The sequence below is a fragment of the Mangifera indica genome, chromosome 1 (assembly GCF_011075055.1).
Source record: "Mangifera indica cultivar Alphonso chromosome 1, CATAS_Mindica_2.1, whole genome shotgun sequence".
Taxonomy (NCBI): Eukaryota; Viridiplantae; Streptophyta; class Magnoliopsida; order Sapindales; family Anacardiaceae; genus Mangifera; species Mangifera indica.
Genome location: NC_058137.1, coordinates 24883932 through 24952121, shown reverse-complemented (window position 1 = coordinate 24952121; position 68190 = coordinate 24883932). Strand labels below are relative to the sequence as shown.

Sequence of the window (68190 nt, the reverse complement as noted above, 5' to 3'; positions counted from 1 at the left end):
AGTGTGTTCATTGCTTCATTTTATTTAGTATGGCTTTTAGGAGTTCAAGGAGGATATCAACTCATGTTTATTGTCATTCTGATGATTAAGCAAATTCATTTTAAGTGTTATGGTAGCCAGTATTTAATACTTAAACAACAAAGTCATTCTTTTTATTTTTTCTCTTGTTCTGACCAGCTTGAATATATAAAAGAGTTTTTACCTGAAATGGTGTATTCTCCTACCTGTATAACTTCTTTATGCCTCACAAAGCAGAATTCACTCCTCCATTAGAAAAAAGAAGCAGTATATCTGCTAGCGGTGTTGCCGGAATCGTGGCTGCAGCGGTTGCTATTATCCTGGTTGTGGGTATCCTTTCATGGAAAGGCTGTTCAAGACAAAAGAGTACACTGGAACAGGGTATTTGGAATGCTACCAACAATTTTCTTAAAATTTTCGGTTCTTAAATTTATTCACAAATTTTTTTTCCTAAATACAGTTGTGGAGGATAATCAATATGCATTTAAAATCTCCCTAAATATATTCAGAAATATAAAGAAATTTTCTTACAATTTTTTCTTGTCTAAACGAGTTTCAGCCACAGATCTAAAGGGTCTGGACTTGCACACTGGTTCCTTTACCTTAAGGCAAATTAAAGCTGCTACAAACAACTTTGATGTAGCTTTCAAGATTGGAGAAGGTGGCTTTGGTTCTGTTTACAAGGTACTTTATTACAGGTTGTATATGAATACTTGTTTTTGTCTAATAGCATAAAACTACTATTTTCGTCTTGTTTTATTTATAGAGGAATCTTTCTCCATTTCTCAAACAGTACAGGGCATCTTGGCAGATAGCACTGTAATTGTATCCTTTTGTTTTTTAATACAGGAATCTTAGTGCATTTCTAAAACATGCAGGGTGTTTTGGCAGATGGCACTGTAATTGCAGTTAAGAAGCTATCATCGAAATCTCGGCAAGGAAATCGAGAGTTTGTGAATGAGATTGGCATGATTTCTGCTTTGCAACATCCCAATCTTGTAAAGCTTTATGGATGCTGTACGGAAGGAAACCAATTATTGCTAATTTACGAGTACATGGAAAATAACAGTCTTGCTCAAGCTTTATTTGGTAAAATTTTCAACTATATATAGAGTCTATATTTGCTTTACAATAAAACTGTAATTTTGAATTAAGCTTTTTATCTATAGAGCACACATATACTTGTGCATGTGTCAGCAGATTCTAAAGCTTGTTTATTAGTGGTTTAAAGGTCCAGAAGAACATCAATTGAAGTTGGATTGGCCAACAAGGCACAAGATCTGTGTTGGTATAGCGAGAGGTTTGGCTTATCTCCATGAAGAATCAAGGTTAAAGATTGTGCACAGAGACATCAAGGCCACTAATGTTCTTCTTGATAAAGAGCTAAACGCTAAGATATCTGACTTTGGTTTGGCAAAGCTAGATGAAGAGGAAAAAACACACATAAGCACACGAATTGCTGGAACACTGTGAGTTTATTGATGACTAATTTCTTATCAATCCATTCCCTTTTCTATAAATTTAGCTCAGTATGGGTGAAGTTTCAAAAAGATAAATATCTTTCATAGAGGATGTTAGGCATCTATGTTAGAAGTAATAGACATGCCTCACTAAATGCTACAATCATGATTTTGCAGCGGATACATGGCACCAGAATATGCAATGCGAGGTTATTTAACTGATAAAGCAGATGTTTATAGCTTTGGAGTTGTTTCCCTAGAAATTATAAGCGGAAGAAGCAACAGTAGTTTCTGGCCAAAGGGAGAAATTTATCTCTTAGATTGGGTAACTTTAGTCTCATATATTCTTGCACTTGTTGTTCTTCAATTTGGCTGCATTCACCATTAGAATATTGGCAAGCTGTGTGACATTCCAAACTTGCAGTATGTTTGCAGCACACCAAGGTGACATGGTGATACCATTTTCACTTGAAAAGTCCTGGAAACCCTTTGAATAAAATCCTCAGACTTCATCAAGGATAATCAAATAGAGTTCTTAGGCCACTTAATTTTAATCACATCATCACTATTATCTTATATCAATTTCGACAATGCCTGTTTTGCCATTAATCTTGTTTCGGTTTACGTCTTTTCAGGTTCATATCCTGAAAAAGAAAGGAAAATTAATGGAATTAATCGATCCAAGATTGGGGTCAGACTTTGACAAAGAAGAAATGATGGTGATGATCAGTGTGGCTCTCCTATGCACTAGTGTCTCTGCCACAGTTAGGCCTACAATGTCTTTGGTTGTAAACATGCTTGAAGGCAGGGCTTCTGTTCTAGACTGGGATCCGCGGTCAAGTGACTCCATTGATGAGGCCAACTTTGAAGCAATGAGAAGCTATTTTCAGTACAACAGAGAACAGACTAACAAGGGGAGCCAGAGCCATAGTCTGTATATGGATGGACCGTGGACGGGTTCTTCAACATCTGAAGCCGATCTTTATCCAATCAATCGGGATACAGATCTTCTGGTCTCTAGAAAGTAGTCATTATAGATGTCAAATCTGTGCAAATTATCTCTGCTTGCTGGCTTCTTTGACAAGCTATCTTCACCTCAAACAAGTTCAAGTATAATATCATGTTGAGTTTCCTTTTTTCTGTTAACTTTCCTTTTGAATATTTCTGAGTTTATCAGAAGTGAAAATAGTTGAAACAGAATGCATTAGAAGTTTATAAGGATTTACAGCTATCCATAATTACCTAATCGCATGATAACATATCATCTATATGTTTATTTTCTGTATTTAAAAATGTATTCGTATAATTTTACTGTTATTTCCGTTTTGAGTGAGAGTATTAGAGATTAGCCCCCACTTGCATGTGAAGTGGCTATAACAATTAGATGATGATTGGATCAAATCTTGATATTGTAATTCTAGTCTAGATTATGAGTTGGATTTCATATTGATCTAATTATCAATGAAATAATTTAGTAAAGTTTCATATTTTAGACTATATATTAAACAAACTTAGAAATATATGATCCTTTAAATTAGAGTTGGATTTAAATCAAATTAATTTCAAGTATAAGCTCAATTAGATTTGTATAAAACTAAATTCAGGCTTAAACTCAAGTTCAATTCAAAGGTATTCGAGGTCGGCTCATTTCAAATGAACAGAGCTCGAGTTTGGTTTGGTACTAAAACGAATTTAGTTCGAATAAATCTAAAATAAACTTAATTTAAGTAAACTTAAATTTGAACATTCAATATTTTTTAGCTCAAATTTTTAAGATGTTCGATTCGTTAACTTAAGTTTATAAGTATAAAAAATCTCATACAAAATGATATTATTTTAATCAAAATATATTAAAACGATATTGTTTTAATATATTCAAACTAAATTTAGATTTATTCAAATTAAATTTAAATTTAAATAAATTTAATTTGAATTCGACCTTACTTACTAAAGAGGGAACCCACCAATTAATACGGTTTTGAAGGTTTTTGGAAACAATTTCAACTAGAAAATAATCATTTAAACCAATTGTTAACCAACTAATTAATGCTCATATAAAATTATTAATACTTCATATCATTAAAATAAATCATAATTGAAAGCAACGACAATAAAAGGGAGAAAATGACAACACATTCACGTTGTCCAAAAATGACATTAACATTAACTCTATCCCAAAAGAAAAAACAAAAACATTTAACGTGTTTCAGATTTCATATTTGGATTCAAAATTAGAAAGTGATATTGTAAATTATATCTTATTATATAATTTGATATTATTTTATTTTTAATTTAAAATTATTTAATTATATAGTAATATATATTATTTGTATATAAAATTATATATATTATTTGTACACATAACACAATTTTTTATGAAAAAAAGTCAACCAAATATTAATAATAATCACTCTTTGATAATTTAGGAATATCATAGGAGTACCATTCACGTCTCTATAATAAATCTTTAATAAAATTATACATACATATTTTGAGTATATAAATAAGTATACATTTACATATGTCATTATATGATTGGATGATTTTAAATTAAAGATAAAAAAATATGTAATCACATGATAATACATACAAGTGTATATCTATTTATATACTTAAAGTGGATATACATAATATTATTCATAAATCTCATGCCCGAATTTATAATTTATTTCGATTAACTTGGATAGACAAATTTAGCTTATTCAAACTTGAGCTTGAGACAAATTTGATTTACTTAAGTGCGACCCAATAAATCATTTCAACCTCTTAATTTTCAAATTATTAATTTAACCCATATAATTTATATATTGATCAACTACCTTATATATTTAAAGTAAATAAATTAGAATGTAGTAATTTATTAAGTGTAAGGTTTAAAACTTTAGACGATTATTATATCTTATTGGTGTCATAAATTTGCAAGCTCACCCAAAATCTAACATTCTAAAGCTCGAGTTCAAACTCAATTTATCATTAGTTAAGTTAAACCCGAGCTATTCACAGGTAGTTTGACTTGACTAACACCCCTATCAATAACTTTTATATTATTGTTTTGAAAATAAGTTCTTTTTGTTGCTAATATCAGTGTAAATGAGTTAAGTACAAGTTTGATGTAATTTGATTAAGCGAGCTCACGAGATTGAGCTCGACTCAACATTAATCAAATTGTGCTTGAATTTAATATCTCATGATTCAGTTTAGAAAAAAATCTTAGTATATTCTTAATAGTTTTACATCTTACATTTATAATGTATCTCTCTTACAATACAAGAGGAAAACGATATATATCATAAAATATATTGAATTAATACGATACAATGAATGTATTATATAATACGATATAAATTATTGATACAAATTAATATATTTTTTTAAAGAAAATAATGATATAGATGTTTATGAGGAATTTAAAATTTTTAAGAATATATATAATATTTTTTAAAATAATAATATATTAATATAATTTTTTATTATTTTATTAATATTTTATTTTTTAAGAACTATAAATGATAAATTATATTTTTAATATACAGTATACAATTAAGATAATGCTCCGTATATTTTGAATTTCAGAGGTATATCTGTACTTTATCAGCTTAGACCCCACTGCGGCTATGATGAGAAATTCACTTTATAGGATTCCAATTGTAGGTAATCAATTTTGGTCCACCTTTTGCCCAACTTATTGGTTTCAAAAGCTGCTGCTTCTCTTCGTTTCAGCTCCCACTTGCGTAGATTTCCGGTAGAATTTGAATTTTTGTTTTATAATTATGAAATGTATTGATTTATATATTTATCTAATAATGTGGTGACAAATCAACATATTTTCCATTTTGATCAATCAAACCCAAAAATTTAAACCTGTCAAAATCTTGTCCTGATGTCCATGATGCAATCATGCAGCCGCATGTACACCATCGAAACTTTTCCGGCCATCCTTCCATCGCCCATAAAAACAAATGTTGCGTTAAAATTCGACGGCCCAAGGTTGAATAAAAACAAGCCCAAACAGCGACCACGTGACAGATGAACTGTCACCAGCTTCCCTCTCATCTTTCGTGTATATTTGGAAGGATAATCAAAATCTTTAACCACTTTCAAATACTCCATATACAGCCATTTTCATTTATTCTTTTATATTCATTCTTAAATTTCATTTTTAGATTCATTTATTGAAAAAGCACAAATGAATTTCTCACCTTGTCTGCTCTACTCTGTTTTTCTTCTGTTTTTTCTTCTTCATTTTCTGCGAGCTAATGCGAGTCAGTGTGATGTGTTCACTGGGAGATGGATTCGAGATGAATCCTATCCGCTCTATGATTCGGCCACGTGTCCTTTCATAGAGCGGGAGTTCGCTTGCACGAAGAACGGCCGGCCGGATCTCGATTACACCAAATATAGATGGCAGCCCCGCGACTGCAATTTAACGAGGTACGTTTTAAAATCTGAATATAATATTTACACAAAAGGCGCGTGGCTCGTAAATACAACATGCTTTTTCCAATGATTTCCCAAGCCGGGAATGTTGGACTGCAGCATTAAGCGATTCAACCTGCCATTGGCTACGTCTATTCTACGCGATTTTGTATCGCGTGGGAAAGGTCTGGGACTTTCGTTTTTTTATGTATATTATTTTTAAATTATGTTTTCGTTAATGATTAGATTCTCTTAATGTGGAGTGATTTAGTTTGGTGCCGTCAAGCTGACGGGATTCCCGGTGGGATGTCTTTCCTTTTCACAATCCTTTTTCCATTCTTTTTCAATTTCGTCTTAATTTAGAATTTAGATTTCCAATTTTTATTTTTTGACGTGAGATTTAGATATCTTTAAACTCTTTCACTTCACCATCCAAGCTAACTACTGGAGTGTACATCATAGTTGAGTGAAACTGATGCCTTGAATTTTATGTACAAATAGTACTGTTATTGAATCAAGATGGTGGCTTTCTTTTGTTTTAGTTTTCCTGTTAGGTAATCTAGTTTCCAGTAGTAAGTAAAAGTGGATGCACTGACTCAATATTGTTAAAGACTCAAATAAAGAATAAAGAAAAATAGTTCATATCTAATATATTTAAATAAAATAAATGATATATAAGTGTATAGATTGAATGATTTTATGTAATATAAGTTTCAATTTTTACATTTATAAGTTCAATATATATTTTCAATAAATATCTATAGCTTAAGATTTAGGAGGTTAGTGTACGAAAACATTAAATTGGGGGCTCCACAAATTCTCAAAATAAGAGGAGGTTTCTGAAAATTTTCAAGTAGAGATTAATTGAGAATTGTATCTCATTTTACTTCTTCCAACACACATTCCTATTGTTTTGCATGGGATTGAAGTTGGGACCCATATGAAAATTTAATAACATAAATCTTTCATTTGTAGATTCGATGGGCCGAGTTTCTTGGAAAGGTTTAGAGGGAAAAGCATAATGTTCGTGGGAGATTCTTTAAGCAGAAACCAGTGGCAATCCTTGACGTGTTTGCTTCACTCTTCAATGCCCAATGCTAGCTACAATTTATCAAGAGTAGGAGATGTATCCATTTTCACTTTCACGGTAAGCCCCTTCCTTTTCCCCTTTTTCTGGTTTGTTCTATAGCAAAACAATTCAATTAAATTATGTACTTGGAGACTTTTAGGTGGACAGATAAACTTGTATTATTTACGTATATAAATTATGAATAATATTATATATATTTATTTTTAAATACATAAATAAATTCATATATAATTTTTTATCATATAATTGAATGTGTGTATTTATATGTACTCAAATTAGATCTGCATAATTTTATTGATAAATTATTCCCACTAATAAAATCTTGTTTAACACACCACACATATATATGAATGTATGTATATGTGTGTACATAAAAATTTTATTGACTTTCTAATCAGTATACTTGACGTGAGAAACCCAGCAAAAGATAAAGTATTAGCTAATATCTTCTGTTAGGTTTCTAAAAGGGTCAATGACTTTTGTGTATTCCTTACTCCATATTTTTAATTAGTTGCTTGTTTTATTTGCTCGATTCAATTGATAGTTGATATTGAAAGATTTGTGATGGATTAATGGAATGCAGGATTATGGAGTGAAAGTGATGCTTGATCGCAACGTCTATCTTGTAGATATAGTTCGAGAAAAGATTGGTAGAGTCTTGAAACTTGATTCTATTTTGGGAGGAAAGCTTTGGAAAAATATTGATTTGCTCATTTTTAATACATGGCATTGGTGGAACCGAAGGGGACCAACTCAACCGTATGTATTCCTCCAAATTGGCCTATATTGTATAAATGAAAATAAATAATTACTGTTTAATTTTTTTTGAAAATTCAGGTGGGATTTTATCCAAATAAGAAATAAAACTCTCAAAGACATGGATCGTATGGCTGCTTTTGAAATGGCTTTAACAACATGGGGACAATGGGTTGAGGCTAACATTGATTTTAACAAGTCTCAGGTCTTCTTCCAAGGAATTTCCCCTTCTCATTACAAGTAAGTTTTTAATCTTGAAAATTCTCAAATGAAAAAGGTCCCAATTTTTTTTTTTTTTTTGGAATTTTATGCTTATTATTTTGAGTACATAAATATATAAACACTTATATATATCATAATGTGATTTAGATATTATTTTATTTTTAATTCAAAATCTCTTAATCGCATAATAACATATATCAATTGCATACCATCTATGTTCTAAGTGAGTACATATAGTGTTATTGTTTTTTTTAATTCAAACTAGTATTTTTTTTAGCATGACAAAGCTACTAAAGGTTATGTAGGGGCTTATGCTTCCATTGCTTGAATGTTTTTTTTTTCAAATCTTCTTGTAGTTTGTACTCAAATTTATGTATATATAGTTTTATTATTTATTTACTGACAATAAATTTCACAAATTTTGTGATTTTTGATGGAATACAGTGGCACCCTATGGAATGAACCAAGCGCAAAGAGTTGTGTGGGGCAGAAAGAGCCGCTGCTAGGATCAACATATCCGGGTGGGCTGCCACCAGCAGTGGCGGTGCTAAAGAGAGCATTGAGAAAGATAAATAAGCCTGTAACGTTACTGGATATAACCAATCTCTCACTGCTGCGGATAGATGGGCATCCTTCAATCTATGGGCTTGGTGGAAGAACAGGGATGGATTGTAGCCATTGGTGCCTTGAAGGTGTTCCAGATACTTGGAACGAAATTCTTTACAATCTTGTTCTTTGAACAACACAATATCAACTTTCTTACATGATTCAAAAACAAAGAATCAATTACATAATAATCTATTTTTTAGAACACAAATAAGTTTATTTACTATGTGTTTTCATATATTTTATCTTTAATTAAAAAATACTCAATTATTTAATAATATATCTCTAATATATATTTATATGTATATTTAAAATAAATACGATAATTGGTTAAATAAAAATATATTATTTAGATCCCGGTACGATAACTGGGAAATTAGCTTATTGGATTGTGTGTGCTCAGGAAGAGATGAAAGAAGATGAATTTGGTGATGCAATTGATTTCCCTAACCTGAGGTACGTCTTGGTTTTTTTTTTTTTTTGGGTGATAAAAGGATGACATAAAAAGGAAAATTGGAAAAAGATTAAATAAATTATCAATTTCATTAATAACACCATCAATCAAATCTTATGTGACAATATTAGACAAGTTTTGTATGGGAGTCTAAGATATGACCGTTTAATAAAGTGGTGAGTTTCTTAAATTACCAAAATATTTTTCAGGCTAATATTATTTAGATAACAATATTACAAATAATATAAGAGTCTCTCTTTAAAGAGAATAATGACATGATAAATTCATATGTATATCTCTCTTCGCTTAATAAATTAAGTAAACAATATTATAATAGTAGATTAAACTGTTTGAAATGTTATTGACTCAATCATATAATATAATATGATAAAATTTGATCGAATGATTTTAAAGTAAGAAAAAAAACAATTACTTCACCCATCAAACATCGTCATCTCAATTTATATATATAATTTAATAAGATTTATTTGTATATAAAGTTTTATTCTCTAACCTATGATTAAACAAATAAAGGGAAATCTACTTATAGGCAAAAATCTTACAATTATTATACTAATTCATGTGACTATGATAGCTTTTTGAGTAATCTTCCATAAATTTTGGTGATAGCAAAATAAAGATGGACTTTCTAATAACTTAAGTGAAACATGGATAAAGATAGATTTTTTTTAAGATTTCATGTCACTCTTGCCTCTACTTGTACGGTTGTACCACTAACTATTATATTATCTTTGCATGGCTATGACACTCTAAGGTAGCGAATTTTGCATGTGACAATATTTCTCTTCCTTAATTCAATAAAATTATGTTTATTTATTAAATATATATTATCAAACGATAAAATAATTTTAAATTTAAGATAAAGTAATAATTAAATAATAACATATCATATTATGTTATTTTATATATTCAAAATTAAATATACATAACACTACTTCTTTATATTATCTATCAAGATAACATTTACTCACCTTTCCCTATTTTTCTTACGCGTTTTTGAGGTCTCTCTCTCTACATATACATACATACATACATATATATATATATATATATATATATATATATATGGATATAATTTGTTTTGGCATAAATATAAATGGAAATATATATAAAATAGGAAACAATATATATATGGACATAATTTATTTTAGCATAAATATAAATGGAAACATAATCTGGCTTTATATGGGATGAAAACATTAATAAATAAATTGCTGTTTTGGTGTGAAATATTTATTTTATACACGGGGAAATGAATAAAAAGGAAGGCTTTCCTTTGAAGAGATTACCAAGAAAAGTGGACAAGAAATGATTAAAATGAATTATTTATTATTCTTCAAGTTACCAAAAAAAAAAAACGTAGTGCTGGATCAAAACAAATAAAATAAAGCAATAAGTTCCCAATTGAGAGCCCCCAAGTGCTAGTATAGACTAATAAATTGTAAGATTTCAAGATAAACCCTATTTTTTAATCCGACTTCAAAAAAAAAAAAAATCATGTCTTTGTCTTGAAGCAAACCCACCAAGCATCAATCTCTTCTCCTCTATATATACATAAAATACTTGTCTTCACTTGGTATAATTCTCACCACAACTGTTCAAACTTCTTATCCTCTTCCTTCTCTCTCTCTCTTTCACAAAATGGGAAATATGGGCTATCACATTCTCTTCTTTCTCCTTATTGTTTTCAGTACTTCATCAGGGCTTGATCATCACCAATGTCATTCAAATGAGCATGCTGATCAAGTGGGTTTGGATGGCTGTGATTTCTTCCAAGGGAGTTGGGTGCATGATGAGTCTTATCCTCTTTATAACACTTCCACCTGCCCTTTCATCGATGAAGAATTTGATTGCCTTAAAAATGGTCGCCCGGACAAACTCTATCTCAAATATAAGTGGAAGCCTGCTTCTTGTTCATTGCCAAGGTGCACATAACTTATCATATTTTCATGCATGACGTTACATTAATTTACGAAATTATCCAAAGTTTCAATATGAAGTTTTAGAGATGGTATCCAAAGTTTCCATCTTCATCTCCATAGGGAAAGCCTTTCCCGTCCCCACCTCCTCATACATGAAAAATTTCTCTCTCTTTTCCCTTCTCCTTCCATCCCGTGGGAAAATTTTTTTTCACTCTTTTCTTTTTATATCCGTTAAAAAAATAATAAAATATTTATTAGATATTATAATAATGATATAATAATTTAAAACTTTAAAAAATAATTCAATATATAAAAATTTAGAAAACATATAAGAACAAAATTAACTAAAGATGAGATAAATTTGAGATATATTTATTCTCATTTTTATCATATCATTAACTATTACGATTTCAATCATCTATATTTTTATTTTTATTGGAAAATTTTCTTCCCAAATAGAGAAAGGTGAGTCAAAGACTCGATTTTATGTGTAAAATTGTCATCTCTGGAAATTTTGTCTAACTATGCTTAAATATTGTTAGATTATTTAAGCATGGATTAAATTAATATCAGAACATTCAATTCAGAAAATCACTCTTTCATCTTTTATTTTAACGCTTGAAGGTATTCACCGACACCGACATTAACATCACATCCCATTACTTTCATGCCACATAAATTAAAAATATATTATAAAGAAAGTGGCTCTATTTTTGAGTGGTGGAAGAATAATTTGAGCCCGTGACAAGAAGAAATCTCCCAAGTCTTTGTAAATTATTGTACTGCAGATTCGATGGCCAGGATTTTTTGAGAAGATTCAAAGGGAAGAAAATACTGTTCGTGGGAGACTCTCTCAGCTTTAATCAATGGCAATCACTCACGTGCATGCTGCATGCTTCAGTGCCTGGGCTAAAATTCACACTTAGCAAACAAGATGGTCTCTTTAGCTTCACTTTGCCGGTATTTTTTCTAGTCTGTAATTTGTTAACTCTTCTGCAAAATTTCATTAACACCCCCTTACAATTTTTATTGACACTCTTAATATTTTTAAAAATTATGTTTTATTTTTAAATATATAATTAAAGGTCATTAACACTTTGATTTGTATATTTAAAAATAATTTTAATTAAAATTAATATAAATTAAAGTATAAAAATATTAATTTTTTAAGTGGAAATTGTTATTTAACTTGTGAGGGTTTTTATGTTTTTAATAATTAAAATATTTTTTATATATATATATATATATATATATATATATATATTACGCTGATGTTTGGAAAAACGTGTAAGAAAATTGCAGGACTATGGCATTTCTGTGAGGTTAAATCGTAATGAATTTCTAGTTGATATAGTGAAAGAGAAGATAGGTAGAGTACTAAAACTTGACTCCATTAACAATGGCGATGCATGGAAAGGATACGACATGCTCATCTTCAACACTTGGCACTGGTGGCTCCATAAAGGAAGCAAACAACCGTACGTAATTAATCCATCTCTGAGAAAGAAAATGTTGATGATAATTATTTGCCAAATTTTATTTATATAATTTGAGTTGAACTGATTCAGATGGGACTTCATTGAAGAAGGAAACAGCATTCAGAAAGACATGGATCGTTTAGTTGCTTTCGGAAAGGGGCTCACCACTTGGTCAAAATGGGTTGATTATAACGTTGATCCTTCCATCACCAAAGTCTTCTTCCAGGGCATTTCTCCTACCCATTACAAGTAAGTATGCCTGCCTTAAATTAAGCACTTGTCTACCCATTAAGCACTCTTTTTTATTATTATTAATTAATTTGGAACAGTGGTGTAGAGTGGAATGAAGGCAAGTCAGCAACCTGCAAGGGCCAAACTCAGCCCATAAGTGGTTCAACATACCCGGCAGGTCCGCTGCAAGCGGCAGCCGTGGTGAAGGAAGTGTTGAGCAAAATGTCGAAGCCGGTGAGTTTGCTGGACGTAACAACACTATCCCAACTGAGAAAAGATGGCCATCCTTCTGTGTACGGACCAGATGGCAACAAGGGAAACGACTGCAGCCATTGGTGCCTTGCTGGGGTTCCTGATACTTGGAACGAGATTTTATATTCAATTATTGTCAATGCAGGATGAAACACAAAAAATAAAATAAAATAAAATTGTCAATAATAGTGAATTAAAACTATGGGGAAGATTTGAAATTAAGAAATTAATTAGTTCAATATGTTTGTCATTGTAAGGTTTTTAATTGTTGTAATAAATAATACTTGAAGGAGAATCAAATGGTTGATTAATTAATAGCTAAACATAGAAATTCTTTCGAAGTCTGAAAATTCACGGAAGATTCAAACTTCTTTACCCCTTTACTTGGAACAAAGGATAAGAAGTACTTGTCCTACTATTAACTAGGGTGGCAATTTATGAGATTTCCCATCGAGGAGTTTGAAATTGAGCTTAGGGTTGTCTTTTATTATATATTAATAACTATTGGGTAATTAAAATTTTTCCACCCAAGTTTGGTGCAAAAACACCTTTCCATCGTAAGTCGGCCAATGCATAAATCTGTACAACAAATATAACTATTTTGATTAGATTTTTGATAATTTTTATATTAGAAAACCACTAAAAAAGAGAGAAAAAGTATAGATTATAAAGTTGACGATACACTAAAATAAATTATTAGAAAAAATAATTACCAAAAAAAGAGGATGAATTTTAAAGGTGTAAATGTAATATTTTAAACTTTGAGGAGAACAATTGTTAATCATAAAATATAAAACTCTAAAAACCTTATATAATGAGGTGAAAAAATAACTTTTTAAAATTAGGATAGAGAAAAATTATTAATTTTTTAAATTAAAATAAAAAGTAAAGATAAATTATTTTTTTAAATAAAATTCTTAAATAATGGTTTTACTCTGTCAATAAAAATAAAATCTAATTGTATGGATATTTAAGTTTTTTAAAGGTAATGGGTGATAATTGAATTTACACTAAATTTTGGGTGGGAAAAGTGTTTTGGCCTTCAATATAATGGTTAATTTCTCATTTCAATAATTAAACCAATATAGACATATAAAATCTCATCACTACACAACAAAACTTCACTTAAGCCAACATTAACTCAAAGGAAACTTCATCACGAAATCTGAAAATTATAATATTATATAATGCTTTCCGGGCTCCCCAGATCAGTTCACATTATTATTTTCCCTTTGATAAAAAAAAATTAGAAATCCTGCCAGGATTTCTGCTTCACTTCATACAAACAAACACAAGAGTGCTACATTCATCTCTACTTCTCAATCTTTTCAAAAAACACCACCAGATGGCTTCTTCTTCTGCTTTCTTCTTTCACTTTCTCTGCATTTTCCTGGCAACCAAACGCCCCCAGGAAGTCCAGGGAAACCATCCAGAGATTCAAGTTCAGGATAAAAACAGCTGCAATTTATTTACAGGGAGTTGGGTTTATGATGACTCGTATCCGGTTTATGATTCCAGGAAGTGTGAGTTCTTGAAAGGAGGATTTGACTGCCAGGGAAATGGCAGACCTGATCACGATTATCTCAAGTTTAGATGGAAGCCTTCCGGCTGTGAACTTCCCAGGTAATTTTATTTTTGGTTCACTTTTTCATTTGTGGTTTTCGTCATTTTCTTTTTCTTTTTCCTTCTTTCGTTTCTTCTGTCTGCCATGTGCACGGTAAGTGGAATCTTGTCATTACTTGGCTTGGACAGAAACTGTAGTGTCAGAAATGGGGGTGAACAATGAATAAAATAAGATGTGCTGAATCAAAAATATATAATATTGTAAAATAGGGATTACGTGAGGCTCCACCATCATATGTCTTTTTTGGGAAAATTATGAAATCCCTATCATTCCAAAAATACTTTTCCCCCTTAACGTTTGTTGAAATTAACAATTTTCATCAATTTTCATCCGTTATCAATTTTTATTAGTAAATTTCTTTAAATAAAAACTTAGAAATTATTTTATCAAACTTTGGGTGGAATATGCCATTTAGCCTAATTAAAATTTATTGAATTTGTTTTAGAATTAAAATAATATTTTAAATAGATTCTATGGTTTCAAAATCAAATTGAAATCTTTGTTGAAGTTACGAAGAATAAATAATGTGTATATAGTAGTCGACATAGGAGTAAATTTTACCCAACTTTGGCGGTCCAGAATTTATTAAGACCTCACATGTGGAAGCCACCTAAAATTAATAATTATTTATGGCCCCTTCATTTAGAGAAATGTTACTATGGACCACATCCCACCGAACCACAAACGAAAAAAAAAAAGAAAACTTTTCTACCCTTTTAATTTCCAAAGTGAGTGAATAACATTTTTCATCTAGGGTTTGTACTGGAAACACCTTTTTTTAATGGTATAAATAATATTTTTTATCTAAATTTAATATAAATATTAAATAATAATTTTGACTAAATATGAAATTACTATTTTATTTTCAAAAATATCTTATAATTTTAAATTAATAAAAATAAAAAATTGATATTTTAATATGTTTTTCATTAAATTTCTTGGAAAAGTTTGGCATCCTTAAGATTTAATTGCTTCCCCTTCATTTTCCCAGGAAACAAACAGAAAATAATAATCCACAACAGACTAGTACTTTTGCGTAATATGTTTTCCAATTAAATTTCTTGGAAAAGTTTGGCAAAGATTTAATTGTTTGCCCCTCCATTTTCCTAAGAAACAAACACAAAATAATAATCCACAACACACAAGTATTCTCTGCAAATTAACTAAAGCAGATACAAAACAGAGAAAACAAAATAGTTACGTACGAGTGTTTGGGCGTTGCACATGGAGGAATAAAAGACGGAAACGACCATGGTTAGGTTAAACTATCTTCTTAAGAATCCATTCAAAGGCTGCCTCGCTGCATTTTGAGGGGTTAGGATACCCTTTCTCACTCGACTTTGTCACTACCACCAGTATGTTAGTCCTTGATCGTCCACAGAAATTAGAAGTAACTCAATGAGTCAACTCTCTCTCTTCTCCTTGTTCTGTTTTTTTTTTTTTTCTCTCTTGGTTAATCCTAATGCAGTTTTGTTTCTTGTTTTTTCCAAAAATGAACGAAGAACAGTTATCTATATAGGAGTATGGTATGTGTAAAGTATCGTTTACTACCTATTGTTTCCAAGAAATATTAACTTTAAATAATAATTTAATGGGAAACCAAATGACTTTCATTGGAAGTGAATACCGGATGAGCAAATGGATTTTTCGAACTTAAAGGGGGTGGAAATTCTTTTCATCAAAGTTTGGGTCGGAAATTATTCACACAAGGTGAAGGTGTGGGTGACAGCCTTGAAAATTTTGGCGGGATCGAACATTAAAGGTACTGTATTTGTTTTTTTATTATTTGTAATAAAATCATAGGTTCAACGGCCTGGATTTCTTGGAGAAATACAGAGGGAAAAAGATAATGTTCGTGGGAGATTCACTAAGTAACAACATGTGGTTATCTCTAGTCTGCATGCTTCACTCTGCTGGCCCAAACTCTATTTACACCTTCAATCAAAGAGGCCACCTTTCTACATATTTTCTGCAGGTATACCCAAAACCTTAAACCCTGATGTATGTATATGTATACACTATTCTGAGAATTTTTATGTACTTCCAGGAATATGGGACCTCAATTATGTGGTTGAAAAATGGGTTCCTGGTGGATGTGGACAATGAAGAAATTGGGAAAGTATTAAAGCTTGATTCAATTAGCACAGGAAGACTCTGGCTTGGTATGGATTTGTTGATCTTTAACACCTTTCACTGGTGGGTTCACACCGGCAGCGATAGAACGTACGAAACTTATTTTTTAGAATCAAGAAAACAGATTTTCAACAGCAGTTGAAATTAATTCTAACTAAATTTGAAGTGCAGATGGGACTACTTTCAAGTGGGGAGCAAACTTCTGAAAGAAATGGATCGAATGGAAGCTCTCAAGATTGCATTAACAACTTGGGCTAAATGGGTTGATTCTAACATTGATTTTTCCAAAACTAAAGTTTTCTTCCAAGGTGTTGCTGCTGTTCATGTTGAGTAAGTTTCCATCTCATCTCAAGATTTTCAATGTCAATCAAATAATTATACTAGTTTGGTAATGTTACCAGTTCAATAATGCAGTAGCAGGGAATGGAACTCGGGTGTGATGGCGAAACGGAACCTGTGAAGGGCTCAACATATCCAGCTCCCAGTCATCCTGGAGAAGCTGTTGTGAAGAGTGTGATAAGCAGCATGACTCAACCAGTATATCTACTTGACATTACTTTGTTAACACAACTGAGGAAAGATGGACACCCGTCTGTTTACACCGGCAGAGGCACCACATTTGATGACTGCAGCCATTGGTGTCTTGCCGGGGTTCCAGATACTTGGAACCAGTTACTCTATGCAGCTTTGCTTTAAAAGGAATTTTCTGGGTTTCATTAGCAGCACAGTTTCAACGGCTTAAAAGAATATAGAACATTACCATTTTCATATTTCAGAAACAGAATACAATCAAATTTGATGCAGTGATGTTGCATATTTGATTAATCTTGCAAATGAAAGCAACATGTTCTGTCAAAAAGAACACTCATTACAATTCAACAACAAACATCAGCTGGTGACAAGTAAGATTGATTTCAAAAATCTCTAAAAGCAAAATATGAACACTAGTACAATGGTTTTAGATGAAGGAAGCTAAAGCAAGAAGTTTGAGATCTGAGACCAAACACATGCTCATACGGCAGTGAAAGTAAAGAAGGCATTGCTCACTGTATCTCAAGCTGGAGTTCCACTTCAAGTCTACCTCTGCTTCTGTATTCTCTTGTCCCTTATGGGCAACTCAATTGGCCGTTGTGCCTCATGCGGATGGTCTGGGCCCTTGTAAACTTTTAAGTGGGTGAACAGTTGTCTGCCAAGCTGCATAAAAATAGCTCTTATCAGATACATTGATCATGGTAGAATACATATAGCTCATATATCAAAATGAGGATCATGCACTGACTTGTAAAATTAACATAAAATTGATTACGGAAAGATGAGAATATTTACTTGGTTACATAAAAAATATTCTTAACATTGCTACTTTATACAATGCAAAAAACAGAGAAAATACTCAAGACAGCTGAAGAACCAAAAACCAACAAAACAGGAAAAAGAAAAGTACATGAAAAAGATAACTATAGAAGCTCTATTCTCAACCTCCTTAAATCAATCAGTTGGCCGTAAAGAGATATAAATCATAAAACAATTGCTGAACTTTTATCCCTACCACTACAGAAGACCAGTTAAACCTAGTTCAGAACATAGACCTAATCACAGAAGTACTTCCTGGCAATTTCTTTAGATGGAACATCATTCTGATATATCAGAGCAATCCATACTCAGTCAATGCACACAGCAGATGACAAGTATAAAATAAAGAAGTAAACCTAACACTAAAACTAATTCCCATTTACTTCTGGTTGAGCAACACAATCAACCAGTTAGCCACTACAGAATAAACAATGAGAAAACATAAAATTATACAATGCTTTAACTGAGTAAGGATAAAGAACTCACCCTCCCTTTGGGAAGCATTCCACGGACTGCATGCTCAATAATTCTTTCAGGAATCCTCTGCTGCAGCTGGTCGAATGTTTCGACTGTCATACCACCAGGCCTTCCTGAATGCCTCCTGTAGAGCTTTTGAGTCCTCTTCTTTCCCGATACGGCAACTTTTTCAGCATTCACCTTTTGAGTTCAAGTACAGTAAAAACCATTTGGATACTGATCAACAACTATATAACATATATATGCAAACAAGGAAATATGGCTACTGATACATTTGGAGAAAAAGTATTTACATCCATCAAAAGTCTATAGGATAGGACAATTGGTCGAAACATCACAGGAAACAATTACAAAATAGTATTTGACCAACTAAAGACCACATTTCAACCAAAAAGACTGGAGAATGACACATTTTTAATTTTGTAAACTGGAAGATAAAGTTTCTTGGAACCAATAACTATCCAACATAACAACCAATATCTATTTAAGCGCCCAACTCAGAATTCTCAGCAGCACAAAGTATGATCTACAAGAAGCTTTTTGAGCCTCCCAACGAGGGAAAAATAAGGTTTACGTTGATAAAGCTCTCATCACCAAGGTTTAGCCCCACATGCAAAAAAGGAACAAGAAAAAGTGAGGCAGGAATAGGGTAAGCAAAGAAGATTCAAGTAGCAGCATGGAAAGGAGATGAAAAAAAATGTGATCCAGGGACATTCTAGGAACCAGCAGAATCATCCACGTGGTTGTATAGGATTGGTGGGAAAAGCTATAAAGAGGAGAAGTTGCAAGGGAGGAGGCAAGCAGAAATTAAATAAGTGTCTTCGTAGTAAGGAGAGGCCTGGCACTCTCAAAATAGCTAGGATCTTTGTTTCTTTCTGTTGTTAAATTGAAGTTTCCAGTTCTTTTAAGTAATTAGCTGGTTATTTTGCAGACAAACTTTGTAATTCAGCTTCTTATCAATACAATCTACCAATTCAGCTTCATATCCAAATCACTTTACTTTATTCAGTTTTGAAATCCATTCATCTAGTGTTGATTGCAGTATTATATTGCTCTGTTTGGTTGAATTTGTTTGGGTGTCTATCATATGTTATCAAGTAAAAAGAAGCATTTAGGTGGGTCAACTAAATTCGTAATAGACTATATATCATATAGAGGTACATGCTGGAAAGTTTCTGCTTAAACTGTATGATTAATTATCATGAAGCATGGACTACTGAATTAAAGACAATCTATGAAGCTACTTGAAGTTGATGCCAGAACAAAAATACCTACTAATAAACTAAACTATACAATATCAAACAACACTAAAGAAACCTGTGGAAAATTAAATACATTGAAAGCATTGACACATTCACCCATCATTACCATAATGAAAAAAAAATATATATTGTAACTGGATGAATTACCTACCACAATTACATATGCTCCCATGTCCACACTAGGGGTGTAGGTTGGTAGATCCTTTCCCCGGATATAGATGGCAATAGTTGATGCTAGTCTTCCAAGAATTTTATCAGTAGCATCAACCACATACCACGTTTTATTTCTATGCAAATGATCGGTGATTTTTGGATACCATGTATTGTTCCAAATGTCCTACAAAACACGAAAGAAGAAGAACGTTACTAAGACTGCAAAAAGAAAAAAATTTCACAAGCTTATCTTGGATCAAATAATTTTACAAGACCATTACCCCAAATTGTAACCCCCACCCCCTCCTTTTCACAAACTACCTTCCCATCTCACCAATTCCCCTGATAAAATTCAAGACTAACCCAAGGAATTCAAGCTTCTAAATTGATTCCAAAATATCGATCATTAACTTAAAGAAGTAGCAAGACCACCTCACCATTTCACCAATAACTCCAGAAAATTTAAGTACCATGTACACTACTCCACTACCATCCTCTGTTTTAAGTTGAAGTAAGCACCATAATATTGAAACCCTATGGATTCATTAGATGGAGAAAAATTCAGCAATTTTAAACATTAAACCCAAAAATTCATAATCTATTTTTCCACAATGTTCTCTGTAAATAAACCCAGCAACAGCCAACACACAAAAATCAAAATGAGGGTTCTCTATTTTCTTTAATTATGCTTCATTTAAAAAAAAAACCACGAATAAAAACCCAAATTACAACTCTATTTAGCTTACATTGCCCCCAAGAACTGAACAGAGCTAAATAAAACATTAAAAAAGCATTTAAAAGAGAAAAAAGAGAGAGAAATTACAGGGCCATCGACTTCAGACTCTTCAAACATCCATCGTTGGTTCTCGGGGACAATCGATAGGTCCTGGCACCGAACATGGAACGACCGCTTGGTAGTTAAAGGCAACACCGTTTTGACTGAAGCTTTTAGCTTTGGAACTGAAAAGCCGAGAAATGGACTTGCACTAGAAGGAAAAGACGATTTTGGTGCTGAAGAAGAAGAGATCATAATAGAAGTTGAAAAACAGAGCATCGCCATTTTCGCTCTACTCTTACCCTACACAAGTGGTTGTGAATTGTCTCTGTTCGATAAACCGTGACATATGCAATGGATAAAATGGGGTGACCTAAATTTCCTTTTTATAATAGTACTATATTGACAGTTGCCATGACTTAAATTTATGTATATACGTAAATATAAAAAAATATTTATTTCTTAAATTTTCAAAAGGTCTAAATAAATTGAATAATATTTTTTCCTTTCACCCACAAAATTTATATATTTACCTCTATTTATTTCACTTTTTAAAATTAATATATTAACATGATTTTAAATTTTTTTTTAAGTAACAAATTTCGTCATCATTCTGTCTTTTCTCTTTTTATTTTAATTTTACACTTTTTTTTTTTGGGTATTTTGGTCAAGTTTTATCATAGTCAACAAATCCTTATCCATAAGCCACCTCATACTCATTTTTGGTAAGTTGCTCTCTTTTTTTCACCCTTTATGTCTCACATCTCTATCTCACACGGTTTAACTCACCATGCCCCCTTAATCAACTCTACTAATGACTTTCACAACCCTAACCAACCATTGTTATCTTTTCCTTACTCATGCTTTAGCCACAATTTTCATTATAATAATTTTTGGTCTATTCAATTTCGTACATTTCACATTGTTAACCTCATTGATTTTGTTGATTTAGACAATCTTCACGCCACTCTTATCACTATTCTCATTGTTAGATTAGTGTTTCAATCTCACTATAAGAGTGTGAACAACAACATTAGTTTGTTGAGTAATAAACAATTGACAATATTATTTCTTACACATGTTGAACATTTGTCAAAGTGTGAGAGTGGCAATGGTAAGATTTTAGTTAAGAAAATGTGATAACTAGAATTTTTAAGCTTGAATTGTGAGAAGTGAAATGCAAGTTCTAAACTTGATTTGTAAAAAATATTTTTTTATTTTTTTATTTTTTATGTTTGAACGATGAAATTATTTTTTTAATATTTTTAAATAAATTAAGAATTGAATTAAAAAAAATGATCTACGCATATAATGGATGAAAAATTATTTTAAAATAAAATTTAATTCACGAGACAAATTTGGTATTGACCAGACATTGACCTTAATATGATTGCAGCTCATATCGGAAAAGAAGGGTGGTATGTGCTAAACCAAACCGTCGTGGACTCGAGGGAGCCCAAAAAAAAACAACCCGGTGTTTTAAAACCAACCCGAGACAAAATCGGGCCTGCGAACCCAACAACCTGAACCAGTCTTCATTTCTCTCCAGTCTTCACGCTTGGCTCTCACGAGTCAGGACTTCTTTATTTCAAACTAAAATGTCAATACTACTCTTCGTCAAGTATCCTCCGGTTCCTTCTGTACGGTTCCCACACCCAAATTCACTCCTCAAAATCCCCAAATTCAACCTTTTCAATAGCAAAAACCCTAGCTTTAATTACAACTTAAATCACGCTAAAATGTCGTCAACTCAGAGAGCCAATGCGGTTCCTTCCGTGCACAGAGCGGTAGCGGAGGCCATGAACCTGATGCAATCAACGCCTCCCACCTGGCAGTCTGCTTTGCTCAGTAACATCGTGATCTTCGTCTTAGGGTCGCCGATTTTACTTTCTGGTTTGTCTCTCTCCGGAATTGCTGCCGCGTTTTTGCTCGGTACTCTTACATGGCGCGCTTTTGGGCCCTCTGGATTCTTTCTTGTGGCTGCATACTTCGTTATCGTAAGTTTAAAAATATATATTAACTTATATGTTCTACTGGTTTTGAGTGTTGTGCGCAATTAGAATGCATTAATATATTATATTATGATAGCATATAATAGTCTGTTTTATATCACTTGGATTTGAATTTGATTCACAAGAAATAGTATATATATACTGATGGTTGTTTATTACAACTCTAAATATATGTGATAGCATATAGTTGTGTTAGGAGTAATAGGCTTTCCAAAAGTTGAATTGGAAAGTATTTAGAGCACTGGTTGAAAGCAAGAATTTATAGAGACTATTAATGGTTATGTACTCAAATTTAGTAAAGTGCTGCTATTTTCTATTTTCTTTTGATTAGAGGTTTTATTGTTATGGATTGCCATGTTTCTGCACTTTTCATTCCTTCTCTGTTATGGGCTGATCGGCCATTTTATACCTGTCAGGGTACAGCAGCAACGAAAGTAAAAATGGCTCAAAAAGAAGCACAGGGAGTCGCTGAAAAGAGGAAAGGAAGAAGAGGACCAGGAAGTGTAATTGGTTCCAGCACTGCTGGTTGTGTCTGTGCATTTCTCTCAATATATGGAGTAGGGGGGAAGGCATTTTATCGGCTTTGGCAGCTTGGATTTGTTTCCAGTTTTTGTACAAAGTTAAGCGATACCGTCTCAAGTGAGATAGGGAAGGCATATGGCAAAACAACGTTAGTATAATAATAATTGATTTGAATATCACTCTCTTTATCACTTGATGAAAAGGTGTTTTTGAAAACATTCTAGGGAATTGAACCTGACCGGGTTAATTGAATTGGTGTTAACATTAGTGGAAGTGCCATGGAAACTACAATTAAATTTGTATATGTTATGAAAAATATGACGGTTAAGTTTCTAGGTAGCACCAGAATTTCATTTTGATTTTATATATAGACAGACCTACAAACATACATAAATAAGGTACATACCCATATTTGGATCATGTTATTGTAACTTAAATATTGTGATTGATGAGTTGAAAATATGCTTATATCCTGAGTTCCCAACTGGATCAAGCTTTCAAGCTGTTGCTGAACACCCATGACCTAAAAGCATAAGTACTAAATTGTTTTCAATTTAAATACAACAATTTTGAGGGTTGTTGGTTCGAAAGAATAATCTCTTCTTTTGACTTTAATTAACTCTATAAATCTGTTGGACTAAAATTGGTTTGGAATTAAGACTTTTCATTTACTATACTAGCTATTTTAAATGGGTACTTACCAAATTGGTGTGTCATGAGTAGGTACCTAGTTACAACATTTAAGGTAGTTCCACGGGGAACAGAAGGGGCTGTTAGTGTTGAGGGAACTGTTGCTGGAATTTTAGCGTCGATTATTCTTGCCTCAGTTGGTTGTTACATGGGCCAGGTTTTGCTGCTTATCTCATTGTCTTTATGTATAATTTGATACTAAAGTTGGTTTACTCTTCGTTTTTATTACAGTTTTTTCCTCTTTCTTTTTTGGGTTGAATTAACTCTGTTATGAGCTTATTTAGTGTAGCTCTAGAAGCCCTTTCCTTTGCCCCAGATATTTTTTGTGTGTGCATTGTAAATAAACCAGTGGACCACCTAATATATATAAAATGAATGAATTTGGAGGCTAGTTAATGTAGCCATGAAAAGGGAGCTGGTCTATTGATTTTAGGCTTTCGTCATTAATGAGTTTTGATGATATAGTCTAAATTTGGTTCCTTGGTCCTTTTCTGGTTGTGTCAATATTGGTTAAGTTTCATTATATTGTTTCCTACTATCTTGAACAGGAGTCTTACTTCTAGTAGAATTAGTAAATAAAATTTACGTAAATATTTAAGTCATGTGATGTTTGAATTCTGATTTGAAGAGTATTGTGTTGTTTTTATTTATATTTAAGGATTATTTGCACATTGCTTTATATTCCCTGATTAAAACAGATAAATGCACCTGAGGCAGTTATATGCGTAATAGCTTCCCAAATTGCTAATCTTGGTGAGAGCATAATAGGGGCTGCACTTCAAGACAAAGAAGGATTTCAGTGGGTAAGCACCTGTTGAAATGACTCTTTTTATATCTTGCATCCCAGTTACAAGTTATCACTCTTATGTTTGGTTGGACTATTTGTTTTTTAACCGAGTATTTCATATCTGTAATACCATTGACCTGTGTGAACCTTAGATTACTTTGGCATTCTATTGGGATTGTGTTAAACTTTTAAAGTTGTTTTCTGTTGTTCCAGACCATTGGTTTTCTAAAAAATCTTTTATGCTATTCAAACCATGCAATACTTATGCTGCAGATTTTTGGTAGCCTGGCTGGGGAAAAGTATGATGATGATATGCTGGGTCTGTAGAACCAATAACTTTGAGACCTGCCGAGTCAGAATCAATATGTGAAGAAAGGAACCTGAAACTTTTTTTATTGAACCATATGCAAAACTTAATGGAGTTATATATTGGGTGGCAGGATACCTTTTTTTTTTTTTTTCAGTTATGGTTCACAGTTTCTTCTCTGCATGTAGGGCTGGATTCGAGCTCGAGCTCGAGCTCGGCTCGGTTTACATACAGCTGAGCTCGAGTTTGAGCTCGTGAAAGTCAAGCTTGAACTCGATTCGGTTCGTTTTTCGTTATTAAAACGATGTCGTTTTAATACATATTGATAAAAACGACGTCATTTTGTATCAAAATTTTTAATTGAAAAATTTGATGAGTAGCTCGAGCTTGACCAAGCTCGGCTAGGGCTGGCTCGTTTTGGGCTCGTTCGAGCTCGAACGGGCTTGGTTCGAGTCCAACCCTATCTACATGTGTGTGTGTGTGTGTTTGTGTGCACCCCTCTTTATGGACTGATCTTTTTTGTTTGAAGGTTGGAACTTGGGATCACTAGTTGTTTCACTTGCTTTTCTGGCTGGGCTCTGTTTCTTATTTGATACATCCTCTGTTTTCTGCAGCTCAATAATGATGTTGTGAATATCATCAACATATCGTTGGGCAGCATTTTAGCAGTACTGATTCAGCAATTTGTTCTCCAAAACTGGCATACATAATTTTCATGCAGTCACTAGGAAGTGTGTGCCTTACTCCACTGTGCCCTTCAATTTTCAATGCTAAAATTGAAAAGGTCATATTCATACTCACAAAAATGAAATATGCCTGAACACTTACTGCTACCTTTTAATGTGGTTTGGTACTTAATTTTTCTAGAAGAAAGAAATACATATGAATTTTTCTGTTACATTCAAACGAAGATCTCCACAAGTTTAGCTAACATTGAAGGACTTGAAGCAGGAAGGAGCATAATTGTATTGTAGATCTAAAATAGTTATGTTGGGATGATAGCATCCTGTGTATGGCTTGTAAGATCCATTACATATTATGTATCTACCTGTAGATTTGTGATTAAATGGCATTTTTAGCCTTAATTGAAACTTAGTAACTGAGAATGCTCTCTACATCTTTTTTAATTTTCAGAAATAAATTAAATTTAAAACCTATATGCAAGAGTTCTATTTGAGTGTGATTCCACACGCCCAATGTAGGAGGTGAGCTTCCCTTGATGTTGCTAGTTTCTCTCAAGATTTGGTTTGAAATTTATTAATTGCTAATTTAGGATTGTCATCTATGTTCATTGATTATTTGCCATTAAAGCTTATCTGCAAGTCTTACAATTTGGCATGATACAGCACACACAATGATAGCTGTGAAGCTCACTTTCCATAACTTTAATGGGAACTTGAGAACTCATTTATTATTTACTTCTAAAACTTCTATGAGAATTTCATTTGAGAGTGATTTTGCTTGCCTGAACGTCGTTAGCTTTCTAAGTTGGTTTGAAACCGTTGATTTCTAATGAAGGATTTGTTCATTTAGAGGACTATTTAAGAGTACCCATGCGATGTTGGCAATGAACTTCACTCACTGTATTTGAGCATGATTCTGTACGTACAACGCAAGTAGTGAACCTTGCTTAGTATAGCCAAACTGTCATTTTAGGGCTGAATCAATTACACCAATTAGGTGAAACTCTAAATCCAGTTATTGGTTTTATAACTATTATACTAAATAAGTCAAAAATTTAATCTTAATATTTCATCAAGGAGACTTAGACTTCTGCTCATCTTACTCTATCCTTCAAACTACTCTTTAAAGGTCATTTGAGCGTGATTTTGCACATCAAATTATGAGGCAGGTTTCCCTCAACGTTGCTAGGTTCCCTCAAGATCTGTACCAAGAGTTTGGATCTCAGGAAAAAGGAAAAAGAAAACTAAGTTAAGGGTTGTCATTTAGTTGTTGATGAGACTTCCTCAAGATTTTAGTGGGCAATTGGAATTCTTTGATAATTAACTTAACGCTTTTTTTGATGGTTTAAAAGAGGTAACTTTGTGTTATTTTAAAGAATAGCAAAGTTGAGAAACTTTTAAGTGATTTATTATTTGCATTTGAAACTTCTCTGTTAAAGCTGCATTTAAGCCTTTAAATACAGGAGATTAATCTAAGAACAAAAGTAGCCAAATTAGATGATTGTGTATGCGCCTTGTTTTCAACGCCGAGTCCCAGAATTCCCTCCTTTACAACAATCACTTCCCACTTTAACCATTTTCACCTTCTTGTCTTTTACTTCGCCTGAAAACAATGTCTTCTTCCTCTTCTTCTGCCTCTTCTTTGCATGAAGTCATTCTCACCAGCTCACCGGAAGGCCCCATCTTAGCCTATAACCCGTCCTCAGGTGCTGCTCTTGCTCGTTTCTCCAGCAGCCGGTCACCCCGGCGAGGCCTTGGTTTCGCTGGAAAGACCTTCATTGTTGCCTCCCATATCTCCCCGACAACTGCTTCAGGATCAATTCACTTATACAATTGGTGGGCTTCGACTCCCCTGCATAATCTCCCTGTCCCTGAACCTGTTGCTCCTCTAGTCTCCACTCCTGATGGCTCCTACTTGTTCACTGGTGGGATTTCTGGCTCCATCTATGTCATTTCTCTCCCCTCAGGGGACATTCTTAGATCATTTGCTGCCCATAAGAAACCTGTAACTTGCCTGGAAATCAGTGTCGATGGATCCCTTTTGATCTCTGGTGGTGACGATGGAAGAATCGTCACAGCACCAATCTTCCAACTTGTGGATCACCATGCCTCAGGTGATGAAAATCCCAGTGACTTGATGTTGCAGAAATTTGCAGCACACAACAGTTCAGTCACGGCCGTTCTTTCTTGTAGGGGATCATTTAACTCTCTAATAGTTTCATCTTCAACAGATTGCACCTGCAAGTTATGGAGACTGAATGGAATCCATTTGCACACGTTGACATTTCCTTCTGCAATCATGGGGGTGACACTGGACCCAACTCAGACAGAAATCTACGCCGCTGGATCTGATGGTTTAATTTACAGGGGAAACCTCAAGGTTGAAAGCGAAAAACCCAAAATCCAGGACAATGAATTAACAACAATGGCGCAAAAACACACAGGGATGGTGGTATCTGTAGCTATGGCGAACGAAGGAAAGAATCTGGTGTCAGCTTCAGAAGATGGAAGCGTTTATATATGGGAAGTTGAATCGGGGGAAGTCTTATTTGTGCTGGGAAATGAAACGGGGAGCATCAGCGAGATGGTGGTGGTGGCTTCAGGAATTGGTGAGAGCAAAGGGTGTGGAAATGGAAATGAAAGTGGGAAAGTTGAAAATTATGAAAATGGAGGTGGGGTTTTTGAGGTTTATGGTGAAGAGTTGTTGAGAAGATCAATGAAGGAAAATTTGGATTTGGAAGAAGTGTTGCAGGTGGCTACAAATAACAGGGGCAAAGCCATTGACATGCTTGAGTCTGCAATATCAATGTATGAGAAGCTACTGGAACTCATTCTCAAAGAAGCCATGAGAGGCTCCACCATTAATAATCTAAAAGACGAAGATGGCATGTAAACATCAGTTTTCTTTGTTTCTGAGTAAAGATGCCATTTCTATTTGGGCCAGAGCCATTCGCAAAACCCACAAGTTGGGCTTACATGTAATATAAGTTTTATCTTTTATTACCTTCTTTTTCTTTTTTTTTTAATATAAAGGTTTTAACATGACAAAAACAATAAAATTACATATACTTATTTTAAGTATATAAATAAATATATATTTGATATATATTATCAAGTAATTTGATAATTTTAAAGTAAAGATAAAATAACATTCAATCACATAGTGACATATGTCAAATATGTATTCATTTGTATACTCAAAATAGGTACGCATAATATTACTTAAATTCACAACTAAACCATTAATAATTTTTGTTGAATTTATAAATTTTGTAAATGCAAAAATACAAGTTGAAGATTTTTGAAGTAAGTACATATAAATTCTAAATGTAAAGTTTTTACCAAAAATAAAAGTAGAAAGTATTAAAAAAAATTAAATGTAATATTATAAATAGGGTATTTTGGCATTTCAATGAAGAAAATGGTTGATTAATCTTCTCCTTAAATAATAAAAACATGGTAATGATATTTTTTTTCACAAAAATGAGAAAATCATTTTTTGAATAATAAGAAAAATATTAATTTTGCAAATGTCAAATTGAGCATAAAGAATATTGTTTCACATGTATTTCAAAGAGATGTTTATAAATGGTCAAAGGACTTATATGTTACAATAAATTGGTTGATTTTGAATTAAAGATAAAGTATCACCTAATCATATAATGATAAATTATATGTATATTTATTTACGTACTCAAAAGTAGATACACATAATATTTTTATATATATTCACTTAAATGACCCATTAATAGTTAAAAATATAAGGGCGTGTATAAATAATTATTATATTTAGTTAATAATATTAAAATTACTAAAATATTAGTTTACTTAAATGTCTTTAAAATATTATTAATTATAAATAATATTGTGTTTAGTTAAACTTACATTTCTTAAGTTAATCATTATACCAACAATTTAGATTTCCATTACATCAACAATAATGTGTGAGGTTTGAATTAAAATAAATAATCATTGAATCAACAATTTAGATTTCCATTTTCAATGTTTTATTGTCCAACTAACCAACTCATTAATAAAAAGAGTAATACTATGTGTATCTGCTTTGAATATTATTTTATCTTTAATTCAAAATTATTTAATCATATGATAACATACATAAGTGTGTATATACATTCGTGTACCCAAAATGGGTACACATAATTTTATTATTATGTATATACATTTTTTGAATATAATTTAAATATATAATTAATGCGCCATCATGTAACTCGGTATTACTTTATCTTTAATTCAAAATTATCAAATTATATTATGATACATTATCTGTATACTTAAATTATATATTAAAAGTATGTATACATAGTTTTATTGGTTTATAAAAGTTATTCTTGAATTGAATATATCATATGTGAAATGAGCCTGTCTAAAAGGGAAATTGCTTAAGATGATCAATTTTTTTAAATATAAAGTATTTAACCAAATTAATTAGTAATGTGATTTTCAATATAACACTAATTTTTTATTTTTGGAAAGAATTTAGAAATTTTGTCAATTCAAAACTAAACCATTAATGATTTTTGGGTAAAATTAAAAAATTTTGTAACTTTAAAATAAATGTTGGTATGAAGTAAGTTACATATGATTTATAGATGTAACATTTTCACCAAATATAAAAATTGAAATTGTTAAATAAAATTAAATATAATATTATAATTATGATTTATTTATTTATTTATTTCTGCATTTCAATCAAGAAATTGGTTGATGTTTCTCCCAAAATAATATAAAAACATGGTAATGATTTTTTATCACAAAAATGAGAAAAACTATTTTTGAAAGAAGAAGAAAACTTTAATAATCCATGTTTCTTTTAGAAAACATTTATCACTTTTTCCAAAAGGCTAAAAACTTAGTCTTACCGAAAGCTCGGTAAAATCTCAAACTGATATCTATTAATTTTTAAAACTGAAATGTCTATCTTTTTGTAACGAATAAAGATAGTCATTGAAAGATGACAAAAAAACCTTTAAAAATAATTATTTTTTAAAGTTTAAATTGAAATCTTTTTTTAGACTTTTAAATTTAGAGGGAAATATGATAAGTTTTTATTTTTTAAATATTTTTAGTTAAATAGTAAATTTTAATAAAATAATAAATATTTGGGCTTTTAAAAATTAATTGGTATGAGTTTGAGTTTTTAGCTAACCTTGGGTGGGAATGAGTATTTTGGCCTTCTCCAAATAAAAAAAGAAAAAGTTGCAAGTTTGAATATAGATTTATAATTTAAAAAAAAATAGTTTTCAGTTTTTATTTTTAAAAATCTCACTTAAACTAATCATTAAAATTTTGGATCTCGAAAACTGAAAAATTCATATTTTAATCAGTCAACCTAAACCTTAATGCTATTATTCTGTCCCATCTCGTGCTGTCCCCGCCCTGCCCCGTTTAAACAAGGTTTATGTTAACGTCACCCGGATAGGAACCTCATAGCCGCTGGAATATTGACACGTAACAAAAATGATGTCAATTTTGGCATCATGAACGCCGTGATTTGGTGGTGCGGTTCCGTTTTTGGCATTGAGATCACACATTTCACGGGCTGTCACCAAAAGGGTTGCGTCACCAACTTGTTTTTTGAGTTCCGCAAAACATTTTTTAGGTATTTGTTGAATGTCTTGACACTATTTGGGACACGTAATCACTCAATTTTCAACTACTGCTCATTTTCTTTCATACATGTTAAATTACTGTAATACCCACGTTAAAAATAAATGTCTCAAAATTATAAGAAACTACTTAACAAAATTTAGTGTATATTAACATTAACATCAATAACTTACCCAAAATAATAATAATAACATCAATAATTTCCTTTACTTACAATTAAAAATAAATTAATAAAATTATATACATAAATAATATATATAATTTTATACATAAGTAATAATATATCATCATATAATTGAATATTATTTTTATTTAATTAATAATTATCTAATTACAATGTAACGTGTGAACTTTGATTTGCCACTATTCAAATATATAAAACTTCTATACTTTTGCCATATTTGGTAAACATCTCTTTTGTCTATATAAATATATCAAAAATGAAATCAAATCTTAGATTGTCGATGATTGAATTTTTTAATTAAATCTAAAGTTTTGTGAGTAATAATAAAAAATTTTTAGTTAAAAACCCAAATACTAAATTGTGTATTTGTGAAAAAATAGATTGATGATCTGTTAAAAATTGACAGTGACAATCCTACCAACCATATTTTTATCCAAAATTGAAGATAAAAATAATTTAAATATTATGTTATCTTTATTATATAAATATTTAATATATAAAAAAAAATATAATAAATTTATATAAACAAACCCATGGTAAAAATATCAATATAACTGTTTAAATATAAATAAACGATTTTTTATTATTTACCTAAGTGAATATCTTATATAATAATTTAAATTTTTTTAAAATGATACGTAAAATTATAAAGGGCAGAGTGGGAGATATTTATTTCCATATAAGTACGTAACTAGGATCGTTCTCTTCCTTTGTCTTTCATCTCTGTCACTGTCTCTGTCTCTGTCGCCGCAGCTATAAAAGCAACAGCAATTTCTTTATTCACTTTTACTACACGCGTCCTCCATGTTTTCCTTCACAATCTTCCCGTATCAACTTATAACTATTTTCTATCCTTTTTCTCAGAAACCAAACATCGCATTTCACTTATAAAAACCACCCACATTCTCTCCGTTCCTATTTTACTTCCCCACAACTTTAAAGTTTTGTGTTTTTTTTTTTCTTTATTTTATTCGAAGTTCAGCCAGCTCACGAAAATTGTTTTGAGGGTGAGCGCATTCGTAAGTGATAAAGTTCATCATGGCCTTTGATTCACCTGACCGGAGAGATGCTGTCATCAAGATCGACAGCGATAAAAAAACAAGTACAACTAAGAACACCAGCACCAGCAAGATTTGGCGAGAGTCAAGTTGTGATTTTTGGCAAGATAGAGATCTGAACAAAATCAACAACACAGAGAAGAAGAACGGGCAAGAAGGGAAGACTGCTGAAGAAGAAGGGGATTTTGATTTCATGCAAAGCAGTGCAGGAATGGAAGACCCACCCTCGAAGTTGATTGGTCAGTTTTTGTACAAGCAAAAAGCTTCAGGAGAGATCTCTCTTGATATAGACTTGGACATGGCAGAGCTTCAACAACAGGAAGCAGCTATTGAAAGTAACAGTTATAATAATATTTATAATCATAATGATAAACAGACTTTACCAACTGTGGCTGAGTCGCCTACTTTGCATAACAGAGATAATAGAGTTTCCTTTGAGTCTTTTAAAAGAAGGCATTTTAATTCTGATAGTTCCCCACAGAAATATTCTGAAGGTGAGGTTTTGAAGTGTACTTCAAACCGGTCGTTTGATAGGGATGTGTCCTATAATAGAAAGTCTAGTTTGTTGATGACTAAGACTAAGTCTAGGTTGTTGGACCCTCCACAAGATAGAGATGAGCAGAAATCTGGGAGGCTGATGGGGAGATCAGCACAGTTGAAAAGTGGGTTTATTGGGAGAAATGTTGAAGATGAAGAGGATGATCCATTCCTGGAAGAGGATTTGCCTGATGAGTACAAGGAAGAGAAATTTAGTATTTGGGTTGTGTTTGAATGGTTTAGTCTGATTTTGATTATAGCAGCATTAGTTTGTAGTGCAACGTTTAAATTTCTTAAGAATAAGAGGTTGTTGAAGCTTGAATTATGGAAATGGGAGGTATTGATTCTGGTTTTGATATGTGGTAGGTTGGTGTCTAGTTGGATTGTCAGGATTGTTGTGTTCTTCTTTGAGAGGAATTTCCTTTTGCGGAAACGGGTTTTGTATTTTGTTTATGGATTGAGGAAGGCGGTTCAGAATTGTATATGGTTGGGGCTTGTGTTGATTTCTTGGCACTACTTGTTTAATAAGAAAGTTGAGAGAGAGACCAACAGTAAAGTTCTTCCCGTTGTAACTAAGATCTTGGTTTGTCTTGTGGTGGGCGTGCTACTGTGGTTGGTGAAGACCCTTTTTGTGAAAGTTCTTGCCTCATCTTTCCATGTGAGCACTTACTTTGATAGAATTCAAGAGGCACTGTTCAACCAATATGTTATTGAAACACTTTCTGGTCCTCCAGTAATCGAAATCCAAAAGGCAGAGGAGGAGGAGGAAAGAATAGCAAGTGAGATTAAAAAATTGCAGAATGCAGGTGCTACTGTCCCTCCTGGCCTCAAGACAAGTGCCTTTTCTTCGCCACATCATGCAAAGGTGATAGGAAGTGGAAGGCTTCAGAAAACTCCTCGTGCGGGAAAGAGTCCTACGATATCTCGGACACTTTCCAACAAGGAAGCCGACAGGATCACTATCAATCACTTGCACAAGTTGAACCATAAGAATGTCTCTGCTTGGAACATGAAAAGGCTGATCAATATAGTCCGGCATAGGTCTCTTACCACATTAGATGAACAGATACAAGATTCAAGTCATGCAGATGAGTCTGGACCACATATTAAAAATGAATTTGAGGCAAAAACTGCTGCAAAGAAAATTTTCCAAAATGTGGCTAAGCGAGGGTGCAAGTATGTCAATCCTATCATGTTTGCAATTTTAAGTAGCATGTGCGAATAGGGTGCTTTTTTGCCATGAATTTGATTTTACTTCTTCACTGTTTTAAATTTTAATTTAATTGTTGAGTCTAGTTTTTAGTTTGTATTGTTGTTTTTCTTTTGTTTAAAGTTGCATCATCTTTGATCTATCTGTGGTGAGTTAGGCCACTAATGACTTGAACTTTGCTATAGAATTATCTCCTACTGAAGAAGCTCCTTCATTTAAGTTTCTTTTCTTATAATGTATTTTAGTGGGAAAATTATTAATTTTGCAAATGTCAAATTGAGCATAAAGAATATAGTTCCACTTGTATTTCATAGAGATGTTTTCAGAGGATATCAGTTCTTATACTGGATTGAATATACAAGGGCAAAAGATTGATATGTTAACTTCACTGAAATGACCCATTGATCATCTAATCAATTTTTTCCATATTTCTTTTTCAGGTTCATATTCCTGGAGGACCTTATGCGTTTCTTGCCGGAAGATGAGGCTGAGAAGACCATAAGTCTCTTTGAAGGCGCATCCGAAAGCAAGAGAATTAGCAAGTCAGCCTTGAAGAATTGGGTGGTAAGAATTAGGTGATTAATTATTTGTTATGTTGTTCTTTTCTTGTTTTGCCTATTCACTGTGTGTTGAAAGATTAATGTCAATTTATTTGAAGTTCAAAATGCGTGCATATTGATGTTTGATTATCTTTGGGGTGTCCTAATATCTACATCAGTGAACACAGTTACAAAACTTATCATATACAAGGTTTCTGTTCAAGTTGAAGTGAATGTTGCTTGTGATCTTGTAGGAATTTATGTGCAATGTAACAATAATGCAATGCATCTGCTTTAGTTTAATGTTTTTAGAGAGTGAAGAGCACTAGCCTTTATTTTGTATGTGATCTTGCAGGAATTTTCCATTGACTTCAATAGCTTTTATTGTTATGCGCAAAGTAATGATAATGCAATGCATCTGTTTTAGGTTAATGTTTTTAAAGAGCGAAGAGCACTAGCCTTTACTTTGAATGATACAAAAACAGCCGTCAACAGACTTCACCGTATTGTGAACATTTTGGTTGGCATTATAATTGTTATTATCTGGCTCCTTATATTGGGAATTGCCGCCACCAAATTTCTAGTCTTTCTAAGCTCTCAGCTTCTTTTAGTGGTATTCATTTTCGGAAACACTTGCAAGACAGTATTTGAGGCTATTATCTTTTTGTTCGTAATGCACCCCTTTGATGTGGGTGATCGTTGTGAGATTGAAGGAGTTCAGGTACAGAGAAAAATTTATGATTTATCTTTCTATCCCCCTACTATTACAAAATTTTATTTATATAGACAGTGTGTGACTCATGGAATGATTTATTGAATTGCAGATGGTAGTGGAAGAAATGAACATCCTAACAACTGTTTTCTTAAGATATGACAACCAGAAGATTATTATTCCAAATAGTGTTCTTGCTACCAAGGCCATTAGCAATTACTATCGTAGTCCTGATATGGGTGATGCAATCGAGTTCTGCATTCATGTAACCACTCCAGCAGAGAAGATCGCACTCATGAAACAGAGAATACTAAGGTAACTACGCAGAAATTCTATTACCATGCAATTTTTATCCAGCTTTTGCATATGAAAATTCTTTATTTGTTTGATCATGGAATGATTGAGTATTTCTCATTGTTGGCATTGCAGTTATGTCGACAACAAGAAGGATCACTGGTATCCACAACCAATGATCATATTTAAGGAACTGGAAGAACTAAATAAGGTAAGGATAGCAGTATGGTTGACACATAAAATGAACCACCAAGACATGGGAGAGAAATGGTCAAGGAGAGCACTTTTGGTTGAAGAAATGGTCAAGATTTTCAAAGAGCTTGACATCCAGTATCGTTTATACCCGATAGACATTAACATTCATGCCATGCCTACAATGCCTTCGATGCATCCTATAAACTCTTATAGCCTTTCTTCAAACCGGACCACAACCTCTAGCTGAGAGGCGAGACAAAGCGAAAAGATAGAAACCAAATATAAAGAGCCCCATTTGGTATATTGCATCATTTTGTATATGTAATGTTTGTTTGGCTTAATGTCATGAACTTCATAGCCATTGTGTTTATAGCCTATAAACAAATGAAAGTTTTAGAGATGATTGTATTTATTGTACGCAGTATTCTTTTCTCATATTTAGTGTTCAGTTTGAGTCATTTTCAATATGATCTTGCTATTTGTCAGTGGTATTTTTGAATAATCTGAAGAAGGCTTTGTTTAAACATGCACAATGGAGGTGCTTCTTTTCAGAAGAGTTCTAAGTGCTTTCTTCAGACAATTACGTATGGAGTTATTTATTGAGGACAACAATTTGGGCACCCCACAAAATATTCTACCGCTCTGCTCCGCCCCTGACCTCAGGGATGTCTATGCGCAAATCTCCAGTGATGAACAAAACATGTTGAAATAGTGTGAAATAACTCAAAAATTCATCGTCAAAGTTGCTTTCATTCAATTGATCCACTTCTTTTAATATCAGTGAAAAGTATTATACACTCATGATTATTAAAAATATCAAAACCCATCACAAAATAATAACCATTTCGTACAAATTGCCAATAATAAGCTATAAAAATAATTAAAGATTCATCAAGTAGATGCACTGAAACGACAAAAGCTAAAACTGTCTAACAGAAACTATTGAGACTAAACACTATGGTAACTAGAGACACTAGCTGTAACTTCCAAATCAAAGGCCTTGCCTTTCAAATCCATGTACTTATTATTAATTTTTTCTCAAAACCCCATCAGGAATAAGAGAGCGGTGAATAATTTATAACAGCAAATGGAGGGAGAGAAGATAGGCAAAAAAATCATGCCAGGGTGAGTTTTCAACCTGAGACATCGACCGTGATTATAAAAGTCACAAGGTTACAACTCCCACCGAGGCCTTTTTGCAGGGCCATGATGCTGATCATGGTGGGGGTCTTGAATGGTTGTGCTGTATATGTCAGGCACGAATGCTGTGGTATCATATGGACGCAGAGAACTTTTTGGCCAATAGAGCCCTGATGCTGTAGGAGGGGAAGGAATTTGTGGCACCGCCCAGGAGCTCTCTGGCACATGACCCAAGTACTCATCATTGTCTAGTTCCTCCTCGGCAGATCTTAAGATTGGGGAGCCATCAGAGTCTCCACACTTGCCAGTATCAGTCTGGAAATATCCAACACAAGAGATCCACAATTGTCAGCTGTATCAACTTTAGATATTGGAAGACAGCATCAATATATTAGGTACTTTAGGAATAAATACCATAATTACAACAGTTAATAGTTAGGTCAATTAACTTTCTTTCCAGGTCTAATAACATGAACCCAGGACACTTCAAAGTTGCAAAGGGGCAGAAAGTCAAAGTGATGACATGGAGATATGCCTGCGCATGTACCATTAAGGATGCCTAGGTCCACTTCGAATCTATTGTGGGTTTATTATCAACATTTACATGATCTGGAACCAGGATGATGCAGTGGAGAAGTCAAAACAAGTGGCCTACATTTATATTTATCTAAACATGTTTTCATGTGGTGCATGCATCTTCTCAATGAAAAAAACTAAGAAAGCACAGCACAATGCTACTTGAAACAGAAATGAGTAAATAATTATTTGTGTAATGTGTGTATGTCCTGTATTCTATGTCTGGCATGGCCAAATCCTGACAGTAATCAGTTCAATTGCCATCTCCATGCATCACAGGCAGATACATTCCTTCTCATTTATGACTTAAAGCCTATAAATCTGTGTTAAACAGGCTATCGGATGTCAATTGTAGCATGTGAGCACCAGAAACAAAGCAAACAACACAAGCCTATGAGAAGTGGAGAAACTAAAGCCTTGATTGTATCTTTAAGTTAATTAAAAAAATTACACCAAAAAGTTTTTCCTGAAAGGGTCAAAATGAGTCTCTATCCCAATTTTAATTAAATGAAAACAGATCCAACCAGACACTAGGTATGAGTACAAAACTACAGAGCAGACTAATTTGTTACTGTTTCAAGAGTTTGCTTCGCTATCTGAGTCATTATCAACCAGATTCATCAATACAAAGTTGCAGCTACAATGCCATTGGCAGATTGACCTAGATGCTACCTACAATATTCACTGTCACAATGCAAAATCTCCATCACCAACAACACAAAAACTGATATCACCACGAGGCCATGCAGCCAACTCATGTCCTCCCAAAACTTCTTCACCTTCTACAAGTCAAGACCTTACCATGCAGCATTGGTGCGAGAGAGAGTGTGATATGTATCTGAGTCAACACTACTCTGTGATATCAATGCTAGCATTAGGGATACCTTTTGACAAATATCCTAGTGCAAACAACTTTTATACTTCATGAAGCAACAAAAATGAACAAAGCAACAGACTTATTAATATTACAAGTTGAGCTTCAAGCTAGTGCCAAATGGTGCTTACCTTAGATGATCCATTATCCATGTACTCGTAATTTTGATTGAATTCAGGAAGTCCAAGAAATTCATCTATTTGCCACGTTGGTATGCTTCCAGCTGCTGAGCCCCCAGTAAACGATAATCTTGTTGTCACACAATCCTCCATTCCATCAGCATTTGCAGGTAAAACCTCTTTGTATACACCAGCCAATGGCATCAGCGTGCTCTTTCTATACACAGAGGGGGATTTTGTTTCTGATTTTTTCTCCCCAGAAGTTGACTTGAATGTAGCAGATGATGTGCCAACGTTAGCAGCTTCAAGACCTACTTTCACCCCAGTAAGCAAGAATCTCTGATGAGCAGACACAAAGGTATTTGCAGTGTGTATGGCAACATCACATTTCCTGCAAAGTAATGCACGGTCTTGTAGACAAAAGAAAAAGCCAGCTGTTTCCTGAAAGGTGTAGTCACATTCTCAATAGTTAATGAGAATGAAGAATGTGCCTATTTGAAAATACAAACCAACAAATACAATAAAGCCAATCGAACCATGTCAAAACTTGAAACATATACAAACATCTATATGCTTTCGAAGTTACAACAAAACAAAGTCGTGATCTACTAACACTCAAGTCCCTCCTCAATTTACGTTCATGAGGTTAAACTTAACTTGCAAAATTCACTCATTGTTATCCGTTGTCTAAATTTTAATAGTTGACAGTTACTTCACAATACAAACGGCGATCTTTAAGAATTGTATGAAGCAAATCAATGTAAATTCCCCAATCAACCTTACTGTTGAACATCTAAAACACAATCCCAAATAGTCATTACAAAACATGTACGGCCATAAAAACCCAGAAAACCCCATCATATAATTACTTAACCAATTAAATCTCAACAAATCCAGTCACCTGCGCTAGACAACATAATCCAGCACACAAAAATTATCTTCTTCACCCACACCCCCCCCCCAAAACTCCAATTCATCGAAACAACCAAAACATTAAACATTAAAAATACCTCAATTCAGCTCTACTCACACCATATAACATCATTAGCCTTGCAAATAAGATATATCTCCAGAAAAAGTTCCCTTTTATCACTTCTAAAATTTCTCAGCAACCAAACAAACACGTGAATATTAGCCACAACCCAAAAGATTAACAATCAAACCAAAATCAATTCTTAAAAAAAATACCTGACAAATGTCACACTTGGGCATTTGAGTAGAAGAAGAAGATAAAGGGACCCTCTGGTGCTTGCTGGCGAGCTTATTGGCAGCATGAACTTTGTCATCACACTCCCAACAGAGCGCGGCCTCGTCGGCACAACACAGCACCTTGGCCTCGGCGGCCTCGCAGACGTTGCACTGTATCTTCATTTCCGAGCAGTTCCCGCACCAAAACAGTTCCTTTTTGGGTCAAAAGGAGGGGAAAGTGAATATGAAAAGGAGGCGTCGAGTTGAGTGGAAGTAAGAGAAGGAAAAGAGGATATTTTGTGCGGCTGTGAATCTAAACTCTAGAGGCGTGTTTGAATGGTAACGGACGCGTGGCGGTTTATAGTGTGTGCTGTGAAACAGGAGACCGCTACTGCGCTGTCAAGCTGTTAGACTTGCAAAATATCTTCACCAGTGTCCACGGTATCTTTGAAAGGCGTAAGTTATGTCTTTGACACGTGTTTTGTTTGTTGTGATTTTGAATATAATCACATTTTAATTAGGCCAAACGACTATTTCCCACCCAATGTTTGATATTTTCTCAAAAGTCCCCTTCTTAACTATAGAAACACCAAATACCCATCCATGGTCGGTTAGATTTAATCAAACTCTAACCTCTGAAAATTTTATCTCTTTTTGCCCCCCTAAACTTTAAAAACTAAAAATTTTTCCTCAGCCTAGGTTTTAAAAAATGGCAGTTTCATTCTAAGGTTTGGTTTTGAAATCTCTAGCGACCGTTCCGACTCCGTTGCCTACCCAAGGCGTTTCCGACGTCGATCGAGTCTCCAAATAGGAGGAAAGCATTCGCCGAAAGAAGAGACTGCTTCGGGAGAGAGAGGCCGTCGGCAATGGAGCCGGAACGATCGCCAGAGATTTCAAAACCAAACCCTAGGGTGAAACTACCATTTTTTAAAACTTAGGCTGAGGGAAAATTTTAGTTTTTAAAGTTTAGGGGGGCAAAATAAATTATATTTTAGTTTATTTTTAATATTATAGCAAAAATGATGATTTTACCCCTATCACCGTTAGGGTTTGGTTAAATTTAACCGACCATGGGTGGGTGTTTGGTGTTTCCATAGTTAAAGGAGAGACTTTTGAGAAAACATCAAACCTTGGGTGGGAAATAGTCGTTTGGCCTTTAAATTAATGAAACTACGAAGGTTCGTTGGTGCAGCACCTTTGCCGGTACGTTTTCACACTTTGAAATTGGCCGAAAAGACCTGTTACACTCAAAGTTTAGTGTAAATTTAAATTTATATGGTTAACTTTTAAAATTTTTTATTTATTAAATTTAATTATTATTATTAAAGATAAAATTATTATTTAAAAATTTTATTTAAACACATATTTTGTATTATCCTTAAGTTTAAAAAATTTTACTTTTACCCCCAAACTCATCTTTTTTAATTTAAAAAAAATCATTTTTTCCCTCCAAGTCAAAGGTTGCAAATTTTTCCCCATATACATCCATCGTCCCAACTTTGTAGAAAATTCTAATTGCACCTAGTTTCCTTTCTCTTTCTCTCCGATCATGATTCATTGTTAGTTCTCTTTCTCCTCCCTTCTATCTTCCTCTCAATAATTCTCTCTTTACTCACCAGTCATCTTCATCTCACTTTTTGAGTTTCCATCTGAGACCAAAACAATTGATGAGTGAAGGGATAATCATGGAGAGGAAAGAGAGTTGACAGCAAGAGACAACACATTGTCATCGTAGAGAACGAGAGTGGAAATTGGGTGCAACCAAAATTTTTTAGAAAGTTGAGGATTGATTATGTATGGAAAAAAGTTTACAACCCTAAACTTGGGAGAAAAATGAGTTTTTAAATCTAAAAAAAAAATATGAGATTAAGAGACAAAAATAAAAACTTCTAAATTTAAAGATAATAAAAAATATGAGTTTAAATAAAATTTATAAATGATAATTTTACTTTTAACAATAATAATCAAATTTAACAGATCAATAAATACTTAAGTTTTTAAAAATTAATAGGTATATACTTATGTTTACACTAAACCTTAGAAAGGAATAAGTCTTTTGGCCTTTGAAATTTAATTTTTATTTGCAAAATTATTCAATAGTTTTAATTTTAAAAAAACTGATAAATTATCGCTTAATACATGATTATTAAATAGACAAATATTCATCTATCTTATCATAACAATATGGAAATGATTAAACAATCACGTAAATACAATCGATAATATATATTACGACCGAATTGTATCAAGATTTTTGAATATATAACGACCCTTAGAATTGCTTTATTGCAATGAATATTAATATCAATAATAAAAAATAGCAATCAAAGTCGTGTTGTTTTTTACGCTAAACAAAATCTTTGAAAACTTTAGTTCTTAAAATAATAATCAAAATGAAATAAATAATTAAAATTAGAAAATTTTGGGTGACTAAAATTTTTTGGCCTTGGTGGAATGATCATTTCTTTGTGTCTTTTAACTTCGTTGAAAAAAAAAAAAGGAAAAAATGAGTTACCGAACAAAAAATAGTTTTGAAGTTGAAATGCAGTTCAAGATGAATGGAATTGCAGCTCAATGCCGGCAGAAATGTGAGGCAAAACAAGAGAAGTTCACAGAAAAGCTGGAGCAGCTACATGCTGCATATAAAAAAATGGGCGTGGGGTGTCAGATGATGGAACAGAAAACTCCAAGAAAAGTTTTCTGAGAAATCCAGGTAAGTCTACGTCGCTATTTTACAGCCTATTTTGAATCCATTTCTTAAAGATTTTAGTTTGGCTATTGAATCCTGATAAAAAAGTAATACATTTTAATACCAAAGAAAAGAGTAAACTGCATAAAATGTATGATGAATTGACTATTGAAGAGTGAGGATGAGTCAATGAAATGATCAGCAATCCAACCAAGTAAACAACTTTTACCCAAAAAATGAATCTGATTTGCTCTCAAACCCAGCAGCTAACATGATGTAATGCAGAGACCATATAGGAAAAGGTAACGTTTTCTTATACAGAGTTAAAAATCCATGAGGAACATACCAACTTAGCGTAATCTTGAAAGCACTTCCTTATTTTCTTTGTCTAAATGCAGTTGGAACTTTTTGCTTCTTGATGCTTGTACATAACCCCTTTTTGCTTAAAAATCTCCAAAACCAAATGACTTATATTTTGCAGATTGGCCGGTTTGCTCTCCTGGAACTCCAAGGCCTCAAGAAGACATATGGCCACTGAGACAGAATAGTTCAAATTCTGGTCCCTTTTGACATCTCTAGTGACTCACCAGCAAAACAAGCAGCCATTTCCAGTTGGTCTCCCTCTCAACTTTTTATTAAACAAGTAATGCCAAACAATCAACACAAGCCCCATCCAAATACAATTCTGAACCGTCTTCCTCAAGCCATAAACAAAATACAAAACCAATTTTTGCATAAAGAAATTTCTCTCGAAAAACATGACAATCCTCACAATCCAACTAGACACCAACCTACCACATATCAAAACCAAAATCAAGGCCTCCAATTTCCATAAGTAAAGCTTCCACAAACGGCTATTCTTAAGAAATTTAAACTTTAAACTACAAACTAATGCTGCTATAATCAATATCAAACCAAGCAAATCCAAGTACAACCCACATACTAACTTTTTCCTTTTTATACTCGTCAGACAAATCCTCTTCCAAGAATGGATCATTCTTGATATGGACTTGGACATGAATGAGCTTCAACAACAAGAAACAACTTGTGAAAATAATGGTAATATTTATATTCATAATCATAATGAAAAACGAACTTTACCAACCATAGATGTAGATGAGTTGCTCACTTTGCATAATAGAGATTATAAAGTTTCGTTTTGAGTCTTCTAAAAGAAGGCATTCTAATTTTAATAGTAGTTATAAAGATTCCCAAAGAAAATTTCTAAAGGAGAGGTTTTGAAGTGTACTTCGACCAGTTGTTTGATAGGGATGGGTCCTTTAATAGAAACTCTAGTTTGTTGATGATGAAGACTAAGTCTAGCTTGTTAGACCATCCACAAGATAAAGTTGAGCAAAAATCAAAGAGAGTGGTGGGGAGATCAGCTCAATTGAAAAGTGGGTTTATTGGTTGAAATGTTAAAGATGAAGAGGATGATCAATTCTTGGAAGAGGATAATAAGAAGAAAGTTAGTATGCGGGTTGTGCTTGAATGACTTAGTTTGATTTTGATTATAGCAGCGTTAGTTACTTAGTTTGTAGTTTAACGACTAAATTTCTTAAATATTGGTGTTTTTGAAGCTTGAATTATGGAAGTGGGAGGTGTTGCTTTTGGTTTTGATATGTGGCAGGTTGGTATTTCGTTGGATTGTGAGGATTGTTGTGTTCTTCATTGAGAGGAATTTCCTTTTGCAAAAACGGGTTCTGTATTTTTTTATAGATTGAGAAAATCAGTTCAGAATTGTATTTGGTTGGGGCCTGTGTTGGTTGCTTGGCATTACATGCTTTATAAAAAAGTTGAGAGGGAGACCAATAGTTAAGTTTTTGGCATTGTAACTAAGATCTCCATTTGTCTTGTGGTGGGTGTGCTGTTGTGGTTGGTTAAGACCTTTCTTGTGAAAGTTCTTGCGTCATCTTTCCATGTGAGCACGCACTTTGACAGAATTCAAGAGGCATTGTTCAACCAATATATTATTGAAACATTTTATGGTCCTCCTGTAATCAAAATCAAGAAGTCAGAGGAGGAAAGAATGGCGAGTGAGATTAAAAATTATAGAATGCAGGTGCTACTATCCCTTCTGGAGAGGGAAAATTATTAATTTTGCAGATATCAAATCAAGCATAAGAACATATTCCCATGTGTATTTCAGAGAGATCTTTTAAGGGATATCATGGCAGGTTAATATCCAAAAATGAGCTATGTCAATATCAAGACATGATCCGCAAATTCAATGACATGTATAACTTGATAAGGAGAAGAAGAATCTAGAAAAAGCTCAGCCCAACATTGAACAAACCTCTTCAACATGCGTGGGATCAAAATTCACACCTAGAACAGGAATAGAATCATCCATTATATGCTGGACTGCAAAACACTGCCCCATCACCACCAGTACTAACTACTAAATCCACATACCAATTGATTTTGAATAAATGTGACGGAAAACAGGTTCCCAATCTACAGACTTCCGAGAAAGAGTATCCTCATGCTGAAAAACCTATGTCATCTCCAAGGAAAACTGAGTTACAAATACTATCAGTTGACTGATTTAAAAGATAAAAAGACAGAGAGTTGAATGTAGTATAAAGGGTTTTCAGTTTCCATTGTGAAAGTGAAAAAACAGAACTATTATTATAAAAAAATATTTTCCACATACTAATAGTTTACTAGAAATGGTCTCAAATAACAATTTGATTTTATCTTCACTGTCTCAGCAATTAAACAGTGTGCACACATGATTAGAAAACCACAGCATACTTTCACGAGTAACAGATTTTACCCAAAAAAATATGGATTTTCTTGCATAGCAATTTTTAGCAAATAAACGGCCATAAATGAAATGCATTTACATTCATTATTTTGGCATTTCATCAAACAACCAGAATGCTATTACGCCAATGTAAATATATGATCTTAAAAAAAGATTTACACAGAAAAGACTCTTAAATAATGAACGAAACAATAGAGAATATAAGTATCTGAATCACGGAAATGGGAAGAAACCTTTTCTTAGTCAATGAGACAGTAGGTTCGACAGCTACCGGAAAAGAGGCCCTCACATTCCTTCCAACTTTAAGGATTGTAGGGTAAGATCTCCTCTTCATAAGAATCTTTCTATTGCTTCATAATGCTTTGAGCCACCATCTCTTGAAGCCTTTGTAGTTGTTTTTGAAAGAACGGTTGTTAACAAAAGCCTGAGTTAGGTGTGAAAGGTATTCGGATGCCGCCAACTCTTATGCACACCCATAGGTTCACCTTTGTCCCAATCGCTTTGCTCAACAATGGTCTTAATTTTGAAGGAAATTTCACCTCAGATAACCACGCCTCTATAGGCAGTTTCTAGAAAACCGCCTTCGCAGCTTGCTTGGTTCCTCCACTTACCGGAAAAAATGCAAACTCCTTTATCATGGCGTTGTTCAGATTCATTTTCCCAATTTCATTCTCATCTTCGCTCTTATTGTCGCCCTTACCGACTTTCATTATGTCGAAATTGAAGGTAAAAACACTGTTGTCACAAACGCTGGCGCGTGTGGAGCACAACTCGTCGACCCCACCATTGCTGCACGCTTTCGCATTGACGATAGATGAATTCGAGGTCCCCGACGAACCTTTCTTTTGTTGAATTTTTGCTATGGTTGGACAAAACTTTCCAAGGGTTTCATCCAAGAAGATAAAACAAAGTCAAATTATACCATTATATTATAGGGTGTGTTTGTCAAGTTTTAAAACCTGTAGGATTTGGAAAAGTTTACTATCATGCTTTTTACAGTTAAAGTTAACTGACGAATGACATGAAACCAATTGACGGCTGAAAAAAATTTTTGAACTTTAAAACATTTCTTTTCGTGAAAGTTCGGGCGGGAAACAGTGCTTCAGCCTTTTTAAAAACGAGCGAACTGAGCTCGGATCGGCTCGCGACGGTGAAGTAACAAAGAAAACTTCGCAGTTTTGGACTGGAGCCCTACTTAAGGCTCTCGTTTTGTGCAAGATGGTTTTCATCTCTCTCCATGGCCGCAAAACCCTAAGCTCCTTCGTCTCGACTGTTCTCGCCGGAAAAACCCAATAACTCCTTCTTTCTCGTCGTTTCTCGCCTTCAAAAAGTTCTTGGTCTCTCGCTCCTCGCCCGCAAAACCCAAGATCTCCTTTATAACCGTCAGAGAGAAGGATCCAGGTGACTTCAAACTTGTCTTTTATTTTATTATGCATTTATGAGTCATACAAATACCCACTAAAAGTTTACTCAAAGGCATAACCTTTTCGCAGACTTATCTTTAGCATGAGTATCATTACAAGGGGTGTAGTCGGGCCTAGCGGAACCGATTAGTGCTTCGGTGTGCTCGATTACATTAAAGCCTTTAGGCCAGCTGTGAAGCTCTTTGCTCAAGCTCGAGCCACTAACGACATCTCAAAAACTTTCAAAAAAGTTGTATTAAAAAATCATAACTTATATTGACAAGTCAGTGATAAGATTTTAAGGTTAGTGCAAGGTTTGAAACATTTTTATGGTTTAATGATACTTTTTTTGAGCCCAGCCTTGAGCTTGCGAGCTTGCTAGCCAATCAACGGCAAGCTTGACCCGAGCTTGACATGAGCCGGACCACAAGCAGCTCATGAACACCTCGTCTTGTTTACACCCCTAAATTCATCACAGTTCTAAAAATCTTTGGGCTAGGTGAATTTATCTGTTCTTCAATGTTATCAGTTGGAAGCCTGATAGACAATGATTTATCCACTCTTTTATCTCAATAAACTGATGGCTTTATCTTTCTTGATGTTGTACTTTTTGCATATTGGTTTAGAGTGTTCTCGTGAGCTTTGCATGTTGTCTTTTAATTATTACTTATTTTGAAGGCCTGCTCCAGGTTCTGTGTTTTAGAACTTCTTCATCTGATGATATCTGTCAAATAGAATCAGTTCTCTCATGCTTTGCTTTATGATTTTTTTTTTAAATGTTTACGGGGTTTGCCTTACAATATCTCACAAATTGTCTACCAGGATTAGTGTCTCGGTTTCTTGTTTGTACATTCTGTAGATTTGGGATGGATTCACATGGGACTGTCAATTGAGAGGCTGAATTCCAGTCCCCTAATTAAGAATTCTGAGTCAGGTGCTTCATTAGGAAAGCAATTTTTGGTGTGATTTATTATTATTGCAGCTCTTGACTTTTATGCTTGCTATGCAGTATTTCTTAACATTCTTAAATATGAACCCTAGGGTCTTTGTGTGGTTAACTAGGGCATTATGTTAACATATGTTATGTAATTATCTTGAAATGTTGGCATGTCACATGATGCTCTATTTCAGTGGTCTTTGAGGTTAACTTCTTGCAGGTCTAATTTATGAAATTCGTACATTTGACTGTTCTGTTGTTTTTGCCTTTACTAATGAGAATACATTTCTTAGGCAGATGACGCTGTGGGAGCACACATTGTTTGCTGGACTTCCTATTTAATTGTGTTTTTACTATAATTCCTGAGTCATTTTTCTTTAAATTGCATTGTGTTTCTGATAGCTAGTGTGACACTCCGTAATTAACAAATTTTACAAGTTTCTGTTATTTTGAAGTAGAGTGTTTGTTGCTTTTGAATATGTTATGGATGAAGTAGACTGTGTTCTCATCTTTTATTTGCCCCTTTATATGTTAACATGAATATCCTAGTTCACATATTGGTAAATAGTGGCCAACACCGTAAATTGATGTTTGAATTCTTTAGTTCACCTTGTCAAGGTCTGATATGTGAGGTATCCCAACAGCTTACATGTGGCCTGAATTCCAACTGAATTTTTGCTTACTTTTGACTAGCGCATATTTCCATTTTAGTTCTTTTTATGTTTGATTGATAATTTAAAGTAAAGATTATATTTGATTATGGAAAGCTATGTATGAATTTTAAAGTTTTTAAAAAAGTAGGACTATTGTTTGTGCATTAATTGACTTAACGCTTTTTACCATACTTAGTTTTTCGTTTTTCCTTGAATAGATCTAATTTGTTATAATTTGCAACTTGTGATGGTATTTCCCAAATGATTGACTGAGAAATTACTATTATTCTTTGGCCTTTGTTGCATTATAAAAGGAAAGATGGATTAAAGAGTAGAAATAATGTGATAGTGAAATCTGGTGGCAAGAATATATCCATGTCTAACTATCACTAATGATTATTTTAGATGGTATCAAAATTAGAGTGTCAATTGAACATAACTTAAGGTTGCCTAGTATGGTTTGTTTGTAATGAAGTCTACTAGTAGTACCTGTAAGCTAATATAATTCATTCTTGGTGAAGAACAAGAAGAAAAATAAGGCCAGACAGGAATTGTTGACTTGTTTCCTATCTATTAATTTAATTGAGATTTTCCACCATGTATAAGTGGCTTTTCAAACTTGGCATTGGAGGTCATATCTTGTAGTTGGGTTTTTTTAGTTAACATGGTACTTCTCCTCATTTTAATGCAATGATAAATTGGTGAAAATAAACATGATAATACTCCCTTTAAAAAGTTTTTCTTTGAGGACATCAAGATACTTTTGGGATAGATCATTAAAAAAAAAAAAAAAGATACTTTTGGGATCGAAATCGGATGTAACTGTACTTTTGAGCCCACTATTGCATTTCTAATTTTTTTCTGTGCTAGCATCTGAAAGTATTGTCCAAAATGTACTAATATGCTTAACTTTAGCTATCTTTCATGTATTGGTTCTTTAGCAAAAAGTAGAGTCTCTGGAATTATAAAAATATAAGAAAGTACAAATAACTTAATAATATGTCTTATAGATGATAGACTATATTGTGGTATTAAAATGTCACATCTGCAATTATAATTTTTAATATTAGTATTATTAAAGTCATAATTTTTTAATTTGTTTTTTATTTTGTTAGCTAATGGTGTATGATTCAATTTATTTGATTTACAGTGATTGATTGAATGAGATAATGAATAAGAGAAAGAAGCTGCCAACAAGTCTACTGCAACCTTCAACTTCAACTCCTACAGCTGGAAGCAATCATGTACCAATAGAAATTGATTATGATACGTCAACCAATAGTTTTAATGAGCCTAGTGAAGCATTAGAGCTGGACAAGGTAATTTTGAAGAACTTTTTGGTTGTATAGTCTTCTACGTAATTTTATGTATGTAAGCAATGCGGTTCTAATTATGTGTTATTAATTTTTTTGTCTCAGGTTAGAGAGGCTTTGGCACATATGATTTTAATGGATGAGCTACCATTGACAATAGTGGAAAGTGATAGCTTCAATTCTTTTGTACAAGTTCTTCAGCCGTTTTATAAAAGAAGTGGAGTAGAGCAAGTGAAGGAAGCTTGTGAACGAATTTTTGAGGCAGAAAGAAGAAAATTAAAAACAATTTTTGCAAATGTCCCAAGGATCAATGTGACTACTGATCTTTGGAAGTCAGAAGTCCAAGATATTGAGTACATGGAAATCACTGCTCATTGGGTGGATCATAATTGGTCTTTGCAGAAAAGAGTAATCAATTTTGTCCATCTTCCTCCTCCAAGAAGAGGAGTAGACATTGCATATACGATGATTAATTGTTTCAAGGACTGGGGAATTGAAGCCAAGGTAACAAGAATTTATGTTTGCATTATTTTCAAATTTCTAGCAATCATTCAAATTATTTATATTTTTTAAATGCAAATATTAAATGTTTATTTATTGTGTTAGGTTTGTGCTATAACAGTGGACAATTCAACAATCAATGATGCTTGTCTTGTCATTCTCAAAGAAGATTTTGAGGTTCAAAGGAGATTGTTGTGTGATGGAAAACTTTTCCATGTTAGGTGCATTGCACATTTTGTTAATCTGTTAGTTGAGGAAGGGGTTGAGCAAATTAAGGAAGTGATAGAGACTATTAGGGAGAGTGTGAAATATATTAGTTATTGTGATGTAAGGCAGAAAATCTTTTGTAAGATTGCGCGAAAATTGGGCATTAAGGAAAGGAAGCTAATCTTAGATTGCCCCACCGTGTGGAATAGCACATATAGGATGCTTAGTGTGGCTTTGAGGTTTAAAGATGTGTTTCCTAGGTACCAAAAGAGAGATCATAATTATAGTTACTGTCCAAGTGTGGAAGAATGGGAAAAAGTAGCAATTGTTTGTGATTTTTTCCAGATTTTTCATGATGTTAGCAATATGGTTTCAAGATCAGAGAACCCCACATCAAACTTATACTTTATTGAAGTTTTTAGGATTAAGGAAATTCTACAAGAAAGGGAGTTTGATCCTAATCCATTTGTTCAGAATATGATTAGCAAAATGAGATCTAAGTTTGATAAGTATTGGGGGGAGGTGAATTTACTAATGGCATTAGCAAGTACTTTGGATCCAAGGTAAATTAATTATTTTTTCTAATTTATTGGTATCATCTTTATATTGATAATTGCCTTATTTCTTATTATTTTTATTTATTTATTTTTGTGGTCTATTGCAGGATCAAGTTTAGGTTGATTGAGTTTGTTTTTCCCATTTTATATGGTGATATAAAAGCCAAGGAGGAGATACAAAATGTGAAGAAGACTCTTGAAACATTATATGGTCAATATATGGCACTTATTCCATCGGACAATGAAAGCAATGTACAAACACACCAATCTAGTGAATCAGGTTAAGATCTTAATGAAATTTCTTTGTTTAAAGTCTTGGTTAAACTAATCATGTTGTGGAGTCTAATGGGTGTTTTTTTTTTTTTTTCATGTTAACTCTGTAGACAATGCATCTAGCTCTCATACTAGTCATAGTGACTCATTGTCAAATGAAGGCTGGCAAAGATTAAAAGAGCACATTAAGAAGGTAGAATATGAACCAACTGTAAAGTCAGAGCTAGATGTTTACCTTGAAGAAGGTTGCATGAAGATTGATGAGGGAACAAGACCATCAGATTTTGATGCTCTTAAATGGTGGAGGGACAATCAATTGAAGTACAAAGTGCTCTCTCAAATGGCTGCTGAAATCTTAGCAATTCCTGTCTCTTCTGTAGCTCCAGAGGAAGCATTTAGAGTTGGTTCAAGAGTAATTGACTGTTATTGGGAAACTCTGGATCCAGAAACTGTCAATATGCTTCTTTGTGGAGGAGATTGGATTAGGGCAATGCATGGAGTGAAAAAACCCCAAAAGGTAGTGAAATTTGTCCTTGATTTGTATTCTTTTTTTTTTTTTTTAATAAATGGTTCTCAATCCAAGTTTTAATTCCTTCCATTTATTTTCATGTAGGTTGATGATAGTGAAATTGAGATTTCATGTCCAATAAAATGAATAAGTTGCTGTTGTAAGGTGATGAATCTGGAGTGATGCACGTAAGGTGATGAATCTGCTGTTGCGAGGGTAATTTTCTTATTATCTTTATTTTCTTATAAGACGTTTAATTTCATTTCGTAATGTCATTAGTTGGTATGTTTTTCAATCTTAGTTAGGTTGCTGTGATCTGTACTGAATCTTGACTTCTTCACTGGTTTTCAAAAACCAGCTAGCACACAATACAAAACCTTATTTACAGTATTTATTATTCAAATCATCAAAAGTCCAATATACGTTACTGTCTAATTTACTCATTCTGTTAACTATACATCGCACTTTCCTTTCCATTTTCCAGGAAATTTGTTGGGATATCTTTGGGTTATTACTTACCTCCAAACTGTTCTTTTCATGGGAAACTAGAGAATCTTACTTTTATAATACAAATCATATCGACAGCTATCTGCTCCATGCTTTGTTCTTTTCCATTTTGATAGATGTCACCAACATGTTGTGAAGTTTTGCTTTTGTTTATTGTTCTTTCTTTGATTTCTAAGAGAGCAAACCAGCCAATTAGGTATTGTGTGAACTTAAGCTGATGAGTTGGTGATGCAGCCTAGAAGAAAGTGTTGGCAAGTGATGGATTGTCGGAGAATTCTAATAGGGAAAAGAATGTAGAGTGACATAAATCTTGAAACTGTGTGACAAAAAGTGAGTGGTAGTTTGGGCTTTTTGTCTGGGACTGAGGAGGTTGATGGTGTTTAGTTCAGTAGGAGAAAAGATAAAATTTTGGTAGAAGGAAATATTAATTAGGTCAGTGTTCTTCTTCCGGAACAGAAGATAAAGAGGTTTTATTTGTTAACAGGGAAACTGATGTTGGGGAAGATAGTAAGGGTTTGAGGATCAGTCAAAATAATCCTGAGATAGAAGTAGAAATTGTCGACTATCCCATGCCAGAAAATTGTGCTTCTATAAACACAGGTTTATTTGTAAATGGTAGTGAGCTTCATCAAACAGATTTTGACATACTTGCTAGCAGAGGACTATCAATTACGAGAGACAAAAACTACATTTGTTGGTTTCTCTAGGAGAGTTGTGGGTGAGGACTCTGGTAAAGAATTAGATAACCTTGGCAAACTCACTCCAACGTAAGTCTTTGGTCATTTACAATTTTTTTGAAATTTGCACTTAAAAACACTGACAGGATGAATGCAACAAATTCTTACGAGTACAAAATCTATGAAAAACATATCGGCAGGTTAGGTTCCTAGTTTCTAGAAAATCATATATTAGTGTAATTAAGTAAAATCCATTTAGCCAGTTGACTTACAATTTATTAATTTTCATTTCATTTTGGTTATGTCATAGTGGCCGCATATTTTCGTCGATAGATATAGGTTAGGCGGTAAAATTTTCTTTCACAACAACCGAACTTATATTCTTACTGATAAGCTGTTGACTGTTGGCATTTTTGGAACAGAGTTCAGAAGGTAAAGCTAGGATTTGGCATGTGTTTTTCGAAAGTGACCGGGTAATTTTCATATAGTCAGTATCTGTAGCTTCTGTTTTTTTGTATCAATGTAAAAAATGGAGCAACTGCTTTGCACTTGAATGGTCTGTGCTGGATCCATATGTTTTGTGAAAGAAGAAAGGCATGCTTTTATGCTGCCTTTGTTCTTCCAAGGAATTCAGCTATCTACTAACTTGGGTTTGCGCTTAGAATTTACATTTTGATCTTTTTATGATGAATGAAGCTTTTGTTTTTTCTCAATGGAGTTCTGTATAACATGATGTTTTGTCTGATATAAATTTAATGGTCCAGTTTTCTAACAAAGCAAATGAGATAATGAGTTTAATTGTCCAATTATCCAAGAAAGCAAATGAAAATAGGTACTGGAGAGTAACTGAAAAAAAGGAGAGATTTGGATAAGAGTAATTGTTTTTTAAACTAACTCAGATAGAGTCCAAAATTGTGCTGCTTCTAAACCAAGTTCGAGTTTTAATTTTATATTTGAGCTTGAGTTCGAGTAAAGTAAATTTGATGTCATCGATTTTCAGTCGTATGTTCAGAAAGGAATGAATTCACCACTATTTAGGGTAATCGTCTGGCTGTGACAGTGGAGTTAGTCCGGCTGGTGATTGAGGTGGGATTGTATTTCTGAAATGAATTTAAAGATTAAAATAAAAAACTCAGTTTATATGCAGAGATAATTTCATGAAAATTGAATATGGTAATTATATAGGCATAAAGTGACAGATAAATTTTTTTTTTTTTTTATAAATCCTTAAACATGTTATTTTAATTAATAATCCATAATAATATTTATCCTAAATAAATCTAAGATATATTTTATATTAAAAAATTCTACAATAAATATTTGAAATAAACCTAATATACATTTATATTTTTAATAAAAATATATATCATTGAACTTTCAGATTTAGGTGTAATTATATTATTATTATATATTAATCTAAGTATTTATCCAATAATTCTATAGTTTCCAGGATTCAAACCTAACTAAACCTAATTTGATGAAATCCAATTTCAACTTAACCAAACCAAACCAAACCTAACCTCAAACAAACGGTCCAAATCAAATGTTCCTTCATTATCATCAAAATTCAAATTTTTTATTTTTTATTTTATTAAAAATCATTTAATTATATATTTAATAAAATCATTATTTTTTTTCTCTCATTAAAATAAGGAAATAAATATTTTTTTTAATAAAAATATAAATGCGTTGCCCAGCTAAACCAAACCGAATTCACACCAACCAACCAGATTTAATCTGGGTATAGTTTTTACTCTTATTCGGATCTTACCCAATTTCTCTACCTGTAATCTTTTCGGATCCAATCTCTCTCGTTTTCTCTTCATGACCCTACCCTAATCCTTCCGGATCCTCCGATCGGACTCTCTTCAGTAAAGCTTTTTCGCAACAATCTCTGTAAGACCCATTTCAGATTACGTTTAATTATCCCTATTTGAAGCTTTGTTTTTGGGTTGCATTTTGTTCGTTGGGACTGTATTTATCTGATGAATTAAAGTAATTGAGCTTGTTAATGGCTCGTTTCTGTTGAATTTGGGGTTTTTCTTTTCTTGTGACTTTGTATTTTAATGGTGGATCTCAACCCGTGTGTTTAATTTTGATATATTTTTGTTTCTGAGTTCGTTTGTGTGCTTTTTTACTGAATCTGATATGACCCGGTTGCTTGAATTTGTCTTTCATGTTGAGATTTAGATTTTAGAGGTAATTGAGCTGAAATTTTGCCTTTTTAGTGTTAAAGTTTGTGATTTCGTGTTGGTTTATTTTTTTTGAAAGTTTTGAATTTAAATTGATTTATGATTTTCTGTTAGGTTTTTGAACATGGATTCATATAGTTCTGTGATCACGTGTGGGAATGTACACTTGAAACGGTCCTACTGGGACCCGTTTTCTATTGATGCATCTATAGAATTTTGCGATCACAGAGGAAACCGAAGTAGAAACCTGCTAGTGTTATTAAACTGCTGCAACTTTTTGCTATTCTTTGTGAGAATTGTGAATTTATATGGGGGTTCTGTTTTTTATTACAGATGGGGCTGAGATTATATGTTTTGCAGTTCTGATCAAATTATTATGACTTTGTATGAGATATCTGATTCAATTATTATTTTTGCTCTTGATCATGCTCATTGTTCTGTAGATTGGTTTCACACTTTTGTATTTTAGCTTCATTAAATATATAAATTTTATATGTAACAGTAAGTCTGTAAGAAGATGGAATTCATGTCAATATTCAATAACGTTTTAGATTAAAATTACCATATTATTACGTTGGGATTTTTTTTTTTTCTTTTCTTTGAGTTTAGATTCAGGAAGCTATAAGAAAAGTGAAGTAATTGTAGCACAAATAAAAAATAAAGAACTACTGATCTGTGGAATGCTGTTATTAGTTCCGTATCCCTTTAGTCATATCTTCAAATGATACACTAAAATTGAGGCCAAAATGCATCCATGCACTTGGGTACTTTCTAGCTAACATATCAAATATGTTTAAGAAGTTTTTTAAATGTTCCTTTAGCTTTAAATAATAACGAGATAATTGGCTTAAAAATTCACAAACTTGAGACCTGCCAATATGGTTGGGGCTGTCTCATTGCTTCAAAATTGAACTTAATAATCCTTATGGTTTGACTGTTTTGGCAGCATTTGGTTAATAAATTTAGCAACAAAGAGGACCTAATCATCCATCTGAAAATAGTGTGTATTGACTTCTAAGCATTTTTAATGTCCTGGGTGTTCTTAAATAGTATTTTACGTTTTGCTGTCATGGTATAGCCCTTTACTAGTATTGTGACCCGTTCGGATTTTGACCTGATCTCTTATGATACGCTGAATTTGGGTTTATCTGAAGTCTATGCAATGGAAGTGGCAAATGAATCAGCTACCAAGAAACCAAAGCGGTTAACGTCTATTGTGTGGAATCACTTTGAACGGGTTAGAAAGGCTGACGTATGTTATGCTGTTTGTGTGCATTGTAATAAAAGACTCAGTGGATCAAGTAATAGCGGAACTACACATCTGAGAAATCATCTAATGCGATGTCTGAAAAGATCTAATTTTGATGTGTCTCAACTACTTGCCGCAAAGAGAAGGAAAAAGGATACTAGTGTTACCCTTACAAATATCAGCTTTGATGAAGGGCAAAGAAAAGATGACTATATTAAGCCTGTCATAAAGTATGAACTAGACCAAAGAAAAGACGAAGTTGTAAACCTTGGGACTTGTAGGTTTGATCAAGAACGGAGTCGGCTTGATCTTGCCCGCATGATTATATTACATGGTTATCCGTTGGCCATGGTGGATCATGTTGGATTCAAAATGTTTGTTAAAAATCTTCAGCCAATGTTTGAGGTTGCTCCAAACAATGATATTGAGCTTTCTTGTATGGAGATTTATGGGAAAGAGAAACAGAAAGTGTATTACATTTTGAGTAGATTGCAAAGCCGAATTAACCTAGCTGTGGAAATGTGGTCTTCAGCAGAAAATGCCAAGTACTTGTGTTTAACAGCACATTTTATTGATGAGGATTGGAGATTACAGAAAAAGATCCTGAATTTCATTACACTTGACTCATCCCATACGGATGACATGCTTTCAGAAGTGATTCTCAAGTGTCTTATGGAGTGGGATATTGACTGTAAATTGTTTGCCTTGACATTTGACGATTGTTCTACTGATGACGATATTGTCGTGAAAATCAAAGAATGCATATCCCAAAATAGGCCTCATTCAAGTAATGGTCAATTGTTTGATGTCCGTTCTGTTGCACACGTTATGGATCTGATTGTTCAGGATGCCTTGGAGGCACTCCGAGACGTGATTCAGAAGATTCGAGGAAGCATTAGATATGTTAAAAGTTCACAAGTAACACAAGGAAAGTTCAGTGAGATTGTCCAGCAAGTTGAGGTTAACAGTCAGAAGAGTTTAGTTACTGATTGTTCAACACGATGGAACTCAACTTATATCATGCTGGAAACCACCTTAGAATACAGAAATGCATTTAGTTTCTTACAAGAGCATGACCCTGAGTACTCATCAGCTTTAACTGATACAGAGTGGGAATGGGCAAGTGCCATTACTGGCCATCTAAAACATTTTGTTGAAATTACCAATGTCTTTTCTGGCAACAAATTTCCAACTGCAAATATATATTTTCCTGAGGTTTGTGATGTCCATATCCAATTAATTGACTGGTGTAAGAGCTCGGATGAATTCCTGAGCTCCACAGCATTAAAGATGAAAACTAAGTTTGACAAATTTTGGAGCAAATGCAGCTTGGCTTTAGCAATGGCAGCCATCTTAGATCCCCGATTTAAGATGAAGTTGGTGGAGTATTACTATTCTCAGATTTATGGTAGTACTGCTCTGGAACGAATAAAGGAAGTTTTTGATGGTATTAAGGAACTTTTCAATGCCTACTCTATCTGCTCAACCTTAGTTGATCAAGGTTCTGCTTTGCCAGGAAGCAGCTTACCTAGCACTAGTAATGACAGTAGGGATAAATTAAAGGGCTTTGACAAATTCCTTCACGAGACTTCTCAAAGTCAAAATGTGGCATCAGACTTGGAGAAGTACTTAGAGGAACCAGTCTTTCCTCGTAACTGTGACTTCAACATATTAAATTGGTGGAAAGTACACACACCAAGGTACCCCATACTGTCCATGATGGCACGTGATGTATTGGGAACTCCTATGTCAACTGCTGTTCCAGAATCAGCATTCATCACAGGAGGTAGAGTCCTTGATGACTGTCAAAGTTCACTAAATCCTGATACTCGACAGGCCTTGATATGTGCTCGAGATTGGTTACAGACAGAATCTGATGGTATGTTCATTTCCTTTGAGTTTCTTTTACTTCACACCCTAAACCATAATATATTGCTAACTTCATGTCTTGTTATAATTTTTGTAATCAGAGCTCAATTCATCTGCAAGCCAATATGCTCTATCCCTTTATGTTGAAGCTAGTTAGCTTATTGATGGTGAGTTGTTTTTTTTTTTTTTCATTTAGTTTTCTTCCTCCTCACTAAACATGCATATGATCTTATTCTTTGTGTTAATCTCAGTGGTTTTGGTTTAATGGATTTTTCATGCAAGGTTTTGGTGGAACTGTCAGCAGCTAAAAGTTCAAAAGGTTAGGTGTCATTCTCAGAATTGGTCATAGTTCTGGTATAGCTTATTTAGATGTACATGAACTTAAAATCTGTATGTCCATATTATCACATTGGGACAGAATATGCTAACTGCTTACAGTCTTTGGCAAGATGGTTAGATGTACTTCTTGATGGTACTGCTTACATTCATGCTTATTACCCAGAAAAGACCTCTGATAGTGATATTGAATGCGATTGTGCCCCATTTCTGCTTGCTCATTATTCAACTTGTTTTTAGGCAGCTGAGAAGCTAAATGAAAATTTTAGAATTCACAACCAATTTAACAACCTGGTTGACGACAAAAATAGTTGCTAGTTCAAATGTATATGGAATTAGAGTTGGATTCGATCAAATCGAGTTTGAGCTTGCTTAAACTTAAGCTCGGCTCGAATTGAGGGAAGTCAAATTTAAGCTCTCAAAATTGCTTAAAAAATGTTCGAATTTAACTCGTTTGAGGGAAGTTAAACTCAAGTTTTGAACTTGGTTTAGTATTAAAACAACATTGATTTGATACGTATAAGTCAAAACAATATTGTTTTAGTCGATTTATATTGAATTTTTTTAGCTTGCAAGTTTAATGAGTTAAATACTCTTAAAATTCAAATTCGAAAATATTTAATTCACAAGTTCAATTGCTAGAGGTCTTTTGAATAAAGCTTGTTTTAAGCTCAAATAAATTCAGCTTGATTCTATCTCTGTTTGGAAGTCGGAACTCAAACTTGTGTTAACAGTGCTATTTCTTTTTACTAGCTTATGGGCATTTTGTTCAAGTGTGGAGTTAATGTGTTTAAATCTGTAGCTAATTTGTGATGCATGTGAGGTCAGAGTTGTAAATAGTGAAGGGCTGATAAACAGGTCAAGGAAATTTGGGTTTTATTATCTGATATTAAAAGGGGATTTTTTTTTTTTTAAAGGCGGGCAGCTGCATTTACTCTTGAACTCAAAAAGTACTACAATATTTTCTAAAATATATATCTTTATTGAACCACCTCACATTTGACTAGTCTTTATAAAAACAAAGTAATTTGTCTTTAGGCCTCTCCGAGGGGTGGGGCAGCCTTTGGCACGACCAAATTCACTTATTTTGGCATGGTAGCAAAATCACAGATTTGGGTCCACAGGCCGGTAAGCCACGTCGGGGCCTTGAGAGACAGCCTGTGGGTAAATAATTAAATGGCCGAAGGACTATTTCCCAAGTAAATTTAAATGCGTTTTAAAAATCACACACACGTTAAATTTGAAAATTTTATCCATTTATTTAAAATTTTTAATAAGATTAAAGATAAAATTATTATTTATAAAAATATTTTAAAAATTAAAGTTTTATTATAGGAAGAAGGACTATTTCCCACCTAACTTTTGATATGTTTTTAAAATGTCACACACGGCAAATGAAAATCTATTTTTCTCACCCATGAGCCGTTAATATGGATGATATTTGTTTGTATAAAGGTAAAATATCTATTTTACCATTGTTAGATAAAATGACAAAAATACCCCTCAATTTAGTCTGTAAAATTTATTCCAAAATTGATGTGAGGGTTTTACCATCACCCCCCTTAGGTTTTAGAAACTAACATTTCATCTTGCCTAAAGTTTTTAAACTTTGAAAACTAACATTTTTACCTCCAAACATAGGATTTCCATATTTTTCAAAATACAACCGCCCCCCATAACTTTCAAAACTAGCAGTTTCACCCCCATTCTTCAACTTCATCTCTCGATGTCATCTCCGGCGTCGTCACCGGCCTCCTTCTTCTCCTAGTGTGACAACGGTGGTGCGATGAAGAGACGGAGATCTCTTCATCGCACGATGCGACAAAAAGACAGAGATCTCTTTGTGGCACCACCGTGCGACGAAGAGGTCTCTCTTCGTCGCTCCACCCAGACGACGAAGGACGACGCTTCGCTGTCCTTCGTCGCTCGTCGCATCGTCCTTCGTCTGTTCTTCCAGATTTGGACGACACTTTGTCGTCCAGATCTGGGCGACGAAGGGTCATCCTTCGTCGTCCTTTGTAGTCGGAGATGGAAGATCGATCGATTACGTCGGCCATCGGTGGTGGCTGGAGAAGGAAGCAAACCCTAGGGGTGAAATCTAAACTTTTCAAACTTTGAGGATGGGTTAGTTATTAGTTTTTAAAACCTGGAGGGGGAAACGGTAAAATTTTAAAGTTTTAAGGTTTTAAATAGTAAATAACGATTTTGCCCTCGTCCCTAACTAAAAAATTGGACGACAGTTTGGTCATGGGTGGGAAAAGTGGATTTTCATCTACCGTAAATGGCATTTTGAAAACGCATCAAAAGTTATGTGGGAAATAATCCTTCTCCCTTTATTATATTTGTTATTCTTAGTTTTAAAATCTTATAATTTCTCATTCCTTCTATCCAAACTTTAAAAAATTAACATTTCGTTTCTAAGGTTTGCAAACCTTTATCAGAGATGGCTATCTTTGATCGTATTGGCTCTCTCTCTCGACTTATCTCTTCTTATTGATCAAATCCCAACCACCGATAAAATAAATTTTCTTCAATAAAGATAAAATTGATGGTTAAGATTTGATTGACAAGGAGAGATAAACAGAGAGGGAGAGCCAACGTGGTGGGAATCGATGAACTTTGCCACATTCAGTGACGATTTGCAAACTTCAGAGGAAAATGTTAATTTTTCAAACTTTAGGTGGGGGGAAATTGTGAGATCTTCAAATTGAGAAAGATCAATGTAATAAAACTTTAGTTTTTTAAATTTTTTGTTAAATAACAGTTTTATCCCTAATTTTAATTAAGATTTAAAATAGACAGGTGAAATTTTGAGCTTTTCAAATCTTGTAGATGTAACTTTGATAGCCCATTTAAACTTAGGTGAGAAATAATCCTTTGGCCTAATTAAAAATATAATATGGTGAGTTAGCTTGGAAAAACAATCAAACTATTTCACTAAGAGCTTGCAAGGGCACAAACCAAGGGATCTTGAGTTATACTCATAGATTTGTACAAGCCCAAAAAACTTAGTCCCACCCAAGGTATATTGAATTTCCAAATTCCCACCCATCAACTCTCAAAAATCCAAACACCCACCTATGGTTTGGAAAACTAACACCTATCCTTCAAAATTAAGATAAAATTAAGGGCAAAATCATCATTTAACAATTACATTTTTTATCCCTTTAATTTGAAAAACTAACAATTTCATCCAAAATTAAGTTTTGAAAAGTAACATTTTACCCCCTATCTAGGGTTTCCAATTTCACAGACAAATTTCTGACCAACGATGGCCGATCTCTCTCCCTTTCGATGTCGTCTCTTTCTCCAATGTTCAATATTAGACCGATGACGTCTAGATTCAACGAAATCCAAACAAAGAGTGGATGACGATGACAATCCAGAAGAGACCGATCTCCTAATCTGAACATCATCGTCGTCCAGACAAAGCTGACTTTGTCTAGACGACAAAGATCCAGACGAAGAGTTTCTACTCTTTATCTGGATTTTGTCTGGATTTCATCGAATTCATATGTTGTCAATCCAATATTGAACACCGGAGGGAGTGACAACACCGAGAGAGAGAGAGAGATCGGTCATTGTTGGCCAGAAATTCGTCGGTGAAATTGGAAACCCTAGGTAGAGGGGAAAATATCACTTTTCAAAATTTAATTTTAGGTGAAATTGTTAATTTTTCAAATTAAGGGGGTAAAATAATATAAATGTTAAATATTATTATTAAATAACGATTTTGCCCTAATCTTATCTTAATTTTGGAGGGTAAGTGTTAGTTTTCCAAACCATGGGTGGGTGTTGGTTTTTGAAAGTTGGTGGGTGGAAATTGGTAATTCACTATACCTCGGGTGGGAATAAGTCTTTGACCTGTGTACAACTCATCAGGTCTGTAATTGGTGGGCTATGACACTACACTATCTCTACACATAATGGGTTGTGTCAGATTCGGTGAATACAGTCCGTTAATGTGGCTACTCCAAAGTGAAACGTATCTTACATTCTCATGATTAGATCAATTCAATTAACTTGATAAAATATTTTAAGTTTGTTTGAATTACATTTATTCCAGACAATTCTAATGCCACTCCATAAGTATTATTCTCTCAAGTGGCATGACAGAGAAGGTCAGGTCTCAAATTTATTCATAAGGCCCCTGATGACTTTCCTGCAAACATCATTGGTGTTTTAACAATTTCCTCAATTTTGAACAGGTTAGATTCGCTTCATTTCATTGCAACAATATTATGATTTTATTCAACACGACCCTCAAAAAAAGGGTGCTTTGTCTGAGAGATTTGTAGGGCTAAACGACCCATCAGCCACACCTATGTTGTCGGAAGAATCTTGAGTTTTATTTCTTTGTCACCATAAGATTCCAACCCTACAAAACTTTCTCTCTTTTTCTTTTTTTTTAATTTAAAATCCCAAAATACATTCATACTTTTGAGTTTATCTTAATATTTTTAATATTTAAATATGTTTAATATCATATTAAAATTTTTTTTAGATCAAAGACGCTCTTACTGTTTTTCAGAAATAATTTTAATTTTTAAAAAATATTTTAAAAATTAATATAATTAAAAAAGCTATAAGAACTTCTAATTATATCAAAAAACATTTATATATAAGATTCTTTTTAGGGATATATAGAATTCTTATATTTATCTATTGATATTATTCGATACGATAAAATTATAATTTTTAAAAAAAAATATGAGTCATTTCAGGTGAACCCTATCTAATAATTATGATAAAAATGACTCTAAAATATTATTTCATTTATGTTGTCTACCGTAGAATGATAGGTTTTTGAAATTTAATTTTGTCCCCTACAAATAATATTAGGTCAATTTTTACTAATAATAGTTGATCAAGCATGAAAAAAAGGATAGTGATTTTGGGAAATTGGGTGAGCCATTAGAATGATTGATTTGTGTAGGATTTTTATAGTGCCCAAGAGCTTGTTCTTAGTGGTGAATTTTAATTTTGTTTGGTATATGGGTACCTCACTTAATGAAACTTTCAAGTACTCACAATTTTGGCCAGGCAAAAAAAAAAAAAAAAAAAAAAACCTTGAAAATGATATTATTTGAAATATATAACTAATATTATTAAATATTATTTTATTTTTATCTCAAACGATTCAACAATTTATTTATATTGGTATTAATTTTTAATTTTAATTTGTAATATCTCACACCTAAAACAAAATATAAAATAAGGAAAAACAAAAGCTTACAAAAAGATAAGTTAGAAAAACTTATCTCTAAAAAGAGTTTTTTTCCATTTTTTTATTTTGACTCAAGAATTTTTTTTTTTTATTTCAACTTTTTTAACTTTCCAAAATGGGACCACATTTTATCTTTGGTATCAAAATATTTATTTATTTATTTTATTAAAATACCCCCTCAAGTTGTTTTCTTTCAATTCTTTCTTGCAAATTAACATGCCAAAATCTACCAATTGCGATTAAAATTACATATTTTAAATGACTCAACTAGGATGAGTATAAATTTAAAAATTAAATCGAATTAATCAGTTTGACCAATTGAATTATCAACTATTAATTAAACCAGTTTTGATTCATCTGAAAACAAATTAAATTAAATTAATCAGTTCAAACCATTCAATTTCGAGTTGTTATCCTTGCAAAAATAACATGTCATGATAAAAAAAAATATTATTTGAAAAATATAACTAATATTATTAAATATTATTTTACCCTTATCTTAAACAATCTAACAATTTATCTATATTGATATCAATTTTTAATTTTAATTTGTAATATCTTATTCCTACAACAAAATATAAAATAAGAAAAAAGTAAGATAAGTTAGGAAAACTTATCTCCAAAATGATTTTTCTTTCCAAGTTTTTTTATTTCAACTTTTTTAACTTTTTAAAATGGGGTCACATTTTATCATTGGTATCAAAATATTTATTTATTTATTTTACTAAAGTACCTCTTTTATTTTAATTCTTTCTTGCAAATGGTCACACCAAAACCTACTTATTGGGATTAAAATTATATATTATAAATGACTTAATTCGGTTGACTACAATTTTTGAAGTTAAATTAGATTGATCAATCTGATCAATTAAACCATCAATCATTAATCTAATTGGCTTTGACATATTTGAAAACCATTTTTATAATTAACCACCTTTAAAATCAAAAAATATATTAAATCTTTAATTTCAAAGCCTTAAAAATTGCAAATGATTAAATTTTGGTCTAAATCAAAATCAAATTATGTGGAAATTGATTTTTCAAAATGATGAAAAATGAGAAAATTTTTTATATATACACAACATTTTCGTCAAAATGACTAACTAACGATTATACAAGTATAAGAGTTAAGAATTTGATATTTTTGTAGAATCTAATTCGAAAAAAAAAAATTTATTTAATCAAATTAAGATAAATGGTGCTTTCTTTCCCTTTGCCTTTATCAATAATAAAAAAAAAACCATGACATATTTACAAGGACCTCAAGTTGCCAATGTTATCGAATAAGCATTAGGTTTGAAAATAAATTCATCGAATAAAAGCTATGAATTTACTTGTAATTGCTAAATTTACTTTATCAGTGTTTTTAAAATCATATCGATTAAACTATAAATCAGTTCATAATTTGATCTGGGTTTACAATCTAATCTTATTTATATATAAATATTGATTTATTTAAAATTTGATCAAATTTGATAAAACCGTTGAGCCGAAAAAATTATTTAAAATCAACCAAACTGGGTTTATATATTATACCATTTTTGTCTTATTAAAACTTTAAAAAATTTTAATTTAAAATTTTTTAATTAAATTAATAATTGATTTTTTTATTTATATAATAAAGTATCAATTATTTAATTAATATATTTAAAATTATATTTTATATTTACAAAATAGATGTTAATTTGATAAAAATTGAACTAATTAATTATTTGAATGAATTGATTAAATTATAAATTAGTAAAATAATCTATTCAATTATTGATGTGGCTTTAGAAGTATCAGCTTTAGCTTCTTTGAGCCCTGGAATAAGGAGCTAAATTAAGTGATTGAGCTAAAAGAGGAAGTAATTAGGCCAACAAAAATGAAAATAAAATACAAATCAAATAAAAAGTCACCCCTTTGATATCGGTTTTTCTTGAAAAATGGAAAAAGACAATCGGAATATAAAGAAGAAGATATAATAAGGGAGAAAAAATATGGTAAATGTCAAAATCAAATATGGTGCAATCTTTTTTCGTACGCCCGAGGGAACCAATAAAAGCTCGTATTGTCAGTCTGTCGCGACGTGCATCTAAATGATCATTTACCACCAAAAGTTCAATGAAATAACTGCTTACCATTTGGATTTGAGAATTCTATATTTCCATCCATGAATGTACTTTATCCCAGTTTAGTTTATGTATTCTTTTATTATAAAAATATAAAATTATCACAAACATAAATTATTTAAAAATTTATTAAATATAAATAATTATTATATTTTGTTAGATAATAAAATAATATTTTACTTAAAAATTTTAAAATATTTCGCATATTATTTATTCTATTAATTAAAAATAGAGTATTTTAAATATAAAAAATTAATAAGTAAAGATATAATTGTAAAAAAATTAATATTATCTTAGTAATATTTAAATACCTATATTATCATAGTAATCTTTAAATCTTTCAATCAAATGCCCCTAAAGTTTAAAATATTATAATAATATCCTTATTGGATTGAATTGTAAATAGCATTTATGAGGTATAAATGTTATTTTTTAAAACTTTCTAGGTTCAAATAATTATTTTCCCTAATTTTGTTTTGAAAATAATCATATTCACTTTTAGATATTTCAAAAAATATATATATATATAATTTTAGTAATTTGTAATATGATATTTATATTTATGATTTATCATATTTTGTATATTTGTTTAATTATAACTAGTAGTTTTAAAAATACTGATAACATACTAAAGTTTTAAAAATTAAAAAAACACTTCAAACTTTTTTAAAATTTTCAAAACTCTTTAAAAATTTTATTAACACCTTTAATTTTTTTAAAAATTAAGTTTACCTTAAAATATTAGGGATGCAAAAAGTATTTAATAAAAATTTAAAGGTAAAGAATTATTTGATGATTTTTTTGTTTTTTTAGTAATTTTATAAAATAATGATCAGATTTTTTTAATAAATTTTACAAACGGGTGAGAAAAGGGTTTTTCCAATTTTAAGAGAAGGAATCTGTTATATTTTCAAACATTGGTGGGACATAGATTTGGCCATAATTATATCAGCCTCTCACAGTGCTCTCCGCAGGGTAGGGGTGTCCAAAATTGTGCTCCTCTCAAATCAACATCTGTCTCATTCTCCTCCTCCCAATCAAAATCAAACCTCCTAAAATTTAATATTCTTTTTACATTATGGTTTACAACTATAAAGATATACATAAAGCTTTCTCCTTTTTCTTTTCTCTAAGTTTATCCCAAAATTTTCTAGAAAGAAATTGTTTCCAATTTTCAAAATCTATCCATCAACTGTGCCAGAGCTAATCTAAACTTTCATTTTGCATTATGTCACTCATCTTGTAAATATGTTTAGTAATACTCAAAATATCTTCATACAAAGTTGGTATTTCAATTAACCCCTCAAAACTAGTAAATTCTTTCAGAATTAAATCTATCATGTAAAATAAGTAAAACTCAGGTTTAATGATCAATCTCATAATTATTATATCAAATAAGTTAAAAATTTAATCTTAATATATTACAGTGAATTTTAAACTTATATTTTTATATTTAAAAATTTCCTTTGCCATTTACTCTGAGGGGCAAGTGATACATTTTTTTTATAATAAAAAATCTTATTTAAATTGAATCATTCATTTGAAACCAAACTAACTATATCAAATAACTATAGCCATTATAAAAATAATTCAAAATCTCAAACTTAAATTCTAGTTACACCTTTTCTATTCAAGCTATCCCTTAGGTAAATAATAGAATTTGACCAAAAGGAGGAAACCAAAGGACAATGGCAATCAACTGTAAAAGCACTTGAAAAGTTTTTAGTAGTGCGCTGAAAAGTAGTTTTCGGTAAAGGAGAGGTGATGGACTATTCCATATTTATATTTATAACAAACACGTTGTATAAAAGAAAACATGGGTCTAAAGTAAGATGATTATAATAGATTTTATCACGTGAAACCCAGACAAGGATGAGATGATATTTATAAAGGCATAATGGCGGTGTCATAGGTCATAGCCATCAATTTTTTTTCAGACGCAATCAAGATCCCACATTCCCACCACCACCACCACCACTACCAAAGTCTTTTTAATTGTACTGACTTTATTCTCTTTATTACTTTTTGTAACAAGTGAACTTGTTTTACCAAAGTATTGGTTTATTGTTAGAAGAGGTGGCGATGATTCTTATTCTTCACCACTCAACAAAATACTTTGAAGAAAATGACAAATTCAACGCTAAATAAAGACACCAACGGTTACCATTTACATCTATGCAATCGTTGTCATAATCTCAAAATAATTACATCATATTTGTATCTTATAAGTAAAAAAAATATAATATAATACGTATT

The 68190-nt window shown here is 32.6% G+C and overlaps 11 protein-coding genes and 2 long non-coding RNA genes across 23 annotated transcripts in view; 9 read left to right on the top strand and 4 right to left on the bottom strand.

The window, feature by feature from the left end:
- LOC123226187 (probable leucine-rich repeat receptor-like serine/threonine-protein kinase At3g14840) overlaps positions 1 to 2745 on the top strand; it is an 11669-nt gene extending 8924 nt beyond the window's left edge. For 3 of the 5 annotated variants that reach the window (XM_044650725.1, XM_044650707.1, XM_044650741.1), the window contains 6 exons: positions 256 to 399; positions 578 to 702; positions 897 to 1107; positions 1250 to 1487; positions 1656 to 1803; positions 2114 to 2745. In XM_044650725.1, the coding sequence (XP_044506660.1) occupies positions 256 to 399; positions 578 to 702; positions 897 to 1107; positions 1250 to 1487; positions 1656 to 1803; positions 2114 to 2506 (1259 nt within the window). In that variant the 3' untranslated portion in view covers positions 2507 to 2745. The remainder of the gene's footprint in view (positions 1 to 255; positions 400 to 577; positions 703 to 896; positions 1108 to 1249; positions 1488 to 1655; positions 1804 to 2113) is intronic. The other 2 variants (XM_044650717.1, XM_044650733.1) reach the window with 2 other exon arrangements.
- A 2536-nt stretch (positions 2746 to 5281) lies between these two features.
- Positions 5282 to 8791, top strand: LOC123226214 (protein trichome birefringence-like 41). Its single transcript, XM_044650752.1, has 5 exons — positions 5282 to 5909; positions 6870 to 7041; positions 7568 to 7743; positions 7822 to 7980; positions 8407 to 8791. Exons 1-5 carry the CDS (start codon positions 5665 to 5667, stop codon positions 8699 to 8701), a joined length of 1047 nt encoding a protein of 348 aa, XP_044506687.1. The 5' UTR covers positions 5282 to 5664; the 3' UTR covers positions 8702 to 8791.
- Positions 8792 to 10613: 1822 nt separating this feature from the next.
- On the top strand, positions 10614 to 13241 carry LOC123215641 (protein trichome birefringence-like 41). Its single transcript, XM_044635832.1, has 5 exons — positions 10614 to 10968; positions 11754 to 11925; positions 12268 to 12443; positions 12534 to 12692; positions 12773 to 13241. Exons 1-5 carry the CDS (start codon positions 10685 to 10687, stop codon positions 13074 to 13076), a joined length of 1095 nt encoding a protein of 364 aa, XP_044491767.1. The 5' UTR covers positions 10614 to 10684; the 3' UTR covers positions 13077 to 13241.
- Positions 13242 to 14075: 834 nt separating this feature from the next.
- LOC123226688 (protein trichome birefringence-like 42) lies at positions 14076 to 17542 on the top strand. The gene is given in 6 exon segments (XM_044651214.1): positions 14076 to 14549; positions 16354 to 16525; positions 16598 to 16773; positions 16855 to 17013; positions 17098 to 17114; positions 17117 to 17542. Coding segments are annotated over 6 exon segments (1065 nt in total). The 5' UTR covers positions 14076 to 14271; the 3' UTR covers positions 17380 to 17542.
- Positions 14615 to 16209, bottom strand: LOC123226702. Its single transcript, XR_006504395.1, has 2 exons — positions 15756 to 16209; positions 14615 to 14681 (listed from the first exon to the last, which is right to left on the bottom strand). It is a non-coding gene; the product is annotated as an uncharacterized LOC123226702 (long non-coding RNA).
- LOC123226693 (50S ribosomal protein L13, chloroplastic) lies at positions 17478 to 21069 on the bottom strand. Its single transcript, XM_044651226.1, has 4 exons — positions 20749 to 21069; positions 19924 to 20109; positions 18520 to 18690; positions 17478 to 17877 (listed from the first exon to the last, which is right to left on the bottom strand). The coding sequence occupies exons 1-4, from the start codon at positions 20983 to 20985 to the stop codon at positions 17761 to 17763; spliced, it is 711 nt and encodes a 236-aa protein (XP_044507161.1). The 5' UTR covers positions 20986 to 21069; the 3' UTR covers positions 17478 to 17760.
- Positions 21070 to 22223: 1154 nt separating this feature from the next.
- Positions 22224 to 26175, top strand: LOC123226603 (protein VTE6, chloroplastic-like). 3 transcript variants are annotated; one of them, XM_044651159.1, is made up of 5 exons: positions 22224 to 22697; positions 23129 to 23331; positions 23958 to 24081; positions 24623 to 24727; positions 25633 to 26175. In XM_044651159.1, the coding sequence occupies exons 1-5, from the start codon at positions 22299 to 22301 to the stop codon at positions 25726 to 25728; spliced, it is 927 nt and encodes a 308-aa protein (XP_044507094.1). In that variant the 5' UTR covers positions 22224 to 22298; the 3' UTR covers positions 25729 to 26175. The 3 variants fall into 3 exon arrangements, with proteins under 3 accessions (XP_044507094.1, XP_044507093.1, XP_044507092.1); XM_044651158.1 differs by lacking the exon at positions 25633 to 26175 and adding an exon at positions 24985 to 25169 and having other exon boundaries at positions 22228 to 22697; positions 23129 to 23382; XM_044651157.1 differs by having other exon boundaries at positions 22230 to 22697; positions 23129 to 23382.
- Positions 26176 to 26929: 754 nt separating this feature from the next.
- On the top strand, positions 26930 to 28701 carry LOC123226588 (protein ROOT INITIATION DEFECTIVE 3-like). Of its 2 annotated transcripts, XM_044651147.1 has the most exons (2): positions 26930 to 27815; positions 27933 to 28701. In XM_044651147.1, exons 1-2 carry the CDS (start codon positions 27314 to 27316, stop codon positions 28592 to 28594), a joined length of 1164 nt encoding a protein of 387 aa, XP_044507082.1. In that variant the 5' UTR covers positions 26930 to 27313; the 3' UTR covers positions 28595 to 28701. The 2 variants fall into 2 exon arrangements, with proteins under 2 accessions (XP_044507082.1, XP_044507074.1); XM_044651139.1 differs by having other exon boundaries at positions 26933 to 28701.
- Positions 28702 to 32285: 3584 nt separating this feature from the next.
- On the top strand, positions 32286 to 36543 carry LOC123220116 (mechanosensitive ion channel protein 6-like). The gene is made up of 5 exons (XM_044642140.1): positions 32286 to 34284; positions 34759 to 34882; positions 35285 to 35578; positions 35682 to 35884; positions 35999 to 36543. The coding sequence occupies exons 1-5, from the start codon at positions 32552 to 32554 to the stop codon at positions 36303 to 36305; spliced, it is 2661 nt and encodes an 886-aa protein (XP_044498075.1). The 5' UTR covers positions 32286 to 32551; the 3' UTR covers positions 36306 to 36543.
- A 319-nt stretch (positions 36544 to 36862) lies between these two features.
- On the bottom strand, positions 36863 to 40281 carry LOC123220122 (B-box zinc finger protein 22-like). The gene is made up of 3 exons (XM_044642151.1): positions 39956 to 40281; positions 38780 to 39208; positions 36863 to 37513 (listed from the first exon to the last, which is right to left on the bottom strand). Exons 1-3 carry the CDS (start codon positions 40136 to 40138, stop codon positions 37232 to 37234), a joined length of 894 nt encoding a protein of 297 aa, XP_044498086.1. The 5' UTR covers positions 40139 to 40281; the 3' UTR covers positions 36863 to 37231.
- Positions 40282 to 42785: 2504 nt separating this feature from the next.
- On the bottom strand, positions 42786 to 46306 carry LOC123224239. The gene is made up of 3 exons (XR_006503915.1): positions 45648 to 46306; positions 44941 to 45141; positions 42786 to 44638 (listed from the first exon to the last, which is right to left on the bottom strand). It is a non-coding gene; the product is annotated as an uncharacterized LOC123224239 (long non-coding RNA).
- Positions 46307 to 46320: 14 nt separating this feature from the next.
- LOC123224225 (zinc finger BED domain-containing protein RICESLEEPER 2-like) lies at positions 46321 to 53663 on the top strand. Of its 3 annotated transcripts, XR_006503911.1 has the most exons (9): positions 46321 to 46815; positions 47640 to 47751; positions 49558 to 49726; positions 49826 to 50224; positions 50327 to 50991; positions 51093 to 51265; positions 51369 to 51775; positions 51872 to 51982; positions 53373 to 53663. XR_006503911.1 is itself a non-coding variant. In XM_044647838.1 (8 exons), the coding sequence occupies exons 2-7, from the start codon at positions 49577 to 49579 to the stop codon at positions 51911 to 51913; spliced, it is 1836 nt and encodes a 611-aa protein (XP_044503773.1). In that variant the 5' UTR covers positions 46321 to 46815; positions 49558 to 49576; the 3' UTR covers positions 51914 to 51959; positions 53373 to 53663. The 3 variants fall into 3 exon arrangements, 1 of the variants encoding a protein (XP_044503773.1); XM_044647838.1 differs by lacking the exon at positions 47640 to 47751 and having other exon boundaries at positions 51872 to 51959; XR_006503910.1 differs by lacking the exon at positions 47640 to 47751.
- A 987-nt stretch (positions 53664 to 54650) lies between these two features.
- LOC123226026 (zinc finger BED domain-containing protein RICESLEEPER 1-like) lies at positions 54651 to 58817 on the top strand. 2 transcript variants are annotated; one of them, XM_044650467.1, is made up of 4 exons: positions 54651 to 54846; positions 56297 to 58270; positions 58362 to 58427; positions 58543 to 58817. In XM_044650467.1, exons 2-3 carry the CDS (start codon positions 56305 to 56307, stop codon positions 58415 to 58417), a joined length of 2022 nt encoding a protein of 673 aa, XP_044506402.1. In that variant the 5' UTR covers positions 54651 to 54846; positions 56297 to 56304; the 3' UTR covers positions 58418 to 58427; positions 58543 to 58817. The 2 variants fall into 2 exon arrangements, with proteins under 2 accessions (XP_044506402.1, XP_044506410.1); XM_044650475.1 differs by having other exon boundaries at positions 58529 to 58817.
- Positions 58818 to 68190: the final 9373 nt, after the last annotated feature.

What these genes read in the sequence shown, in the direction of transcription:
- LOC123226693 (XM_044651226.1), bottom strand. Translation starts at nt 20,985, where the DNA reads ATGGCGATGCTCTGTTTTTCAACTTCTATTATGATCTCTTCTTCTTCA. An exon ending in AGTCTGAAGTCGATGGCCCT is followed by an intron (nt 20,110 to 20,748) that starts GTAATTTCTCTC and finishes CGTGTTTTGTAG; the next exon opens with GACATTTGGAACAATACATG. An exon ending in GAATGCTTCCCAAAGGGAGG is followed by an intron (nt 17,878 to 18,519) that starts GTGAGTTCTTTA and finishes ATTTTTATGCAG; the next exon opens with CTTGGCAGACAACTGTTCAC.
- LOC123224225 (XM_044647838.1), top strand. Translation starts at nt 49,577, where the DNA reads ATGAATAAGAGAAAGAAGCTGCCAACAAGTCTACTGCAACCTTCAACT. An exon ending in GCAAGTACTTTGGATCCAAG is followed by an intron (nt 50,992 to 51,092) that starts GTAAATTAATTA and finishes GGTCTATTGCAG; the next exon opens with GATCAAGTTTAGGTTGATTG. An exon ending in GAGTGAAAAAACCCCAAAAG is followed by an intron (nt 51,776 to 51,871) that starts GTAGTGAAATTT and finishes ATTTTCATGTAG; the next exon opens with GTTGATGATAGTGAAATTGA.
- LOC123226026 (XM_044650467.1), top strand. Translation starts at nt 56,305, where the DNA reads ATGGAAGTGGCAAATGAATCAGCTACCAAGAAACCAAAGCGGTTAACG. An exon ending in GTTACAGACAGAATCTGATG is followed by an intron (nt 58,271 to 58,361) that starts GTATGTTCATTT and finishes TTTTGTAATCAG; the next exon opens with AGCTCAATTCATCTGCAAGC.
- LOC123226603 (XM_044651157.1), top strand. Translation starts at nt 22,299, where the DNA reads ATGTCAATACTACTCTTCGTCAAGTATCCTCCGGTTCCTTCTGTACGG. An exon ending in AAGGCATATGGCAAAACAAC is followed by an intron (nt 23,383 to 23,957) that starts GTTAGTATAATA and finishes TGTCATGAGTAG; the next exon opens with GTACCTAGTTACAACATTTA. An exon ending in ACAAAGAAGGATTTCAGTGG is followed by an intron (nt 24,728 to 25,632) that starts GTAAGCACCTGT and finishes TGTTTTCTGCAG; the next exon opens with CTCAATAATGATGTTGTGAA.
- LOC123226214 (XM_044650752.1), top strand. Translation starts at nt 5,665, where the DNA reads ATGAATTTCTCACCTTGTCTGCTCTACTCTGTTTTTCTTCTGTTTTTT. An exon ending in CGCGACTGCAATTTAACGAG is followed by an intron (nt 5,910 to 6,869) that starts GTACGTTTTAAA and finishes TTTCATTTGTAG; the next exon opens with ATTCGATGGGCCGAGTTTCT. An exon ending in CGAAGGGGACCAACTCAACC is followed by an intron (nt 7,744 to 7,821) that starts GTATGTATTCCT and finishes TTGAAAATTCAG; the next exon opens with GTGGGATTTTATCCAAATAA.
- LOC123215641 (XM_044635832.1), top strand. Translation starts at nt 10,685, where the DNA reads ATGGGAAATATGGGCTATCACATTCTCTTCTTTCTCCTTATTGTTTTC. An exon ending in GCTTCTTGTTCATTGCCAAG is followed by an intron (nt 10,969 to 11,753) that starts GTGCACATAACT and finishes ATTGTACTGCAG; the next exon opens with ATTCGATGGCCAGGATTTTT. An exon ending in CATAAAGGAAGCAAACAACC is followed by an intron (nt 12,444 to 12,533) that starts GTACGTAATTAA and finishes GAACTGATTCAG; the next exon opens with ATGGGACTTCATTGAAGAAG.
- LOC123226588 (XM_044651139.1), top strand. Translation starts at nt 27,314, where the DNA reads ATGTCTTCTTCCTCTTCTTCTGCCTCTTCTTTGCATGAAGTCATTCTC.
- LOC123220122 (XM_044642151.1), bottom strand. Translation starts at nt 40,138, where the DNA reads ATGAAGATACAGTGCAACGTCTGCGAGGCCGCCGAGGCCAAGGTGCTG. An exon ending in CCAAGTGTGACATTTGTCAG is followed by an intron (nt 39,209 to 39,955) that starts GTATTTTTTTTA and finishes TACACCTTTCAG; the next exon opens with GAAACAGCTGGCTTTTTCTT. An exon ending in TGGATAATGGATCATCTAAG is followed by an intron (nt 37,514 to 38,779) that starts GTAAGCACCATT and finishes GGATATTTCCAG; the next exon opens with ACTGATACTGGCAAGTGTGG.
- LOC123220116 (XM_044642140.1), top strand. Translation starts at nt 32,552, where the DNA reads ATGGCCTTTGATTCACCTGACCGGAGAGATGCTGTCATCAAGATCGAC. An exon ending in CAGCCTTGAAGAATTGGGTG is followed by an intron (nt 34,883 to 35,284) that starts GTAAGAATTAGG and finishes CATCTGTTTTAG; the next exon opens with GTTAATGTTTTTAAAGAGCG. An exon ending in ATGAAACAGAGAATACTAAG is followed by an intron (nt 35,885 to 35,998) that starts GTAACTACGCAG and finishes TTGGCATTGCAG; the next exon opens with TTATGTCGACAACAAGAAGG.